Genomic DNA, 72,089 nt, shown 5'->3' on the forward strand with positions numbered 1-72,089 from the left:
CCACAAGGGCTCCCCCATCCCTTTGCTTGTTCCTGCGGGGGCTCCCCAGCCCCATCCAAGTGCCCAAGTATCCTCAGGGCCTGCCCCATTCTCTCCCCACTGTGCTTGCAGTACACCCAGGGCTTCCCCATTCCCCCTCCCACTACCCCTGTCCCATCCTGCTGTAAAAGGGGGAGGCGGGGAGGATTCTTGCTGAAAGGTTTCTCGGATGACAATGAAGTACAAAAGTGGCAATATTATATCTGAGAACTGTTTATTGGTAAAGGAGGGTAAGTGATCTTTCCAAAGGGAGAGAGAAGGGTGTAGAAAGGGAAAAGGATAGAGAGAGAAACAGAAGACAGGACAGTGTTAACGCAAGGAGCCCGGGTGCTCTGTAGGCACCAGCTGGGCAGATGGAGTGTGTGTGCTGCAAGCCAGGGCGAGCCCACATGGCTTTTGTGGGTGTCTGGGCGTGATTTCCAATGATGGCACCTGCGTGTGTCTGGCATTGGCTATCGATGGCTGCAGGCTGGCTGCTGCGGGCTGGCTGCGGGCTGGTGCTGTGGCTGGTGGCTGGTGGCTCTGGGCTGGCTGTGGGGGCTGGGGCTGCGGTGGGCAGGTGCAGCAGGCTCGGTGCTGTGGGCAGCACGGGAAACGCGGCAGAGGCGGCGGGTGGGTGCAGGCAGCATCCTCTCCATTGGGGAGGCAATGAAGGAACGTCCAGGACGAGCAGGAATGAGCTGCCTCGGGGAAGCAGTGAAGCAGGGAAGAACGGGTGCGGACAGGGAAGAAGGACCACTGGACAAAAAGGCAAGGGAGTGGAGAGTCGATGATATTTTCACCCGACGTCCAGCAGGAATGATACATCTGACTCCATCTTATCAGAAGGCCTATTAAATACTTTATTATACTATATTATTCTATATTATATTCCTAATATCTAAACTGAATCTGCCAAGCACTCAACAGCACTCCACTGAACACAATCTCATGATAGTCTGCTTACTGTCCCCCCACACACACCTGGATTCAATTGGTCAGTGAATCAAAACACTCACAGCAGAATCCAATTACCAATTCCGTTCAGGTAAACAATCTCCCACAATGCATTCCTTATGTGAAAAACACAGGAGCAAAAAATGAGATGAGAATTGTTTGGATTGTTTTTTTCTTCTCCTACTGCTTCTCCAAGGTTCAGAGAATGTGAATCTCACAGGGAAGGAGGGCCAAACTGACCCTCTGCGCAAGACCCTGATCCTCCAAGAAACTCAAAGCAAAACGCTCCTGTAGTGTCACAGTTTGCTGCTTTTCTTTGCAAAGGTTCCTCCCACAGCCCGATTTCCTGGACATTTTTTCCCACACATTTTTTCCCAGATATTTTTCCCAGGCAACTCTTCCACCAGCCAATGGGGGTCACTCACAGCCCCATCACTGCAGCTTTCTCTCCCCTCATTCTGTGTTGCCAGAAGCCTCACTGGGGACAGGTTTCCCAGCACATATACAACCCACAGAGTAATTTTTCACCTCATGTGTAGCATATGTTAAGGCATAAATCCAAATCAGATTTGTTCCTCTTAACACTCATGTGCTTAGTGGCTCTGCAATCCCCCTCAGAGTGCACCCACCAAAGTGTCTTACTGGTGCCCATCCCAGTTCCAAAGGGGCACAGGACCTGGTTCCCTGCTCCTGGGACAAAAATGCAGCTCTTTGGTTAAACTAGGCAGAAATGGTGTTTCTTTGTTCAGCTCTGTCAAGGAAGCTGAACAAGGTGGGAACCTCCCTTTCATTGGAAAATACAACCCCAATCTCTCTGAATTATTGCTACTTTGAAATTACAGGCCTTGTAGGCAACGATGTGGGAACAGGAATAACATTTCTTAACTAATACATATTGTGAGAAACAAGTAAATGGAAGCTGACTTTTGCTGGATATTATGTGAAATGATATAAAATTATTGATTATATTGTTGATTAAATATTGTGATACTGTTTCTGCTGTGACAGTGATGTGTATTGTGGAGTGGCTGGTGTTGTTGGGGTGGCCATCCAAGGGTGGGGCCCAGCCATGGCCCAGCCCCGCTGCACAGGGATGGCCATTGCCCAGCCCTGCTCTGGCCAGCTCCAGGTGGCAGTCAGGACCTGAGGGTCTCCCCTGCCCCCTTGGCTTAGATTCAGACAGCCTTAGAGCTGCTGCAGAGGTGAGAATTCTGTGGGGGAGAAAGGCCTGCCTGTGGTTTGTTCAGCCCTGCAAGAAGCAGAAAACGCAAAGGGAGCCAAGCAGGGTCTCTGGGAGGGCCTTTGGTGGTTTTCAGAGCAGAGCTGGCTGGAAACCCCCTATGCAGGTGTAGCTTTGAGGGAACCAGTCAGGAAATGCTGCAATTGATAATTTTGTGCCTTTGCCCAAGGGATTGAGAGAGCCCCAGCACTATGGCAAATCCCACAACAATCTGCTCAACAACCTGACCAGCACCCTCTTGAACAAAACCTGCAGCCCTTTGGAACATCATGGAAAGAATGTTTGAATTCTGGATGTGAACAGCAGAATAGAGGGAAAAAGTGTGAAAATACTGAGCCGGAGCTGCACACGAGGGGCTGGGCAACAGGGGTGTCACACCAGAAGCAGGGAGTGCCCAGGCAGGGGAATTCAGGGCAGGCTGGAGTGGATTTACCAGGGAATCAGACCTTGAGGCACAAACGACCATTTCCACAGATTCCTGTGCACTGTCCCAAGGATGGACAGAGCTTCTCCCCTTCTTCCATGGGAAGTCAATCAAGTTTCAGGGTGGGAATGAGCAAAATGGGGAGATTTCCTAAATATGGCTCAACAAAATGTGTGGAGAGTATTATTAATAATTGGTTAGCTGAGAAAGGCCACACTGATATAATGCCACTGGTTAAGCTGAAGGAGAAAAGTCAGCAGTCAGCAAGCTGAAAGGAAGAGTCAGCAGCGACCTTGCTGCAACATGAGGATAGGGAGTTGAGATTAGTCCTGAATATATCCTAAGAATATGTAGAAAGTATCAAAAGTAGAACCATAGGAATGCAGAAGTAGGCGTAGGTGCTGATATGTAAGCTGACCAATCCTGAGCTCAACTTTTGCAATATGTATGAAGCTCATTATTAACTGTATTTAACCCGCCGTACTCATCAATAAAATTGAGCCTGTGATGATCAAACTAATGTCCTGGTTCCCTTCCGCCGACAAAAAGGCTTCCTTAGGGGCTGGGTTACTCCCAAGCAGGCAGGGAACAATGTCATGGAGCTGCTGGACACTCAGGGAGATTCCACGCACTCTGTGGTATCCACCACCAAAGGCTGCTGTTGGATGTAGCAAGGGGCTCCTAAAGGGAGAAAAAACAATCTCATTTCATTATGATTTGTTTGTGTTTTTATTGTTAGGGACTTGTTGGGAAAGCAATGGATTTAATAAAGCAGAGCATTTTATACCTTGTCAGTTTGATTTTTGCTGAGTTTGTTATTTATTGGGAAAATAATGGTGACGGAAAGATTTTTGCTTATATTCTATGGATGTGTAATTTTGTCTAAAGCAATTGAGCATCAAGTGTTGCCTGGGATGGCTGAGCCAGGAAATTGGGTGACCACACCCATCTGCGTGTGGGGCAGGGACACAGAGACTCCCAGGACAGCCCTGGGGTGCCCCAGGGTGGGGGCTGTGCTGGGCTCTGATTCACCACAAACTCTGAGGCACCCCAGGAAGGAGCTGTGACCCCCTGTGCCCACCCAGCCACTGCCCATCCCTGGCACCCCCATTCCCCTGGCAACCCAACCATGGGACCCCCATTGCCTTGGTTGCTCCTCCCTGGGCACCCCCATCCCAGGACCACCATTGCCCAGCACCACCATTGCACTGATCCCATCCCATGGGCTGCTTCTCCCTCCAGAACCCCTATTCCTGAGAGTCCCATTTTTTCCCCGGCACCCCTAACCCTGCCACCCACATGCCATGACTTAAAATCCCTGGGGACCATATTCCCGCAGCACCCCCATCCCTGAATTCCCCCAGGCATGGAGACCCCAATTTCCCTGGTGCCCCATTCTCCTGGACACCCATCCTGGGTTCCCCACATTCCCACTCCTGGCAACACCATCACCCACCATGTCCCCAGACTATCCCATAATGTCCCCAGCCTGTGCCCAGCTTCTGACCACCCTGCCCCCACCAGGTGCCACCTACGCATGGGGACGGACCTGACCTCGCTTCCTTCCCCTTCATTCTAAGAACTGCCAGCCAGGGGAGCGGTGGCCACAGCAATGAGTGACAGCCAGTGCCCATGGCTGGGGACACCGGGATGGCCGGGAAGGTGGCGCTGCTCCTGTGGGGTGAGTGCCCTGGGCAGGGGCCTGACACAGCAGGGATGTGGAGGGGAGGGGACATAGAGGGGCTGTGCGGTCCCCTGAGATCCCCAATTCCAGCAGAACCAGTCCATGTTACCCACAGTGGACCTTGTTGTGAGTGGGCATACAGGGTAGCTTTGGGGACAGGGAGAGGGGGGCAGGAATTCAGGGATGGGGATGTGGGGACAGACAAGGACAGACAAGGGAAAGTGAGAGTCCTATGGTAAACCAGGAATCCTGAGAGGGTTCAGGGCCTTGGGACCCCACATTCACCCTTCTCCTCTTTCCTTTGCAGCCACCAGAAAGAAACAGGAAAAGTGACTTGGGGGCTCAAACCTCATTCTCCCCTTTTACCCCAAACCTCAAACACTGCAATTCCCTCCCTCACATCCCCTTTATTTCTTCAGGCCACCCCCCCCCACGCAGAGGAGGGGGAGGCGCTGTGTACCCACGCTGTGGTCACCAAGAGAGCAGGGGTAAGTGCGGGGGGGACACATGCAGAGGAACACGTCACCCACGAGTTTCAGCCAACCCAGATCCCACAGCCCGTGACTCTCACAGTGTCCCCCTGTGCCACCACCCTCCAGGATCCCCAGGTGACCTACGCGGAGCTGCGGGGACCCCAGGGGCGACTGCGGGAACTCGGTGACATCTACGGGAATGTGCTGTGACACTGGGGGCCACAGGGGGGCAGTGGGGATCCCCACCCATGGGCACCCACTCGTGTCTGTGCTACCACTAAAAACTGCCCCTCTCCCTCCCCGTGGAGGGACAAAGATCCCAAAGGGCTGAGAGAAGAACAATTTCCTGAAATAGCAACGAGAGAGAATAGATCCACAAGCAACAGCAACAAGGTTGGGAGTCTAGAGAGTCACAAAGGAATGATTTCAAGGGAAAGCCCCCAAAACAGAGGCAAATCCCAGATGATTCCCCCAGCATAATTCCTCCACCAGGGGAACCTTTCAGAACCCTGGACCTTCCTCATTCTGATGGCCAAAGCGGCCTTCAGGAAAATCTGGATTCTCTTCTCCCCTGTCCCAGGGAATAACACTTCTTAACTAATACATATTGTGAGAAACAAGTTAATGGAAGCTGAGTTTCGCTGGATATTATATGAATTGGTATTACATTATTGATTATATTGTTGATTAAATATTGTGATGTTACTGCTGTGACAGTGATGTGTATTGTGGAGTGGCTGGTGTTGTTGGGGTGGCCATCCAAGGGTGGGGGCCAGCCATGGCCCAGCCCCGCTGCACAGGGATGGCCATTGCCCAGCCCTGCTCTGGCCAGCTCCAGGTGGTAGTCAGGACATGAGGGTCCCCCCTGCCCCCTTTGCTTTCATTCTGGCAGCTTTAGAGCTGCTGAAGAGGTGAGAATTCTGTGGGTGGAAAAAGGACTGCCTGTGGTTTGCTCAGCTCTGCAAGAGGCACAAAACCCAAAGGGTGCCCAAGCAGTGTCTCTGGGAGGGCCTTTGGTGGTTTTCAGAGCAGGGCTGCCTGGAAACCCCCCCTGCAGGGGAGGCTGTGGGTGACCCAGTCCGGAAATACAGCACTTGATCATCTGTTCCTCTTTGTAAGGGACTTAGAGAGCTCCAGCACTACTGCACGTCCCGCAACAATCTGCTCTACAAGCTCACCTGGACCCTCCTTCTTGAACAAAACCTGCAGCCTTCTGGAACCTCATGGAAGGAATGTTTCAGCTCAGGCTGTGGCCAGCAAAAAAGAGGGAAAGGTTTGGAAATATCGCACCGGGGCTCTGGCCCCAGCCGTGGCAGAGGTCTGGGGAGTGACCCTGTGTGGATTCCAGGTGTCTCCAAAGATGCTCCATCCCTGCCCTCGTATCCTGAGGGAAAGGCTGAGAGTTTGCAGGATTTGTGGTGTGAAGCCACCACAGGGTTTTTTTGTGTACCTGAGACCTGCCTGTGGTCAGGCGCTGCCTTCCTTCCATTTGGGAGCATGGAGAGCGGACATGAGTGTTGCGCAGCGTGTGTGCGTGTCCCTGGAAAACTGCTACGCTGCCAGTGGGTACTGAGATCCAACCTGCTGCCTTGGCAGCTTCTGCCTGCTGCAGGTGGTGGTGCTGGGACCAATTGGTGGCCCTGAGTTTGCAAAAGGAGCGATTTCCCCTCCTCCCTCCTGTCCGAGGCCGCCACGGCCCCTGAGGGGATGGAACTGGACCAGGGTGCCTCCTGGTGGCCGGGAGTGCTCCGCCCCCTGCTGGCCGGGAGTGCTCCCTGCAGCGCCCCCTGCTGGCTGCGGTTATAACTGCCACAAAACCAACAGCGCTGAGTGGTAGGGAAATTTTGTGTTGTTTGTTCTGTTCTGGTTTATAAATTTCCCAGGAAAGAGCTGTTATTCCTTTTCTTACACTTTTGCCTTTTGGCTCCATCATTTTTGAAATTAAAAAACCTTTTTGACATGTGTCTTCTTTACATTCTAGGACAGTTCCCACTTTTCCTAGCAGATATTTCTCATTTAAATGAGTTGCCAACTTCTGGGTTGTAGCGTGGATGGGACAGACACTCCCAGTGGAGACAGAGTCAGAGACATGGCCATCTCATGCTCTGTCTTTTAAGCCAGCTGAGACACCAAGGGCCCTCTCCCCAGCTGGTACTTCTGGTCACACGGCCACTCAGGAGCTGGCTTTGGCAGAGCATCACACTGTCCCCAGTGTGCCATGGCTGACAGACTGATGGACAGACGGGGCCTGTCTCAGCAAAAGCAAGGCCTGACTCACTCCTGTCACTCACAGGTGTTCCACAATGTCTCCAGATGTTGCGGTGTGTTGTAATAACCTGTCGTAAATTTTCGGGTCCCTTCCCCAGGTATGCCAATACCCCTCTTCCCCTTCCCCCCTCGCCCCCTGCTGGGCTGTCAATCAGTTTTAACATTCCAGCAAGGCGTTGTGTGGTTCATCACTTTCAAAAGATGCCCCTCAGGCCTGGGGGTCATTGGCCTGTCTAGGTGTCATCCTCGTCCCTTGAGACCCTGCCCCTCCCACCCGGTTGGTGGCTCACCTGCCCCTCCCCTTCCCCTGTCCCTGAGCTTAAAAGCTGAATCAAGCCATGCCGTCGGGATTCTGTTGGAGCTGTTGCTGACATTCAGACCTCTGCGACCATGGAATAAAGCTCTGGATATAACCCTCTGGCAGAATCCGTCTCCTTCTTCCTCACAATTAGCCTGAAGCCTTCTCTCCTGAGGTAAACGGAGTTCCTACCAAGCCTGGACTTGTTCAGCTGCCCAGATGCAACCTCCAGCAAGCTAAAGGTGTCTCTGGGGTGATACACCACAGCTTCCCCCTTTGGCCCAGCAGCAAGGGTCAGACTGGCCCAGGCACAATCTACCTGGCACTATTGGGATTCATATTCCAATATTTTGGCATCTCTGGGTGGGCAAAGCGACTCTGCAGCCCCAGAAGGACTCTCAGTACCTCGGGCAGGCTTCGGCTGCCGTGCATCCAGCTGAAAGAGCCTTGGTTGCAATGCTCTCAGTTAGAGACTTTGGGATTTTATCCCAGAAGAAGTTTCGTGGACTGTTCGGTGCCTCAGGAAACCCCAGCTCCTTTCTGGTGAGAAGATTTTCCAGAGGAAGAACAGGGTAGCCTCTCCTGCCCATAGAGGGGTCCTGTTCTGGTGAGGAGACCTAGCCAGCTACAGCTTCCATTTTGGGTGAGTATCTCTGCTCTTGGTGGAGCAGAAGCTCAAAAACAGACTCTGCCGTGAGTTCTGTTCCTTTTTTGCCTTAGCATTTTGGCTGCGCAGCCCCACAGAGGGAATCCATTGCGTTCTAGGCTTTAGCTTTCAGCCGCGTGTGTTGCTGTCTCTTGGAATTATTTCCAGAGCGGGATTGCTCTCTGCCCTTCCCCCCGGCTCAGCAGCGCAGCGTTCTCGGCTCTCTCCACGGGGGACTCTCTCTCTGTGCGGGGAAGGGGGGCTCTCTACATGTGGCCGCGGGGATCTCTCTCTCTGTGGGGCGGGGGTGCCCTCTACACGTGGGGTGGCCCCGGTATCGGCTGGCCATGTGATGTGGGGGAAAGCTGCTCTCTCTCAGCTCCGCAGGGGAGGCTTTGTCTGCCTCGGCTTGGCAGGGCGTGTCTCAGCTCCCTGCAGCTGCTGCCCGGGAATTTTAAAAGCAGTATATACAGATGCATTATAAAGCTTTTGTCTGTTCGTTATCGCCTTCCTATCTGTGTTTTTTTTTTAGAAATCGGTAGCTGATTTTGGCTTTGTTTTTGATCAGGCAGGATTTAGTACTTTGCCTTTTACATTTTACATGGGTTCGAATCTCAGCATTGTACAAAAAGGAGTGTATTATCATATTGTTAGCATTTTAGTCAGTGGTAATGTGAAGTTCTCAAAAGGAAAATTGAAGCAGTTTACAAGATGGCTTTTTCTGCACTTCCCACAAACCTCCCCTGAAGAAATCCACAATATTCAATTCTGGGAAAAAGTTGGAAATTAATTGATAACCTTAGGACAGTCTGGGAATACACCCTCAGCTAAATTTGTGTTCTGGAGTTCACAAATTCCAACAGCCTTGCACAAACAAAAGGAATTGGAGAAAAAGCCAAATGCCAAGCCATGTACCTCTGCTCTCCCTGTTTCTCCCTCTCCTAGCTCTAAACCCCCTAAACCTCTTACCCCAAAACTTGGTATTTTAAAGAGAGCACACTCATTGGGAAGTCGACTCCCAGAATTTGTTAAAATGCCTGAGTTGTCCTGTTCACAAGGCCCTGGCCAGGCTGTGTGGAACCTTTCCCAATCCCCTGTGTCCCTTCCTCTGAAACCCAGAGCACGTGTCAGCTTTCCAGAGAGCAGTGATGCCCAAAATGGCCCCCAGTCCCTAGGGGGTCCACAAGATGGTGGATGCCACGTGGCATCTTCCCAAACCTGGTCTTCTTCCCAAAATCCTCTTAAGCATTTCAAAATTCCATACCCATCCCCCTCTCCTCCTGTTCCTCGTGACACCTTCCCCCCTCCCCCTCCCTTTCCTGCAGTACCCTCAGCTCCTCCCCTCTACTCCTCCCAGGGGGCATCTGCTGACGTGATGTCACCAGGTGTCCCCGCCCCCTGCCAGCCCCTTGACCCCGCCCTCTGTTCCCATGATGTCCCCGCCCCCTGCCTGCCCCTTGACCCCGCCCCCTGTTCCCATGGTATCCCCACCCCTTGCCAGCTCCCTGTCCCTGCCCCCTGTGCCCATTGCGTCCCCGCCCCCTCCCCGAGTTCCCACGGTGGGGACACAACCACTGCCTGTCCCCAGACCTGTATCTGTCATCCCAATGCTTCTGATCCAAGGGATACAGAGCTGGGAACAGCAGACCCAATGCATAGTCCCATGTTGTCACTGGCTCCTGTTACCTTTCAGCCTGCAGCTCAGGGAGGAGCAGCCCCAACTGCTAATTGGAGTTCTTTTGGATGACAATTGATTAAGGAGATCTGTAAATCTCATAAAGAATATGGTCCACACAGTCCATATTCCCGTGGCCTTTTAAATTCTGAACTGAGTAGGACTGTGGTGATCCCACATGATTTAAAACAGCTTTTTTCCTGTCTCATGACCTCCATGGAATTCAAATTATGGGAATTAGCATGGAAACAACTGCTAAAAGATGCTCTCCCAGGCTTGCATGCTGATCCAAACACAGCGAAGGACAACAGTGGTAACCCTATCACCATTGAGCACCTCTGTGGTGAGGGCCAATGGTCTTTACCCTCAATCCAAGCTACTGCAATTCCTGCAGAAACACTCGAGAAAGTAAAAGAAGCAGCTGAAAAAGCATTCTTTTCCCTCCAACCTGAGGGGCCTTTTGAGCCCTATAGTAAAATTAAACAGCTATCATCAGAGCCTTTTTTGACATTTGTAGAAAGGTTAACTAGAGCCATTGAAATACAAGTTTAAAAAGTGAATGCTAGGGAAGCGGTTTTAGAGGAAATGGCATTTACGAATGCAAATGAACAGTGTCGAGTGGCAATCCTGAGCCTTCCTTTAGAACCTCCCCCAACCTTAAAAGATATGCTTCTAGTGTGTAACAGGAAAGTGCCTCTGATGAGTGTGGCTGAAGACACCAGACCAAGGCTGCTGCCAAGACCACCTCAGCGTGTCGCCGTTGCCAGCCCTGCACCTTTCCCCTCAGCACAGCAGTACCCTGGGCAGCAGTGGAGACCAGCAATGGCTGAGCCCACAAAACCATGCCTGCTTTGTAAGAACCTAGGGCACTGGAGTAACCAGTGCCCCCTGAAAAGGCAATTTGATGAATTCAGAAATAGCAGGGGAAAAGAACTACAAGCCCTCCCTGGGGGTCAACAACAACAAAAAAACTGAAAAGGGAGCGCCCGCCTGCCAGACGTGCAGACACAAAAAGAGCAGGCCAAGGGAATAAGGGTAGCAAAACCAATCAAGCGCGCAATAATATTAATGTTTGTGTAAGTGAAGCAGGTGCTTCAAAGACTATGTCTGCTGGTCTGTTGCAGTCGAGGCGGTCACGACATTAAAGCAGAGACCACAAGCACACTCAGTCTTAGTCTCAGTTTTCAACTGTTAGCACCATTTGCAACGGTTAGCAACCGTTGGCAACAGTTTGCAACACTTTATTAGTGAAAATGGCTGATACACTTTCCAGTTTTTTCCCCTCCAGTCGCAGAAGGCTCCCATCTTTCCTCTCTCAATCTCCTTGGTTCAGCTTCTTCCTCTTACTTCTTGCTCCTTTAGCCAACAGGCCTGCTGCTAGCCCCTTCCACAATTCCCCCTTTTTTGTTTTTGAACTGTAAATACAGTTGCTATGGATTTTTGCAGGGCCCTTTGCAAAAATCCAAGCAGAGAGGGGACACACAAAATCACAATCACAACCATCAACAGAATTCCCATTCTTAATGCAATCATTCCTGTCCTTCATCCATCTTTAATTACTGATATATGGTCTTAGCCAGTGTCCTCTGCACGTTCTGCTTCAGCTGCGGAACCATCGATCCTGTCCTTTCCCGCACGGTCTAGGTAAGGTTTGACACAGCGAGCAGGAACCCATCGAAGACCATTATCTGTCAAAACACAAGCATAACCCCTCCCCCAGGTTATCAATTCTTCTGGACCAGACCATATACCAGTAATCAAATCCTTGACCCACACCTTGACATTTCTATGGAAATGTGGTTGCTTAGAATTCAAAGAAGAAAAATGGCAAAAGATTGGAGATAACTGTGAGTCAGGTAGGGGACGCAAGAATTTTAACACATAAACAGCTTTATCTAATCTCACTTGAGGTGACTCATGTTGCATTCCCCCTTTTTTGTTTTTGAACCTGACATTTAAGAAGTCCGTGAGCTCTTTCAATAATTGCTTGGCCCGTGGGGACATGTGGAATACCTGTTGAATGTCCAATGCCCCAGGCACTAAGGAATGCTTGCATTTTCTGCGAAGCATATGCTGGGCCGTTATCTGTTTTTACGTGACACGAAACACCTAAAATAGAAAAAGCATGATAAAAATGACGAATAGCATCTCGAGTTTTTTCTCCTGTGAATGCTGAAGCAACCATTGCATGAGAAAAAGTATCAACTGTAACATGAACATACTTGAAGCGACCAAATTCTGGCATTTTTGTAACATCAGTTTGCCATTCTTCTAATGCAGAAAGACCTCTAGGGTTGGTACCATAATACTGAGTGACATGAGTCATATGACAGTCAGGACAAGAGGAAAGAATAGATTTTGCCTTGGCAGTAGACAATTTGAATTGCTGCTGTAAAGCTTGAGCATTCTGATGAAAAAATTGATGGGATAAAATTACCTTCTGCAACACATTGGGTACAGTTTTGATTGCAGCAGCAGCTACTAAAGAGTCTACATAGGCATTGCCTTCAGCAAAAAATCCTGGCAATGATGTATGGCTGCGAATGTGCATGATGAAGTAAGGATGTTTTCGAGCACCAATAACTGTCCATAACTTCACTAATATGGTAAAAAATGGTTTCTCTTGAATATTATACAACACTGTTTGATCTAAATGCTTAACCAAATTGGCAACATAAACTGAATCAGTAACTATATTTACAGAACCAGGAAACAAAGTAAAAGCCAAAAGAACAGCAGAAAGTTCAACCAGTTGAGGAGATCCTGCTGAATCACTGTCTGATATTCCCAGTGATCATCCTTTCTCCAAGCCACAGCTGCTTTTCTGGTTTTCCCGGACCCATCTGTAAAAACCGTTATACCTTACACTGGAACAGGAGAACAAATTTGCTTGCCTTCAAAAGGAATCTCTTTAGTCAGTGTTAGAACAGGATGAGAAGGCAAATGATATGAGATTTGGCCTGTAAAACAAGATAAGGCAGATTGCAATTCATGATTATTTTGAAAGCACCATTCAAAATACCACTGTGTAGAGGTATCACAATGGTCACAGGGTCCTGTCCTAAAATCTCATGACAACGCCTGTGGCCCTTGATGATAATATCTGCAAAAAGCTCATAAAGTCCTGGAGCTGTTTTCCGGGATCTGAAAGATAAAAATATCCATTCCAGAATATGCAATTGACCTTCCCAATTATCATTCCATTGACATAGTATTCCACATGGTATTTCACGGTCTTTCAAAATAAACAATTGAACACCAACAGAGGTATCTATCCTGTTAACAAATTTGTGTGCTAGGGCTAATTCAACTTCTTCCAAGGTCTTTTTTGCTGCTGAGGTCAGTTGCCTCTTATCAGTAGAGGAAGTGATGCCTGAAAGCAAATCAAACAATGGCTGCAACTGATGATTAGTTCTGCCTAAATATGATCGAATCCAACCTAATAAACCAACCAATTTCTGTACATCAGTAGCAGTTTTAACATCAATGTCTAGCTTTACAGGTTGAGGCATAACTTGAGCGTTGGTCACCAACATACCTAGGTATTTCCAAGGCATGTGTTCCTGCACTTTCTCTCGAGCAACGATCAGGCCAAAAGCTTTCAAATTTGTCACAGCACATTGTTTAAGAGCTGACAACTGTTGTTTGTTGTCAGATGCCAACAAGATATCATCCATGTAATGATAGCAGTAGCAGTTTTTAAATTGCTCCCGGACTTTTGACAAGGCCTGTGCCACAAACCATTGACAAATAGTTGGCAAAGTTTTCATGCCTTGTGGGAGTACCTTCCACTGTTATCTTTTATCAGGTTCAGCATGATTTATAGAAGGCACCGTAAAAGCAAATTTTTCTTTGTCCTGCTCAGCCAATGGAATAGTGAAGAAACAATCTTTTAGATCAATGACAACTATTTGCCATTCCTGTGGAATCATCGTAGGTGTAGGAAGGCCTGGTTGTAAAGCTGCCATTGTTGCCATTACAGTATTTATCTGCTGTAAATCATGTAAAAGTCTCCATTTTCCCGATTTCTTTTTTATTACAAAAACAGGGGTGTTCCAGGGACTGAATGATTCCTCAATGTGTCCCGCTTGCAATTGTTCTGTAACTAATTCTTGCAGGGCAGTAAGCTTTTCAGTAGTCAGGGGCCACTGGCGAACCCAGACAGGCTTATCTGTCAACCATGTCAGGGGTACAACTGGACGTTCATTGCCCTGCAACACAGTGGCCCCCATTAAAAATCCACAGTAATTTTGACCCCCCATTGAGATAAACAATCTCGTCCCCACAAACTTTGAGGAGCATCGGCAACATAGGGTCTGATGTTAGCTTGTTGGCCATCAGGATGTTTCACATTAATTACAATGGCTGACAGGCCACCTGTTTTAGCACCACCTAATCCCAGGAGACCAAAACTTGTATGAGTGAGAGGCCACAATTGAGGCCAGCAAAGTCGCGAGAGTATTGTGACATCTGCTCCAGTATCAATCAAACCTGTTACTGATATAGTTCCTGGATGACATCCACTGGCGGTGAGAGTGCATGTCTTTTCTGGACGGCTCTCTGTTACTTTCTCCGTCCAGAACACTTGAGGTACTCCTGTCGATCCAAAGCTTCCGGTGCCTCGACTTCAGTCCACTGTATTTGGAACAGAACTCACAAAAGGTACAATTTGAGGAATGCAAGTTCCTTTCTGAATAGTGACAGGAGGATCATCAATGGATACCATGGCATGAATCTGCCCTAAATAATCAGTGTCAATAGGCCCTAGATGCACATGAATACCTCTAAGTGTAGTACTCGATCTCCCTATCAAAAATGCACTCAATCTCCATCCTATTGGACCATCGGCATCAAGGGGTACCTTACATATTTCTTTTGTTAAAATGGTTGCTGTGTCAGCGGTGGGTATATCAATGCCTGCGGACCCGCTTGTTGCCCCTGAGTATTGTTCACAAATGGGTAGCTTTGCAGGGCTGGGAAGGCCCGCATTTGCTGTTGCGGTTGTTGGGGTATTTGTTTCCCCACACGCCCCTTTGCGGTCCTCTTTGGGTTTCCCGGCAATAGCTGACCATTTGCATGATATTTACTCCTGCATTGCTTAGCATAGTGCCCAGATTTAGCACAACGATTGCATACAACATCGTTGCTTGCACTTGGCCTAAATGTTGTTTTCTGGACAGTACACTGTGACTTAACATGCCCCTGTTGTCCACAATTATAACACTTTGCTGAAGGTCTTAGCACTGCAGCAAGAGCTGCCATTTTATGCTCAACTGAACCAACTTTTGAGCAAGCAGTAACCATTTCAGACGAGGTGGGTTCCCCAGGCAAAGTGTCAATAATCTTTCTGCAATCTGGGTTTGCATTTTCTTTAGCCAACTCTATGCACAATTTGTCTCGCAAAGTTTAATCATCTACCTGTTTCTCAATAGCAGCAGCAAGTTTTTCTGCAAACTGCAAAAATGGTTCTCTCATCCCTTGTTGTATAGTGATATATTTCTGTTTTGGAGCTGCCATTTCCATTGTTTTAGTTAAAGCACCCATGCCAATTTGCTGAGCTTGTGCCAAAATCGAAGGATGCCACCTTGCCTGTAAATCTGGATTAGCAAAAGGCCCAGTGCCCAGTAGGGCATCAACACCCACAGCACGACGAGGGTCGTGTTGAGGCAACTGCATATTTGTTAAAGCGGTGCGTTCAGCCACTCGCCTCCAAGTTTCTTGAAATACACCATATTGTACTGGTTGGAATAGAATTGTAGCAAGATGAGTGATGTCATAAGGTGCAAGCAAATCTGCATTAATCACACGTATTAATTGCATTACCTCTGAGGAATTAATACCATACTGAGCTACTTTCGATTGGATGTCTTGCACAACCCTCCAGGCGAAGACGTGATGACTGTTGTTCTGTCTTGTTCCAGGAACTGCTTTGAAAACTGGAAAAGCCATAGGGTTATCACAAGCAACATTTGCATTGGCACTGCTCTCCTGAGGTACTCTTGGAGCACCTAACCTTTCTATTATGTCCCACTTATTTTCTTCAACTGCTTTCCTCCTAACAAATTCCCAGAACTCCTGAGGGTGTCGAGGAAGCACAGTTACTTGACATGGAGGCAAAGTCCATGGGGCAGTAAGGCTAGAGCTCTTAGGAGATGAAGGGACCAGAGCTCCTTGCCCCAGCTTAGATGTTACTGCGGGCGACTCATCACTTGATTCACTGTTGCTGTCACTGTCAAGTAACGGAGGATACGGCCTTGCAGATTGTTCAAGCCACTCAGAGGGAAGCGGGGGGGCGGACGGCTGGACCAGAGAGGAGGGAAGAGGGGGGGCAGATGGCTGGGTTTCTCTCTCTGCTAGAGACATTTCAGCTAACTGGCATAGCGGTGTAATATATACAGGCACCATCGTGAGCTGCTGCACAGGTGTGAGATAAGGAGGCTTAGGGGCCTGATAAGAAGAGGCTAGGGCAGATTGTCCAGAAGTTTTGGCAGCTTTCCCAGAAGCCTTGGCAACCAGCCCAGAAGCTCTGGTAGCCTTCCCATCAGAGCCCCCTTCTACCTCAGAGGGCCTCCCGTCAGGTTCTGTTATCAGGCCCGACTCTTCATCCGCATCTTGCTCCGTTTCTCTCTCTATTTTCCATTCCTTTAAAGCCTCAAAGAGCGAGTTCCAAGTAACTGCTAGATCAACAACTGTTTTATCTCCCGCTCGAATGACTTGCCAAAGTCTGTCCCCGACCTTTTTCCATGCCTTAACACTAAATGCTGTGTCAGGATCAGTGCCAATATTCTGTGATTTAGCCCACAGCATAATATTACGAAGTGCATAGTCTGACATATAAATTCCCTTATTTCTTAACAAAATTTTCCATGCAGACAGAACATTTTCTTCCTCTTTAGATAAATTTTGTCCCATTATTACTAGTTGGTGGCTCACTTACTTCCAGGTGTCTTGATTTGAGAGAATCAGGTCCGGACCTCCCTGTGGCTTCCACCTGCCACTCTCAGCTGCACCAACGCCGCCTCCCCCACTACGTCCCAGTGGGTCACGTATGCCAATTGCTAGAACCCTGTGTTATGGTTTGGGCCTGGCAAAGCCAGAGCCCCCATGAGTACACCTTCTCCCCGGTGTCTGCTGCGAGATGTGACCAGGAATAAACAAAGCAGGCTCCAACTTCAACATACAGAAAAGTTTATTAACTAAGCTACACACAAACAATTACTAAACTACAAAACTACACACAAAAGAGGGAAAAAAAAACCACAAGGAAAATGAAAACCTCACAAAAACACTCTCCCCCTCCTCCCTCCTAAATTCCCAATACAATACATCCTCCAAAATCACCAATTCTAGGTCCAACACCACCCTTTAGATTGCTCAAACTTTCAACTCCTCAAGAGGAGAGGCAGTCCTTCCATGTGTCATGCTGGCCTCTTCCGTCCTTGTTCCGGTGCTCTGACCACCGAACAGGGATCAGGGCTGCTTCCAGGGTTGTCTTTTTTTAAGGATGCTTTGTCCAGTTCCAGAAAAACACAGTATCTCACCTTCTCACCTCTGGGACATCCGTCCCCCCCATATTTTATATACCCCCTGGGGCTGAGGGGTACCCACACTGAATCTTCTCTGGCACTGGGACATTTCTCCCCCTGGACTCAGTCTCTGTATCTCACGGAAACATAGCTCTGTCCATGGCTACACAAAAGAGTCCAGCATAAAATGCCACTCCATCTTCTCCATTCTTTCAACATCTCTCACTCTCTCTCTCTGGTCCAGACCTCCATCACTCGTTCATTTCCTTTGTCCTCCTCCACTCTTATCACTCGTCTAGGAAGGGTTAATGTTCTGTAAGGCTTTCATTGTCCAAAAAGGGTTAAAAAACTCCTCCAGGCGGCTGGACTCCTGGCTGCACCCCCCCCCCCCCATCTCCTCAGCTGGGCTGCCTGCTGCCAGCACATATTTACTGAATTTCAAGGTAACACAGGCTGCACTCTCTCTCTCTCTCTCTCTGTCTCAAAAGGCGGGGGGGGGGGGGGGGGAATGGCTGTCCGATGTCTCTTGGGGCTTTCCACCCTTTCATCCTCCAAGGCCTCCTTACTCCCATCTCTGTCCAGGCCCAGGCCTACCGCATGGCTGCCCCTCCCCCGCCCAGCAGCAGCGGCTGGACGGGGGAGAGATCCGAACTCCGTCCCTCGAAGTCCCAAGAGAGCCTCCCAGGGCCAAAGCTCTGCTTTTAACCCCTGGGTGTTCTCGGAGGTGTGTCCTAAAACCCACTGGCTACCCCAGGTGCCAATATCAAAATCCAAGCACCCATTGGTTTGACCACAACATCCCAGAATTCCCACTTCTTCCTGGTCAAACCACCACATTCCACCCTTCACCTCCGAGAACACCCTTTCTAAAATTGTCAACAAAATTGCAAAACACTTCTACACAATATACCAACTTAATACATGCTTTGTTCTTATTCCTCTTTGGTCCCATCTCACAGCTTCATCCCATCACTCTCTTAAAACTCGATTCCCGGTCAGGGAACCAAACAAATGTTATGCTTTGGGCCTGGCAAAGCCAGAGCCCCCATGAGTACACCTTCTCCCCGGTGTCTGCTGCGAGATGTGACCAGGAATAAACAAAGCAGGCTCCAACTTCAACATACAGAAAAGTTTATTAACTAAGCTACACACAAACAATTACTAAACTACAAAACTACACACAAAAGAGGGAAAAAAAAACCACAAGGAAAATGAAAACCTCACAAAAACACTCTCCCCCTCCTCCCTCCTAAATTCCCAATACAATACATCCTCCAAAATCACCAATTCTAGGTCCAACACCACCCTTTAGATTGCTCAAACTTTCAACTCCTCAAGAGGAGAGGCAGTCCTTCCATGTGTCATGCTGGCCTCTTCCGTCCTTGTTCCGGTGCTCTGACCACCGAACAGGGATCAGGGCTGCTTCCAGGGTTGTCTTTTTTTAAGGATGCTTTGTCCAGTTCCAGAAAAACACAGTATCTCACCTTCTCACCTCTGGGACATCCGTCCCCCCCATATTTTATATACCCCCTGGGGCTGAGGGGTACCCACACTGAATCTTCTCTGGCACTGGGACATTTCTCCCCCTGGACTCAGTCTCTGTATCTCACGGAAACATAGCTCTGTCCATGGCTACACAAAAGAGTCCAGCATAAAACGCCACTCCATCTTCTCCATTCTTTCAACATCTCTCACTCTCTCTCTCTGGTCCAGACCTCCATCACTCGTTCATTTCCTTTGTCCTCCTCCACTCTTATCACTCGTCTAGGAAGGGTTAATGTTCTGTAAGGCTTTCATTGTCCAAAAAGGGTTAAAAAACTCCTCCAGGCAGCTGGACTCCTGGCTGCACCCTCCCCCCCCCATCTCCTCAGCCGGGCTGCCTGCTGCCAGCACATATTTACTGAATTTCAAGGTAACACAGGCTGCACTCTCTCTCTCTCTCTGTCTCTCTCTCTGTCTCAAAAGGCGGGGGGGGGGGGGGGCAGGGGGGGGAATGGCTGTCCGATGTCTCTTGTTGCTCTCCACCCTTCCATCCTCCTAGGCCTCCTCACCTCCCATCTCTGTCCAGGCCCAGGCCTACCTCATGGCTGCCCCTCCCCTGCCCAGCAGCAGCGGCTGGACGGGGGAGAGATCCGAACTCCGTCCCTCGAAGTCCCAAGAGAGCCTCCCAGGGCCAAAGCTCTGCTTTTAACCCCTGGGTGTTCTCGGAGGTGTGTCCTAAAACCCACTGGCTACCCCAGGTGCCAATATCAAAATCCAAGCACCCATTGGTTTGACCACAACATCCCAGAATTCCCACTTCTTCCTGGTCAAACCACCACACCCTGTATGGGCCCCCACCGACTATTTTCTTATCACATCGGCGGTCACCAAAATGTCGCAGTCGAGGTGGTCACGACATTAAAGCAGAGACCACAAGCACACTCAGTCTTAGTCTCAGTTGTCAACCGTTAGCACCGTTTGCCACCATTAGCAACCGTTGGCAACAGTTTGCAACACTTTATTAGTGAAAATGGCTGATACACTTTCCAGTTTTTTCCCCTCCAGTCACAGAAGGCTCCCATCTTTCCTCTCTTGATCTCCTTGGTTCAACTTCTTCCTCTTACTTCTCGCTCCTTTAGCCAACAGGCCCGCTTCTAGCCCCTTCCACACTGGTCCACTGCTGAAAGTGAAAAAAAAATTACCTTTGTTATGATTTAGGTGATCCTGTGTTAACCACGTCTTCTGTCAATGAGCCTTACAGGCTGCAGCTGACAGAGTCACTCCACCTGAAGGACACTGACTGGCATTTTGTCTCTGTAAATCCTGAACAGAAGGGAACTTGGAACCGAATTCGTTGTAAGTACATCGTCACTAGGGACACCAAACACACACCACAAGAGATTGAAATTGCTCGGGGAATGACAACATCAGATCCTGAGCAATTCGTTCTCGGCCTGCACTGTTTCCACCCACCCCTGTTTCTTCCCAAGGGACAAATTGTTGCACAAGCTATCCCTGTGCCATCTTTACCTGAAAATATCGAAAAACAAGGGCCCACAATCGCCCGGGTCCAAGCTATTGGGAAAGACAAACCCAAATTATGGTGTAATGTCAGTGGGGGTGGGGAGTCAAAACGCATTGAGATGCTTGTAGACACGGGTGCAGACTGCATAGTGATTCCAGTAACAGACTGGCCAGCACATTGGCCTTTGCAAAATGTTGCTGGTCACCTTCGAGGTGTAGGAGGCCTGCAATTGGCAAGACAATCCAAAAACATTATTCAAATTGAGGGACCAAACAGACAATTGGCAAATATCCGTCCATTTGTGTTAGATTATTCGGAACCTTTTTTAGGGAGAGATTTAATGGCCCAGTGGGGTGTCACAATTGATATTCCAGACTCTCCACAGCATTTTTGTGCAGCAGTCATTGAACAACAGCACCCCACCCAAAAACTGAAGTGGAAAACAGACAAACCAGTTGACGTGAAACAGTGGCCGGTCAGTAAACAAAAAATAAAGGTGCTTGAGGTACTAGTGGAAGAGCAACTAAAAAAGTGCCACATTGTGGAGACCATGTCCCCATGGAACACTCCAGTGTTTGTCATCCAAAAAGCTGACAAAAACAGAAGGAGACTTCTTCACGACCTCTGACAAATTAATAATGTAATTGAAGATATGGGTTCTCCCCAACCTGGTATGCCATCCCCAACAATGCTTCCCCAAGATTAGATTTAGCTGTTATTGATATTAAAGACTGCTTTTTCCAAATCCCCTTGCACCCTGACAATGCACCGCGTGTTGCATTCTCGGTCCCTTCCATCAACATGGAAGCCCCTATGAAAAGGTACCATTGGACCGTTCTTCCTCAGGGATTGAAGGTATCTCCAGCTCTCTGCCAGTGGTATGTCTCTTCCCTGCTTTCCCCAGTGCGTGCAGCCACAGAGAAGGCCATCATCTATCATTACATGGATGATATCCTCGTGTGTGCCCCCAATGATGATTTACTCACCCATGCGCTTGACCTAACAATCGATGCATTGATTGTTGCAGGGTTCGAGCTCCAAGAAAAGAAAATTCAAAAGATGCCACCTTGGAAGTATTTGGGCTTAGAAATTGGAAATAGGACCATTGTTCCTCAAAAACTAGAAATCAATCCAAGGGTCAAGACCCTTGTGGATGTCCACAAGTTGTGTGGGTCTTTGAATTGGGTAAGGCCATGGCTCGGTCTGACTAATGAAGACCTTGCCCCTCTTTTCAATTTATTGAAAGGGGGAGAGGACCCAGGTGCTCCTAGGTCTATTACCCCAGAGGCACGGAAAGCTCTAGAAAAGGTTCAGATTGCAATGTCCACAAGACAGGCCAACCGATGCTGGCCTGACCTGCCATTCAAATTTATCATCCTAGGTAAGTTTCCACACCTCCATGGAATTATTTTCCAGTGGGAGGAAAAACAAACACCTAAGGCAAAGGACACACCAAAAAAGGACCAGGACCAGAGGGACTCTCTCTTGATCATAGAATGGGTTTTCCTCAGTCATAAAAGGTCCAAGAGATTGACAAAACCTCAGGAGCTGGTAGCAGAACTGATCCGGAAAGCAAGGACCCGGATCAGGGAGTTAGCAGGATGTGATTTTAAGTGCATTCACATTCCAGTTGAGTTAAAATCGGGTCAAAATACTATGAAAATACTGGAACAATTGTTTCAAGAAAATGAAGTGTTGCAGTTCACTCTGGATTCCTACTCAGGACAAATTTTGGTAGCGTGGCCCGCTCACAAGTTGTTCGAACAAGATTCTCAATTCACTTTGAAATTGAGAAGTGCTCTAAGTAGGAAACCTTTAAAAAAGGCTCTGACTGTCTTTACAGATGCGTCCAGGAGGTCCCACAAGTCCGTTATGACTTGGAAGGATCCTCAAACCCAGCAGTGGGAGACAGACATTGCTGAGGTGGAAGGTTCACCTCAGGTTGCTGAATTGGCTGCGATTGTTAGGGCTTTTGAAAGGTTCTCAGAACCATTTAATCTGATTGCAGACTCTGCATACGTGGCAGGAGTAGTATCCAGGGAAGATCAAGCAATACTGCAAGAAGTGTCTAACATCACACTTTTTGAATTGCTCTCAAAACTGGTAAAGTTAGTCACTCACCGAGAGCAACCATTTTATGTGATGCATGTCAGGTCACACACTGACTTGCCAGGGTTTATCGCTGAAGGCAACAGAAGGGCAGATGCTCTTGCTGCACCTGCAGTGATGGCCACTCTCCCAAATGTTTTTGAACAGGCAAAAATCAGCCACCAGCTTTTCCAAAATGCACCTGGCCTGGTTCGTCAGTTTAACATCACTCGAGAACAGGCCAAAGCGATTGTGGCCACATGCCCAAATTGCCAACAACATGCACTCCCTACAGTGAGTACGGGAGCAAACCCAAGGGGACTGAACAGTTGTGAACTGTGGCAAACAGATTTAACACACATACAGTCTTTTGGATGGCAGAAATATGTTCACGTTAGTGTAGATACCTTTTCTGGAGCGGTCTATGCTTCTGCCCACACAGGAGAATCATCTATTGATGCTATTAAGCACCTCTTACAGGCTTTTTCTTTCATGGGCATCCCCAAGGAGCTGAAAACTGATAATGAGCCTGTTTATAAATCCAAGGAATTTGGGAGCTTCCTGCAGCAATGGGGAGTAGAGCACAAAACTGGCATCCCCTACTCCCCTACAGGTCAAGCCATTGTGAGAAAGAACTCACCGTGATATTAAAAGAGTCCTGGACCAGCAACAACAGGTTCTGAAGGTGGAACCTCCCCACATCCGGTTATCCAGGGTGCTATTCATAATCAATTTTCTGAATTGTTCTTTTGACAGCCTGAACCCACCCATCCTACACCACTTTGGGGGGAGCAGTCATAGGTTGATGAAAGAAAAACCTCCAGTTTTAGTAAAGGACCCTGAGACTTGGAAAACAGTGGGACCTTACAAATTGGTTACTTGGGGACGTTGATACGCCTGTGTGTCCACCCCCTCTGGTTTAAGGTGGGTTCCTTCCAAATGGGTAAAGCCCTATGTTCCCAAAGTCTCAGAGAAATCTACAGAAGCACCCCAGGTTGCTCATGCTGCCTGGAGAAGGAAACGTTGCACGCGTTCTCTGGAGGAAATTCTATTTAAGCCTCCTATCTGGAATAGTTTGTAATATATGTTTGTCTCAAGTTCCTTGTACCAGTTTAGATCCCGCTGTTCATGTGTAGCCTCGAGACGCCATGAGACCTTGCCTGCTTCTCGTCCTACTCGTGATCATCCCACCTGCGATCTCCTGCATAGTGCCGCAGCCCAAACCACATATGGACTACCTTGACAAAGGTTCTCGGACATCAACAGAGAAACTGACAACTGGCTGAATGGACTGTTCAAAGGCTGGGGACTCTCGGGCTGGTTGGGATCTATTCTGAAAACTGTGTTTTTAGTGCTGTTTATTTCAGTTATAGTTATTGTAGTTGTAACCATTGTTTTTGGACTAATCAAACGCATGGTTCTCAAGTTAATTTCAAGCTCATACCCCCCTCCTGAGGTCTACCATTTGGAAACCCTCAGTGCTCCAATGGATGACCTGGAAGCCTCAGTGGAAAACACTGACCCTCTTGTAGAGGAAGAACCGATTTACCAACTATGGTTTGGCAAGCATTCCGCATCACAAAACCAGTCCTCTTCTTTTTAAACCAAACTAGAGGGATATGTTGCAGTGTATTGTAATGTCCTGTTTTAAACTTCCGGGTCCCTTCCCAGGTGTGCCTATACCTCTCTCCCTTCCCCCTTGCCCCCTTGCTGAGTGAGTCCTGTCAATCAGGCTTAACATTCCAGCAAGGTCTTCGTGTGGTTGGTCAAGTTCAAAAGATACCCTATGCCCAGAGGTCATTGGCCTGTCTAGGTGTCATCCTCCCCTGAGACCATGCCCCTCCAACATGGTTGGTAGCTCACCTGCCCCTTCCCTCCCCCTCCCCCGGGAGCTTTAAAAGGTAATCAGACCATGTGCTCGGGATTCTGTTGGAGCTGTTACTGACATTCAGACCTCTGTGACCACGGAATAAAGCCCTGGATATACCCCTCCGTCAGAATCCGTCTCCTTTTCCTCCTCACCATCGCCGGAAGCCTTCCCCTCCGTAGGTAAACGGAGTTCCTACCAAGCCTGGACTTGTTTCAGCTGCCCAGCTGCAACCAGGAGCAAGCTAAAGGTATCTCTGGGGTGGTACACCACAGTTGCCGCCTTTGGCCCAGCAGCAAGGGTCAGACTGGCCCAAGCACAATCTACCTGGTAATATTGGGATTCCTATTCCAATACTGAAGAAACTGGACATTTTTGTTATCTTTAGGGGCCCATTGGTGCACCCCAGAGCAGCATTTGCTTGTGGATAACAGAGAGTGTGGAATCTCCCTGAGTGTCCAACAGCTCCATGGGATTGTTCCCTGCCTGCTGGGCAGCAAAACAGCCCCTAAGGAAGCTTTTACTTGGGCCATATTTAGGAACTCTCTCCATTTTGCTGAAATCCATCCCACCCTGAAATTTGACTGACTTCCCATGGAGGAAGAGAAGCTCTGTCCATCCTTGGGACAGTGCACAGGAATCTGTGGAAATGCCTGTGTGTGCCTCAGGGTCTGATTCCCTGGTAAATCCACTCCAGCCTGCCCTGAATTCCCTTGCCTGGGCACTCCCTGGTCCTGCTGTGACACCCCTGTTCCCCAGCCCCTCGTGTGCAGCCCCCGCTTAGTATTTCCACACTTTTCCCTCTCTTCTGCTGTGCACATCCAGGATCCAAACATTCTTTCCATGAGGTTCCTAAGGGCTGACAGGTTTTGTTCAAGAAGGAGGGTCCAGGTCAGGATGTTGAACAGATTGTTGTTGTCTCAGCAGTAGTTTTGTGGTTTTCTCAGACCCTTGGGCAAAGGGACAAAATAATCAATTGCTGCATTTCCAGACTGGTTCCCTCACAGCTGCCCTTGCAGGGGGGGTTTCCAGCCAGCCCTGTTCTGAAAACCACCAAAGACCCCCACAGAGCCACTGCTTGAGCTCCCTTTGTGGTTTTGTGCTTCTTGCAGGGCTGAGCAAACCACAGGCAGGCCTTTTTCCACCCACAGAATTCTCACTTTTGCAGCAGCTCTAAAGCTGCTAGAATCAAAGCAAAGGGGGCAGGGGGGACCCGCAGGTCCTGGCTTCCACCTGGGGCTGGCCAGAGCCGGGCTGGACAATGGCCATCCCTGTGCAGTGGGGCTGGGCCATGGCGGGGCCTGACCCTTGCATTGACAGGGGACCCCAGGATGTGCCACCCTTGGGACAGGCAGCCAACCAGGAGTGTGCAGGGACATTTCTGGAACTGCCACTCCCCGGGACAGGACCCCCCATGCCAGGATGTGTCACCCCCTGGGACTGGATGCGCCCAGGACAGGAACCCCCTGGATGTGGTCCCCCAGGATTGAACCGCCCCTTTCCCATCTGACTCTCAGCACAAACGGACTCTTCCTTCTAGTCCAGGGCAAAGATAGTGAAAGTGATGAGGGGGCGCAGCCCAACACCTCCATCCCCCACAGCCTCCCTACCCTTCCCAGCACACCCCACTGCCCTCGCTCCTCCAACCCTTTCCCTGCTCAGGTGCTCTCCAGGATTGCTGAGTCATGAACTGGGGGTGAGGGGACATGGCACAAAAGTGAGGAAATTATTGAAAAAAGAGAAATAAAGACATGAAAAAGTGAAGGGCAAGGGCGGCCACAGAGGCAGAGCTACCAAGGACCCTCATGCCCAGGAAATGAGCAACCCAGGGTCACCCCAAAATCTGAGGCACCCAGGAGGGGAGCTGAGGCCCCTGGGCCTGATGAGCCACTGCCCATCCCTGGGACGTCCATTCCCCTGAAAATCAAATCATGGGACCTCCCTTCCTTATATTCCTCCCTGTCATCCCCATCCCAGTACAGACATTCGCCAGGATCTCCATGGCCCAGGGCCCCCATTCCAAAGGAACCCTCTTCTGTTCATTCCATCCCCTGAAATCTTCCTTTCCCAAGAACCTTGATACTCTCAGGAACCCCTCTTCCCACAGGAACCCCCATTCCGCCAGAATCCCCATCCCATGACCCCAAATCCCTTGAGCCCACATTCCCCTGCGACTCACATCCCTGTGTCCCCCCAGCCCTGGGCATCCCCATTCCCACGGACCCCATCCCTAGGATCTCCCATTTCCATGGACACCCATACCCAGGTCCCCAAACGAACTGAGGCCCCCCACTCCTGGGAACGCCATATCCCACTATGTCCACCCAGCCTTGTCCCCAGCATGTGACAAGCTTGTGGCGACCCTGCCCCCACTCTAGGGCCACCTACGCATGAGGACAAAATGTGACCTCGCTTCCTTCCCCTTTGGGCAAAGAGCCATCAGCCAGGGGAGTGGTGGCCACAGCAGCAAGTGACAGCCAGTGCACATGGCTGGGGACACCGGGGTGGCCGGGAAGGTGGTGCTTCTCCTGTGGGGTGAGTGCCCTGGGCACGGGCCTGACACCCCAGGGATGGGGAGAGGAGGGGTCACAGTGGGGCTGTGCGGTCCCCTGAGATCCCCAATGCCAGCAGAGCCAGTCCTTGTTACCCAAAGTGGACCTTGGTGGGACTGGGCATATAGGGTAGCTTTGGGGACAGGGAGAGGGAGGCAGGAATTCAGGGATGGGGATGTGGGGATGGGAATGTGGGGACTGGTACCTTTGGGCTCAGGGAGCTCTGGGGATGGGGACAAGGGAAATGGGATGCAGGAACAGAAGGGGACAAGAATGGTGAGGATGTGGCCATGGGGATGGGATCATGGGGATGGGATCATGAGCTGGTGGGGGTAACCTGGGCCAGCATGGGCTGTGTCCATTGTGTCCTTGTACCCAGGGTGTTCACAGTGTCCCCATGTTCTGCCTCAGCCCCAAGTGGCCTCGGTCTCCCTGTTCCCAAGGTGTCTGTGCCACAGGGATATGGTGCATGGGTGGCTGTGACACAGACATGTCCGCTGACCATCCAATTCTTTTGTGGCCACCCAGACACACTTTCTAACAAGAACTGCTGTCCCCATGGGCACAGTTTGGGGACACCCCCCCCCCCCCCACCCTATACTCCAGGTGCTGCTACCCCTGCAGGGCCACCCGCACCCACCCTACTCCCTTCTCCCTTCCAGCCCAGACCCTAGGCCTCGCTGGTGAGTCCTCGTGGGATGCCATGGCCCCACCCTGCTCTCCCCAGCCCCACACTGGCCCTGGCAGGCTGGTGTCCCCTGTCACCTGCAGGTGTCCAGACCATGCAGATCCTGGTGGAGCCCCCGTGGAGGCCAGCGGTGCTGTGGGACCGTGTGACACTGACTTGCCCGGGCTCGGGGATCGCCGGTGCCACCACCTGGTATAAGGATGGGCAGCTCTGGTGGCAGGAGGGACCTGATAACTTCACTGTCATCGAGAGAGGCACCTACATGTGTCACAGACCCGGCACTGGGCTCAGCCCCCCTGTAGTGGTCTCAGATGGTGAGTGGGGATGTTAAATGATCAGGATGACCCCTGACAAGTCAGAGTGGACTCCACTCCTTTGGTGGCATCACAACCCTTGTGTGGCAAGAGCCTTAGCCCTGCACACAGGGACATCCCAATGCACCCAGATGTTCTCAGGGTCACAGGGACCACCTCGGACCTGTCTTGAGCCCCTTGGTGAGAGGGGATCCTCCTGTCTCTCAGATTTGCTGGTGCTGCAGGTGCCAGCAGGGGTGCTGCTGGAGGGGGACATGATGACACTGCGCTGTCGGTGCGGCCATTGGAACCACATTGTCACCAGGGTGCAATTTTACCAGGACGAGAAGGAAGTGAGGGGGTTCATCAACGGGACCGAGCTGTACCTATTTCCCCTGCAGCTGCACCACAGTGGCCACTATAGCTGCGGGGGCTTGGTGGGGTCCTGGCAGTCACGATCAGCAGCAGTGACAGTGAAAGTGTATGGTGAGCACTTCCATGGCTGGAACTCCAGTCTCCTGACACCCCCAATAACCCTTCCCAGCAGACTCAGAGTCACAGTCCTCACCTCCTCTCTCCTGCCCTGAGCTCTACCTGGTGCCACTGCTGCGGGGACCCCTGAACCCACCATGGAGTCCCTCCTGACTCTCAGCTGCATCAGCACCCCCAGCCCCCTGTGGCCCTGAGCCCCCCTCCTGCCCATCTTCTACAGGGATGGGCAGGTTGTGGCGGGCCCACAGGGGTCCCGCAGCTGCTGGTGCCCACCATGGGGGTCTCCCACTCAGGGAATTACAGCTGCCAGGTGCGCTCATACAGGGGGGCTGTGAAGAAGAGCAGCACCTGGCTCCGTGTCACGGTGCGCAGTGAGTGCGGGGATGGGCACAGGGAGCCTCCCGGGGTCCTCTGCCTGGGGACCTCCATGTCCCCCAGACACATTTCTTGGGTCCTTCCATCACTCTATGTGTCCCCTCACCCTTCCATGGCGTGACACCATCCTCAACATCCCCCACCATACCCATCCCTGCCCATTCCCACGCCCCCACTTCAGCTGCCTTCCCTTCCCTGTGGCCTCAGCCCTGTCTCTGTCCCCACAGTGCCCGTGGACAATGTCACCATCACCCCCAGTGTCCTGGAGGTGACTCCACAAGATAAAGGGACACACAGGGAAACAGTTGGGGTCCCTGAGGTTCGCAAGGGAGTGCAGGATACCTGGGGTGATGGGCGATCCTGATGTGTGCCCCTCTGTTTCTTGCAGTGGCCGCAGGGATCGGTGGAGCCCTTTTGTTCCTGCTCCTGCTCGTGGGTATCATTGTGGCCTGTCACCGATGGCACCGTGTGGGTGGGTGACAATGGGGGGACAGGGCACATGGAGAGAGGTGGGAAGGATGCCAGAGAAGGGGGGCCATAGGGCAGCACCCATAGCCCCTGACCTGGGAGAGGCTGAGACCCCAATGACCATGGCTCAGAGACCTGGGGAGCTGTTGGAGGGTCATGCAGGGATTTTGGAGGTCCTATCAGGCATTCCCCTCCCTGTCAGGCTCAGGGTTCTGGGAGTTCAAGGTGTTGGTATAAGCAGGATGGTTCAAAGATATTGGGGACACATCAGGGATACTGGGGGGGCATCAGGGATACTCGTGGGGCCTGGGTAGAATTGTGTGTCTGGTGGTGGTTCAGCATTCCCTAGGGTGGATGGGGCCCCCTGGGTCTCCAGTCACCCTACCAGCTTTCGTTTGCAGATGCCAGGAAGTACCAGGAAAGGTGAGTGCAGCCTCCAGCCATGATACACCTTTTACCCAAACCCCCAGCACCTCCCATCCCCTTCCAAACACCCCCTTATTCCAACAGGGCCCCCCAAGACCCCCTAGCACCCTTGGTGGAGGATCCTCAGGCGACGTACATGGAGCTGCAAAGGCAACCATTGGAACCCAGTGACATCTATGACAATCTATACCAAAAGTTGTGATGCTCTGGCAAGCGGGAGGCACTGGGTGACACTGGGAGTGCTCCCTCCATGCCTCCTGTGGTTTCCCATCCATCCAAGGGAGGTGGTCATGTGTCAGGGGAAGGCTATACAGGGCACCCTGTGCTCCCCATTTCCTCTCCCTGTACCCACAAGGGCTCCCCCATCCCTTTGCTCGTTCCTGCAGGGGTTCTCCAGCCCTATTCAAGTGCCCAAGTACCCTCAGGGCCTGCCCCATTCTCTCCCCATAGTGCTTGCAGTACACTCAGGGCTTCCCCATTCCCCCTCCCACTACCCCTGTCCCATCCCGCTGTAAAAGGTGGAGTCGGGGAGGATTCTTTATGAAAGGTTTCTCAGATGAAAATGAAGCACAAATACAGCAATATTATATCTGAGAACTGTTTATTGATAAAGGAGAAGAAGCATTTGTACTGAAGGGGGAGAGAAGGGAGTAGAACGGGAAAAGGATAGAGAGAGAAACAGAAGACAGGGACAGTGTTACCGCAAGGAGCCCAGGTGCTCTGTGGGCATCAGCTCAGCAGATGGAGTGTGTGTGCTGCAAGCCAGGGCGAGCCCACATGGCGTTTGTGAGTGGCTGGGCGTGATTTCCAAGGATGGCACCTGCATGTCTCTGGCATGGGCTATTGATGGCTGCAGGCTGGCTGCTGCAGGCTGGCTGCAGGCTGGTGCTGTGGCACTGGTGGCTCTGGGCTGGCTGTGGGGGCTGGGGCTGCGGTGGGCAGGTGAAGCAGGCTCGGTGCTGTGGGCAGCATGGGAAACATGGCAGAGGCGGTAGGTGGGTGCAGGCAGCATCCATTCCATTGAGGAGGCAATGAAGGAACGTCCAGGACAAGCAGGAATGAGCTGCCTCATGAAAGCAGCGAAGCAGGGAAGAACGGGTGCGGACAGGGAAGAAGGACCATCCAGAGGAAAAGTTGAGGGGGGGAGTGTCAGTGATATTTTTGCCTGACGTCTGGGAGGAATGATGCATTTGACTGCAGCGAGGTTGGCAGAAGGGCGGCCAACACCCAACTGCAAATGTGTGAGCACCCCTCGGCATCAGAAGGCTTCGGGCTGTGCTCACAGAGGACGGAATTGCTGCTGGCCGACGAGAGTAAAGAGTCCGGACACTCACTGGGGACTTGTCAGATTTATTGTAGCAACCAGGGAGTGACAGACACCCAGATGTGGAATCTAACGTGTCTGCCAGTGAGTGACGTCGAACAAAGGTTGCAACAGGGTTATAAAGGGGGGAGGAATTCATGGGAGGGATTTAAAAGGAACCAATAGGGGAAGGCAAGGGAGTGGACTTAGGATAACTGACATGAGGGAAAAACCAATAGAAAGAATGTAAAGGAGGGGACCCGGAGCCGCAGCCATTTAAGTCTCCCTAAGCACAGAAGATTCTGGCAAACTAGGAGGAGTGGGGAGTGATTGACTGGGCCCAGGGAAGAGAACAAATTCACATGTAAGGAAACACAGGGGAGGGGAAATTATATAACAGAGAGGATTGACATAAACTGTGGCGGGAGTAACCAAGGTAACCAAATAATTGACAATACTATGGCGGGAAGAAATGGTGAGGGCAGAACCCTTACAGAAAATGGGGGAGTGATACAGAAAATAGGGGAGTAATTAAATAAACTAACAGAATACACTACAACATCTGACTCCATCTTTCCAAATGCTAATTAATTACTTTTTTATACTGTATTATTCTATATTATATTACATTACATCTAAACTGAATCTGCCAAGCACTCAACTGCACTCCACTGCACACAATCTCATGACTGTCAGCCAACAGTCCTGACACACACACACACCTGGATTCAATTGGTCAGTGAATCAAAACACTGACGCCAGAATCCAATAACCAATTCCCTTCAGGTAAAGAATCTTCCACAATGCATTCCACTTGTGAAAAACACAGGAGCTGTAAATGAGATGAGAATTGTTTGGGTCATTCTTTGCTTCTCTCACTGCTTCTCACAGGTTCAGAGAATGTGAATTCCATAGGGGAGGAGGGCCAAGCTGCCCCTCTGAGTGAGCCCCAGATCCCTCCAAGAAACCCAAAGCAAAACACTCCTGTTGTGTCACAGTTTGCTGCTCTTATTTGCAAAGGCTTCTCCCACAGCCCCCTTTCCTGGGTATTTTTTCACAGATATTTTTCCTCAGCATCTGTCCCACCAGTCAGTGGGGGTCACTCACAGCCCCATCACTGCAGCTTCCTCTCCCCTGCTTCTCTGTTGCATGAAGCCTCACCAGGGACAGGATTCCCAGCACATGTACAACCCACAGAGTCATTTTTCACCTCATGTGTAGCATATGTTAAGGCATAAATCAAATTCAGATTTGTTTCTCTTAACCCCCATGTGCTTAGTGGCTCTGCAGTCCCCCTCCCAGTGCTCCCACTAAAGTGGCTTACTGGTGCCTGTCCCAGTTCCAAGGGGGCACAGGACTTGGTTCCCTGCTCCTGGGACAAAAATGCAGCTCCTTGTTTAACCTGGCAGAAATGGTGTTTCTTTGTTCAGCTCTGTCAAGGAAGCTGAACAAGGTGGGAACCTCCCTTGCAATGGAAAATACGACCCCCTTCTCTCTGAACTATTATAACTTTGAAATTATGGGAATTCTAGGCAAAGATGTGGGAACAGGAGTAACAGTTCTTCACTGGTATGTATTGTGAGAATCAAGTTAATGGAAGTTGACTTTCACATGATATTATACAAATTGATATTACACTATTGATTATTTGGTTGATTAAATATTGTGATGTCTTTGGGACAGTGATGTGTATTGTGGAGTGGCTGGTGTTGTTGGGGTGGCCATCCAAGGGTGGGGCCCAGCCATGGCCCAGCCCCGCTGCACAGGGATGGCCATTGCCCAGCCCTGCTCTGGCCAGCCCCAGGTGGCAGTCAGGACCTGAGGGTCCCTCCTGCCCCCTTGCCTTTGATTCTGGCAGCTTTAGAGCTGGATGGGAAATTGAGGAGAGCCATTCCCAGCAGCATTGCAGGAGCAACTTCCTCTGATAAATCCCTTTTTTGGGAATGTGGAAGGGGCTCTACCCAGAGCAGGAGGTTCTGGCATTTCCCAATACAGGATGGAATAGCCTCTTTTTCCTTTATTCAATGGGAAATTACCATGTGAAAAGCTTTGGATTCAGTGGGTGGAAGGTGGAGGTTGGATTTCTCATGGAATTCCTCTCCCACTCCTTTTCCAGGGAGCTGGAAAGAAACTCCTCAGCCCAGTGCAATCTTCCCTGGATATAATGGAGGCAGTGTGGAAAACATCTCATCCACCAGCTAGGCCAGGATCTGGAATTCTTCTATTGGAAACAACAGAGCTGCTGGCAAAGGCTGGGACATCCTGGAATCTGGGAATCTTCCATTGGGAAGAGCAGAGCTGCTGGCATAGCATGAGGATGAAGAAGAATTCCCATCAAGCCAAGACGGATAAGCAAAGGCCCCATGACACAAAAAACATTCCCAGGTTCCTGTTCTGGCAGGGATTGAGTCATTTTCCACCAGGATTTGGGAAAATTCCCTGACTTGGGGGTCTGTCAGGGGAATTCACTGTGAGGAACAGGGCAAGGAGCATCCTGGAGTTGGAGATCCCTGGGAATGGATGAGGTGCATGAAGGATCCGAGAAATTCCTCGGAAGGGAGGGAAGGGAAGGAGAGGGAAGGGAAAAGGGGTGAAAGGGGGAGGAAAAGGGGAAAAGGGGAAAGAAAAGAATAGGAAGAGGAATCAGCTGGTGATCAAAGGGATTTTAGCTTCCACTTCCAATCCATTTCCTAAATTTTCCAAGGTTAAAGACCCCTCAGAGCCTCTGGACAAGGAAATTCCCTCTGCCTGTTCCTGGGGTGAATTCCCAGCAGCGCCTTTGGTGAGCAGAATACCGGGAATCCGCCAAGCCAGCAGCTCCCACTGCAGTGTAGAGACCATTCCAGACCTTTCCAAGGCAGAGCTGGTTTCTTCCATCCCACAAAATGGAAACTGAGCCCACAGAGAGAGGGATAGTCCAACCTCCTGAGGGAAAAGCCTTTGGCCTCACCCATGAATTTTGGGAAGATGCCAATTCCGGAGGTTATTCCATCAAAACCTGAAACCTTCCCAGTGCTACACCTGTTCCAGAGGTTTCCCTGCAGCAGGAATAAGTCTGGTGGGATCCAGGATGCCCCAGCCCTGCCCACCCCACCTAAATCCAGCCATTTTCCCACTCAGCATTAGGGATAAATCCCTTTTTCCTCCATTCTGTCTTTCCTCAAACAGCTCCAGAGCTTCTCTTCCTGGTGGTTTGGTGATGATCGACATTCTGGGCATGACTCAAGAGGTCAATTAGCTCCCATTGTCTTTTCCTGTAGATTCCAGAGTATTCCAGAGCCTGGGAAGACACAGGGAGGAGCTGGATGCTGGATCTGGGAGGGAAGGATGGAAAAAAGACCTGGAGCATCCGTTGGTGTCAGATAAGGATGGGGAAGAGTGGGCTTTTCATGGAAAACACACTTGGATGGGTGATCTCCAGCGTTTTCCAGGATAGGGATGAGCTGTGGAGGACCAGAGCCACAGGTGAGTGTCCACATCCCAAATATCCCCATAAATCTCAGCAGGAATCCCTCAGGAGCAGAAGAACCTCCTTGCTTCAGGCTCTTCCTCCCCAAAAATTCTCCTCCTTGGGGCCAGTCTGCTGGGAATTCCAGGAGGTGGGAAGGAAATCCTGCACGGAATCAACACCCTGAACATCCCAAATCCACCCAGGCAGCTCCTTCCAGAGCTCCAGGGCCTGGATTTTGGGCAGTTCCCTCTGGAGGAACCGAGAGGGCCGGGAGAGCGGATTTCCCACCCCAATCCCACTGCTCCTGTGAAAAGAAGGGAAATCAGAGCTATTTTGGGATTCCTGGGTTATTTTTTCCTCCTCCAGGAATTCCAGGAGTTGGGACTTTCACAGAGCTGAGGAAAATGAGGGGGCTTTCATGCTGCCACAACAGGGATGGGACTCGGGAATTTTGGGTCGTTTTCTGCAGAAAAAGATTGGAATGCCAGGCTATGGGAATTGGGTAGTCTTGGAATATTGAAAAATAGGGATATTAGAATATGGGGACATTGAATTATGGGAATATTGGTATATTGGAATATAGGCAAATAGGAATACGGCAGTGTTGGAATACTGGGATATTGAAAAAGTAAAATACTGGAATATCAAAATACTGGAATATTGAAATATTGGAAGGCAGGATTACTAAAAAAACCTGAATTATAGGAATATTAAAATATTGGAATAATGAAATATTGGTACACAGGAATATTGAAATATAGGAATGTTGAAATACTGGGATGCCAGGCTATTGGAAAATTGGAATATTGAAATATTGGAAAACAGAGCTGTTGGAAAATTGAAACACTGGAATGCAGGAACAGTGGATTATGGAAATATTGGGATACAGAAATACTGGTGGAATATTGAATAATGGCATACATAAATACTGGAATAGGGCAAAAGCCAACCTGGCAGCCCTACGGGACACAGGGACAAATTAAAGCCACCTCTCCCAGGAAATAAGTCGATAAACCAAGAGGAAATTCCCAATCCTTCCATCTCCCATAGGGATACCCGGATTGGGAGACCACAAGCAAACCCCGTTCATCAACCATCATTAACCCCAGGGCTTAATTATTTCACACATCATCCCCCAGTCATTACCTGGGACCGGCCACTGAATCCCAAAATTGCAGCACCAAGCTCCATACCTCTCTCTCATGCCAAACACAGCTTTTTTAATGTTCCCCAAAACACTCAAAAATGAGGGAAAATTTCATCCCAGCGCCCACAAAACACCCCTCAGCCTGGGAATGCTGGTCCCCCAGTTGGCACATCCAGGTACAGAATTTCTCCTTCTCCCAATACTTCTCCTGCATGGAAAAATCAAAGAATTGGGAATTTGGGTCAGCTGGGACAGAGCCAAATCCCAGCTGGGATTTCTGTGGTATTCGCTGGCCACGGGCAGGTCCTGACAGCTCCTCACACCCCTTGGAATTCCAGAGCTGGCAGCAAAACATTCCTGCAGTTTGGAAACCTCTGGAATTAATCAGTAATTGGACTTAACTGACCCAGAGCAAAGTGCGACGGTGCGAGGATCTGGAGGGATCCCTGAAAACCAACCCCCATGCTGGGGTTTGCGGGATTTTAGCCACAAAGTTTAAGGACTTTCTTTGGGAAAAGGAAGATGAGTTTCCACACAGCAGGAATATTCCCATGGGAAGGTGTTTTCTGGGGCAAAGTTACAATTTTGTGTGATAAAAAGCAGCAGATGGAGAACACGAGAGCCAGGAATGGGAAGGAAGTGTCTGCAGGTTGGAATCCAAGGGGTTTATCTCTAAAAATGCTCGTTTGCCCTCCCCAGGATGGTCCTCACACTGAAATCTGAGGGGTTTATCCCCAAAAATTCTCCCTGCCCTTCATAGGAATCTCCATGTTGAAATCCAAAGGGAAGGCACACCCTCCCCAGGTGGGTCCCCATGTTGGAATCCAAGTGTTCCCCCTTGAGTAGCTCCTGTAAGACACCGCCCCAAAACCCCCAGCAAAGTTTGGGGGGCTCCGTCTGGGTTCAGCCCCCCCCTTAGGACCCCCAGATTCCCTGCAAGGGCTGTAGGCTCATGACAGCTTCAGCAAGGCACCTTCAGCCCCCTCAAGACCCCCCTTTCAGAGATCCTTAACCTCACCAAGGGAACTTCTGCCCCCTTGGTGCCTCCTCAGGACCCCCAGATCCCCTTCAAGGGCCAGGGGTCTCAACCTATTCTCATGTCACCCTCACTAAGGAACCCTCAGGACTCCCCCAAATTCCTACCAAGGGTTGGGGGCTCCGCCTCCTCCTCAGTCATACACTCACCAGGAGACCCTCAGAGCTCCCAACACCCCCAAACCTCACCAAAGGGCCCTCAGCCCCCTCAGGATTCCCCCCAAACCCCCAGCAAGGGCCGGGGGTCTCAGTCCCTCCTCATCACATGATCCTCAGCCCCCTCACGACCCCCCAAAACCTCCCAATGTCCAGGGGTCCCAATCCCCCTCATGACCCCCTCACCCAAAGCCCCGCAGAGCCTCTCAGGACCCCAACACCTCACCAAGGGCTCAGTGTCCCCTCAGACCGGGCCCCTCAGAGCCCCCTCATGGCCCCCAGAGCCCACTCATCGCACCCAGAGCCCCCTCAGGACCCCCATTCCTGCTCCCCCGGGACTGCCCCTGTGTGTGGGGTGCGTTCCCGGGCCCGGCCGCAGGGGGGCTGTGCCTGGGCGGCCCCCCCATGCTCACAGCTCCTGCAGGCCGGGTCCCCCTTGCGCACCCCAGCGTGGTCGGCAGCCCCTCCGCCCAGCAGGGTGCTGACGCTCTGCAGTGGGCATGTACAGCTCACCATTGATGCTGAGTGAAATTAACAGGGCAGGGGACTTTTTCTCCTTTTAATGCCTTTGTTAAAAGTGATCAGCTCAAGGTTGGGAGGCTCAAAGGGTCCGGGGCTTCTCCGTTGTCGCTCCCAGGGTGACTCAGAGGAGGAGAAATGTGCAGCCTTGTCCCCTAGGGAGCAGAGCTGGGGGTCCTGTCCTCACGAGAGCAGTGGGGCTATACCCTGTGTTTTTCTCAACTTTCGGGTTTTGCTGTCTCGGCGTCTTTGCTCCACCTGAGGTCTTTGCTCAGAGTGAGGGGCAACAAAAGTTCTCACATCTCTGCAGGCTCAATACTTTGTTCCTCATGTCCAGACATCACTCTGATCTCTTAATTCTTTGTTGGCTCATTGTTTTGGGGGTCTTTATGTTAAGTTTGGAGGAGTGGATTCCCATGGCATGCTGGTTCTGAAGTTATTTTGCATTCCCTCTGATGCCCCCTACCATGTCCCCTCTCACTGTCTGGGGAGAAGGGCTATCAACTTAGCCACAGGCAGGGCCTTACCGATACAAAATGAGTAGTTAATGAAAACGACCGATGACTACAATAGCAAACAGGTAGAAATCCACCTTGGAAGCAACTGGTCCAACCTTTTCACTTTGCAACTGTGATAAATAGGTATGATTTGTGCTGATAAATATTGAAACAGTAATCAATATTGATACAGTAATATATATCTGAGAATAATAAAATAGCTAAAAGTTGTAATGCCAAAGAAGAGAGGGAGAGGAGGGGCTCCACCCCCCCTCCCCCTTCCCATCAGATGTTCCCAAGGACCACAGGAAAGAAGCTGAAGATACAGTTGATAAAAAAGAGCAAGAACCAAGTTGGGTCCCAGAAAATGCTAATTATAAGAGATTTATTGCCTTGATATGTACATGCAGTGATATGTTAGTCTTGGTTTACATCGTACTGGCTTGGTCCGCATGCGTAACTCAAAGGTGAATTAAAGGACAATGAGGAAGAAGAGAGGTCTTCATCCAAAATGACCCCCAAAGACTTGTGCGACCACCAAACCGAGTGGTGGCGCATGCGTGATAAGGGTGGTAGTGAGGGCAGAGCTAGAGATATGATGAACCAAAAATGGGAGGAGATGGTATTGACACATGGCATATAAGGGGTGATTTTCACTTGGCAGGCCTGTATGTGAGGTGGCAAGGGTCCCAGAACTCTGCCCTCCATACCCTGAGGTTATCTTTTTCGTATGCGCTATTATTAGAACCAAATTATCCCTTATTTAATCAAAATATAATGTATCCAATTCTATATATTTTTTTAATTTTAACTATTCAATTAAAATTGCTACTACTTTTAATATTGGTTAGGCTTTTTTATGATGGGATAAATGGGCAAACGTAACACAAACGATTTGCAAAATAATGGGTAGCCTTTTTTTACTCATAACACTGCGCAGCTGCCCGCCTTCGCTCACTTACCCGTGGACTTTAAAGCCATAACCCAACTTGGACTTGACAATGCGGATGATGCAGGGCCCATCCGGGGGTCCTTCCCCAGCCCTGTTCCGCACCTCTGGTGGTGCTTCCCCCTCCTTGTCCGCCATCTTGGCATCCCCACACCGCTCGTTTCACAAGACAGAGCCTGCGACAGCCACTGTAGAGACCCCCTCCCTCCCATCCGCGCTGCGGGGAGTGATGGGAAATAGAGTCCACGGAGCTGTCAAGCGCCATTAGCATGCCGCGGGCCGCAGGGAGTGATGGGAAAGGTAGTCAGAGAGATGGAGAGGCGGGGAGAGTGCGGCGCATGTGCTGTGGGCATGGGAACGGGGGCTACAGGTGCCATGGGCCTGGGGGATGTTACCGTAGGAATGGGGAGGTGTAGGCATGGGAATGGGAGGGGACTGTTGTCATGGGAACAGAAGGGTGTTGTTGCCATGGGATTAGGGGGCTGAGGCCATGGGGACAGGGGGCCCCTGACATGAGAACAGGGGACGGTTGCCATGGAGATGGGATGCTGTTGCTATGAGAAAGGGGTGTATGTTGCCATGGAAACAGGGAGTGCGGTTTCCCTGGGTACCGGCAGGGGGCGCTGTTTGCGGTGGTGCTGTGAAGTGACTCCCAAGAGACTGAGGGAGCCCCAAAAATCCTGCGAATCCCACAACAATCTGCTCTACAACCTGACCAGGACCCTCCTTGTTCATTCCCGAGCTGACCAGGAAGAACTGAGCTAAAAAACCCCCCGGTTTCATCAAAAGCTGCGTTTCGGGTTCACTAAGAGTGACAAGGCCCCCACTGCTCTCTGGCACTGGGGTGGGGGGGAGGGTAAAGGGGAGCTCCTGGGTGTACTGGGAGCACTGGAACGGGGAGCTCTGGGAAGCCCCATGTGGGATCCTCCACTCGTTGCCACCCCCCGGGCATGGGAATGTTTTGCGGAGAAAAGAAGAAACTTCACAACTTTGTAAAAGTTGTAAAGCTTGGTATGCTTTTATTACGACGCGTGGGACACAAGTCTCCCAACAAGGCATGCGTATTTCTGAAGACCTCGGTCTTCTTTTATCTCTCTTCTAAATGCATATGTATACAGTGTCACAATAAGTTCATACATATTCATTCCGTGTGACATTTAGCACCAGTTCTTCTTTATCAAAGGAATTTCTAAGTCGGGGGCAAATTGACTTTGTGGTCTTTTCTGTTTTTCTTTCTCTGTCTCCTTGCTGTCTCGGCATGCGAGTTCTTCCTTCAGCTGTGGCCTCACAGACTTTTCACCTCTCTTAGACACTTCACTTAATTCAGAATGGATCTTTACTCTGTCTCATTCCCCCCTTTCCTAGGAAATAAGTAAATTCTTTTACTTAATGAAAACTTTCACAACAGTAAGTGTCTTTTAGTGCTTCACTATGTGCTTTTGACAAAGATGTTAGTACAGCTATTTGTTGTAGTATTCTCTAGTTCTAAATTAACAATATAATAGATAATCTTAAGCTTACTCTAATTAATAGTAGTAAAACTACAATGGGGTGGTACAACTTATTAAAGATTCCATTTGCAGTTGGTGACTACTTAAAGATCACATCTAATAATCTTAACAAAATTACATATACAGAGACTAGAATGGTTTCTACTAGACAGAATAACATCATTGCTATCAATTTGTACAGCAGCACAAGCAGTTCTCAAGCATACACCCTTTTCTAGTATATACGAGCACAGTTTTCTGGTCAGTGACTGGATGAATTTCGAAGTGACAAATACTCTGCTCAGTGTTCAAACACACATCTTGAGCATTAATAGTATTGCTTTCACAAATGAATCCTATCTGTTCTCTAGCAGTGCAGGATTCTAAGTTTACTGTCTGCCACTTCTCATTCATCTTTTGTGCTCACACTCTATGTTCTGAAGGATAGAGTATTGTTTTTCATGGTTTAACCTTAGAGCAACGATGGGATGGATAACATAAACAGTGGCATTATGTATGGTAAGCACAAAGGCAGTTGTTACATTAGAAACAGGATCATAGGTGAAATTCACTATAGTCTGCTAGGTTTGAAACTTCTTTTAAACTTTAGTTGCATTATCTCACACAATTTCTTGAATTTTAGCTGGAAAATTACTTTCACCTCTTTCTCATATGATCAGAGCTGCTGTTGCTTGTATCTATAACTGTGCTTGTATACAACTGAAAGCTAAAGACACATTATCTTGTACTATACTTAGTGCTTCTACTATTAACTTGTGGTCTTGGTCTCTGGCTTTTTCATACTTCTTTACTTTGGCAGTACTTTTGAAATCTGTCACTGGCTAGTTCTTAATGCTAATAGAGATTACTATAAAGGCTGCTTCAATTTTGTTAGGCTACTTGCTGCAGTAGCTAGTTTATTCACTAGTATTTCTGAATCAATTCTATTTAAAACTCTTAATCTTGTCTCTAATATGCCAGTTAGATGTTTGTTATGGGGAACAGGAACTGCTTTCTGTTTATGACTATCCCTCCTTGCCAGAGGGATGTGCTGGGCTCACACTGCAAATTCAGACACACTTCACAAGTGTATCTGACAGAGGTTTAGGTCATATTTGAGGCAGATGTTTGTTCTGAAATGTAGAGACTTCAGGAATCTCTTTCTCCTTCTAAAGTACCTGATTTCTCAGATGTGTGGCAAGCAGGAATGTCTCTCTTGGTCTACAAAACTTCACTCACCTTGCTCTTAGCTTCAGGTCTAAGCTTCAAGTAAATAATGAAGGGGAAATCTGAGAGAAGAGCCTAAATTCATTGCAGTGCCTCAGAAGAAACTGGGATCAGGTTTCTGCTACTTGAAACACTCAGCACAAAAGTGATGCTCCAAATCTTACAGCTTGCTGCTGAGCTCTGAGGGGGGGTCTCTCTCTACTTCTTTTAAGCAGAATCCAACTGCCTCAGACTGGGACAATCACTGATCTAAATCTCAGTAGGAAAAGGGATAGCTATAAATAAAGAAAATCACTTTCTTTGCTTGGGTTAATTTACCACTTGCAGTTCAGCACCTTTTACTAGTCATTGCCTGAGTGTTCAGCTAACTGGCTTGGAAAATGACTTAAGGAAACTGATTTCTTGTTGTTCTTGGTTTTAGGCACCAGGAGAGCTGGCTCTTTCTTTTCTTGTTCTGCTCTTGAGATATGCTTGTTTTTGTAACTATGTTGTCTAGCTCTCAAAGGAAGTTTTTAGGAAGGAGGAGCAGGCTGGTTGGATTTTTGAGATGTTAATTTGCATTATTAACTTTACACATTTGAGAGACTATTCTGGATTGAATAATAGGTGTTGTTCAGTCACATTCTTTACTACGTTAGGTTCAAGTTTGGAGTTTGGGTAGAGTCTGAACTAGTATGGGGTGTATAAGGCCTTGTTGTGGTAAAAAGTACAGTGTCTACTTTGAATTCAAATGAAAGTCTGATATTAATTCGAGCTCAAAGGCAGGTCACTTCTACAGGCTGTATCAAGGTGAAATTACACCAACAGTCTGATTCACTTAGGTTACCACAGACTTCTTGGTGTTCATATACACTAGGGGAGGTTCAGACACTAATTACATCTGGTGTCTCATAAGCTACCCTATTGATGACTTGGCACTCTACTTTGATTTCTTCTCTTCTGATTCTTTGAAGAGTCTACAGTTTTTGTTCTTGCCATTCTTGCTCCTCACATATCTGATTTTCGTGGATTACTACAGTAGATATGTTTAAATCTTTTATCTCAGAAGGTTTTCTTATGGATCTAGTATACTGATTAAATGCCAGGGACTAAGGCTATTTAGCATTACTTTGAACAGAGGTACTCTCAAGTTCTGAAACTTCAGTTATGATTACACACAATACAATTCTACAAACTAAAATATGAGCTACTCTCGACCGCAATATACTCATTTTGCCCAAGTAAGTTTTAATCTCAGTTCATTGTCTCTTGGCGTCACTCCTTAAGGGGTTTCTGGGCCTTCTTCACACGAGAGTGATGGATCCAGGCATTCTGCTCCTTGATTTTGATTGCAGTGAAGGTGGTGAGAAGTACTCACAGTGGTCTGTCTCACTGTGGTTCTGAAGTCTTCTCTGTAAGAGACTTAACATATACATCATCCCCAGGCTATCTAACTCCCTGCTCTGAGTTCCAGCCACATGTTTCTCAATTACTCTGAGCTGTTTGCTTAATGCCACCATGTAGGTGGACATTCTGGACATTCTCTTTGTATTCTATATGGTCTTCTACAAGGCATTCTAAAAGGACTCAGCATTCCTTTAGCTCAAGGTTTAGTTTGAATTTGAAATATTGCTAGTGGAAGAGCTTGGGCTAGGGTAGATTAACTTCTTGCCTCAGTCTTATTCATTCTCTCCACCTGGTCGCTTGATTGGGGGTGGTATGGGGTGTGAAGTTCCTAATCTGTGCTCAGATGGCTACTAATCTGTTGCACTATTTTGGAAATGAAATGTGATTCTTTATCTGAGGATATCGTGGCTGGAACTCTGAAGCGTGGTATTATTTCTTGTAAAAATAATCTGGTCACATCTTGAGCTTTGACAGTTCTGGTGGGGAATGTTTCTGGCCACCCTGGAAATGTATCTATCAATACCAATAAATACTGATACCCCCCCTCTTTCCTTGGGAGTTCTGAAAAGTTAATTTGCCACTGCTGTACAGGCCCATGGCCTCTCCCAGTCTGACCGAGTTTTGGCCGGGGGGTATTTTGGGGTTAGTCTGGAGGCAAGGATCACATTGTCGGCTTACCTGAGTGATAGTGGCATATAAATTCTTGACAACGATACAACGATTGTTTCAATCAGATGTGTGTTCTAGAAAGCTTGTGGAAATTACTGCTTCAAAGTCAACACTTCAATTCAATGCACTCTGTATCACTCGCAGCTTTGGTCAATTTGAGAAAGGAGCCACACTCTATAAAAGGCTTTTAAGTAGTTAGGCTCTATTGTGTTTTCTAGTGCTCTTCCTTCACTAGTAACCACGAAAATGGGAAGGGATTACTAGCTCTCTTTCAATGGTAGCTCGCCCTTTGCAGTTGTACGTCTCTTTTGGTTAGTATTATTGTATTATGGCTTACTTTCGAGGAAAATCTGTACTTCACCCTTTGCTGCTTTCTTTGCCTCTCTATCTGCTAGCTCATTTCTTTCTTCTAATTTTAAGCTCACTCTCTAGTGTGCTTTAATATGCCTTTTCAGGTAGCTGAACTGCTTCTAGCAGCTGGATTGTCTCTTCTTTCTCTGTGAGGTCAGCAGTCTCCTCTCTTTCTTTAAAGTCTGCTGCTCTGCACTCACTTCTTACTCTAGGTAGATTACTTTCTGTTTCACTACCTGTGCCTTTTCTTTGAGACTCTGCGTCCTTGGAGTCCTAGGAAATTCAAAAGGCTTACTGTCCAGGCTTCTCTCGCTTCTCTCATCTGAGTGGCTACTAGAAGATCGTCCACGTACTGCAACAGCCTCCTTTCCTCTTGTGGAGCTTCCCGGGACTCTGGGTCTTTGCAAGCTGTTCTCTAATCGGAGTGGGGAATCTTGAAGCCTTCAGGCACATGGACTATGTGAGCTTGTGTTTGAATGCAAAAATTTTCTGGCTGGCTTCGTGGATAGGGAGGCAAAAGAAGGCATCTCTTAGGCCTAAAACAGTGAACCAGGTTAGCTCAGGTGTTAAACAAGTTAGTAAGGTATATGGATTTGCTACCACAGGATATAAATTCTGTGTTATCTTATTGACAGCTCTTAATCTAGTACTATCAGTTATTGGGCTGATTCCTTCCTTATCTTCCTTTTGAGGGTACTACTCAGTTCTCACTAGTTGTGTTCTTTCCTTAAGCTTGATGCTCATGGGGGAGCATCTTTCAGTCTCCCTGGTACAGCAGAGGCCCATACCCTTGAAAACATTTATTTACTTATTCTAATATCTCCTTACTAATGTCTTTCTTAATTTCAGTGTCTGTTAATGTTAAGCCTAAAATCTTTATGTCATTTGCTTCCAGAGTAACCTTTCTCATTTGAGAATGTTTAGCAAATTGAGCGAATTGTACAAAAGCTTTTAGGTACACATAGTACACATATTACTTTAAAGGTTTGCACAAGTATGCCTTCTCAGACTGGCCAGTTGTTCAGTTGTTCCCCACACTGCAACATAAACATTCTCTACAGGTACTAAAGCTTTATTTAAAACTGAATATATGGCTCTTGTGTCAACAAGAATTCTTCCCTTTTGGGGAGGTCATCTTTACCCTTCCTCCCTTACCTTGGGAGGAGCCTTTAGCAAATCATATGTACTCATTTTGTGAACTATGATTGCTTTGCATTTCAGCATGATAATCTTTGCTTGATTTCATACGTTGCTATCTTATGCTGCATGCTGAACAACATGTTTGATTTGCTTTCTCTTTGCCTTGTTTTCCTTTTTCAAGGGCTAAGACCAGAGGGTGGTCTGATCTTACAGTCTCTTTGCCATTCTGGGTGATTTCTTAAAACACAAAGACATTTCAGCATACAAAACTCTACCCCATTTATCCTCCTATTTTAAAACAGTACTAACAGCAATGAAGTATTATAAATCTTTTTATTTTCTGAGCTGCTCCTACTGGCAGCCTTCTCCCAGTGAGCCCCTCCCAAAAGGGGCTAATTTAGGAACTTCTTTGCTCTGGTCAGTTCTCATTATTTATTTCTCCTTGCCCTATCTCGCTTCTACTCAAACCTTTTTACAGACCTTCACAGTAGTTTCTCAACTTTCCTCCTATACACACAGCTCCAGGTGGCAGGTATCAGATGTGGTTCTCACACACAAGCTCTAAGACCTTAGGTTCTGAATCCGCTTGACCAGAAACTTCTAATTTACATGTGCCCCGACACTTATTAGAACAGCAAAACAGCAATACCAGTGTTTCTCATAAACACCGCACTGCAATAATAACTGCACATCCAGCTTTTGCTCACAGGCCATTCTCGTGTTCCCTGGGGAGACGGGGCAGCCAGAGCTGCCCCTGTGCCCAGGGGACAGCCACTGTCGCCTCACACAGCATGCTAATCAAAAACGTGACATAGACACTATGTTCTGATCAAAGAAAATATCAGTCTTTTCTCGTTCTCTTCTTGCACAATCTAATTAAGCACTGTGTCTACTTACACTTGTTTTACTGCTTTGCAAAAAGACTGTGCTAGTCACAGCCAAAACTCTGATATGCCCACAGACACAAACACTCGCACCCGCACCCCCCCTTTATCTCAAATTCACTAGAGCCAAGGCTTGAATTGCTGTGAGGGGGGAATTCTTAGAATTCCTTTAACTCTATCGTAGTTAAGCATAAATCACCGTACTATAGTTCTCCTATGTAAAATGCCACTCTTGTTGCAACAAAATCTTAAAATCTCTAAAAACACTACTATACAATCTGAGAATCAAATTACTACAATGCAGCGGAAGAAAATCACCACACAAAACCACTGGGAAAGGGCATATCTCTCAAAGTGCTCGCTTTTCTCAACACAACATAGCATACCATAATTCAGCATTTACTCACATCAATTTTCTTGGACACAATCAAAATAACAACATACAGTCTAGAGATCAAAATCAAACATCCAAGGCAAAGGAACTCTCTGAGCTCATACTCACAGTTAAAATGTACCAAATCTACACAAATCACCACATTTAAACATGATAAATACCATCACTGACATTCTTCCACTCACTTCTCTGCAGGGCACTTCTGTCCCTGCCCCCGCAGCCTGCTGCAGCCGGCGCCTCAGGCCTCACTCGGCTGCTTCAAACACGGGTAGTACTGACCCCCCCGCACTGTAGATTTACTCTCTTTTATACACCATACACTTATACACTTGCACGATTAGAAACACAGTGCACCGATCACACAATGCACACATTAACCATACAGCAACACAGTGTCCGGACATGACACACATACAAACAAAACACACACGGGCTCAACAGTTCTGCTCTATCAGAACTATGAACCCCCAACACACATACACGGGTTCACCCGGCTCACCCCCAGAACCCCTTGCGGTCTGCTCTATCAGAACGATGAACCCCATCTCTAATACAGCTGCACTATCAGCTGAACCCAGACGTCTCTGGGTGGTTTACTCCCTTGCTCTCCTTTCCCTCCCCCGGGGGCCCCTCAGTACATACCGTATCTTCCTCCGCAGGCCAGCAGTTCCTTGTCTGTCCTCGCAGGTGGCAAGTTGAGACGAGCGGAGCCCTACCAGGAAAAAATCCTAGGGCACGCCTTGGAGGCGTCATCTATCCCCCCTGTCCCTGCGGGGACAGAGAACTCCTGGCTTGGCTCGCCATAATGTTTTGTGGAGAAAAGAAGAAACCTCACAACTTTTTAAAAGTTGTAAAGCCCGGTATGTTTATTTACGACGCGCGCCGGACGCAAGTCTCCCAACAAGGCATGCGTACTTCTGAAGACCTCGGGTCTTCTTTTATCCCCCTTCCAAATGCATATGCATACAGTTTCACAATAAGTTCATACATATTCATTCCGTGTGACATTTAGCACCAGTTCTTCTTTATCAAAAGAATTTCAAAGTCGGGAGCAAATCGACCTTGTAGTCTTTTCTGTTTCTCTTTGTTTGTCTCGGCATGCGAGTTCTTCTTTCAGCTTTGGCCTCACAGACTTTTCACCTCTCTTAGAAACTTCACATAATTCAGAATGGATCTTTACTCTGTCTCACAGCAGTCCCAGTAAATGGTGGCTGCAGTCCTGTTGGAGAGATGAACACGATTCTGTCAAAGCAGTGATCCTGTAGAAGGGTCTGGTCTTCCTCTGGAGGTCCAGTGGTGGTTATGGAGCTCTTGTCCTCTGGGAATTCAGTAGGCAAACTGCTCCTGGTGTAGCAAAGTGTTAGCTTATATCCAGGTAGGAATGCTTGGATGCTCCTCCTGGGTGGAGCATCCCACAATGGGAGGATGGAATTTTATCAGTCCTGCAGTGACACTCAATGGCCCATTCACAGGAGATATCTCCCCTGGAGGGCGTTTTCAGGGGTGAGTCATGGAAGAGATAAAGAACACTGCCCCACCTGTTTATAACAGTTGCTGAAGGTGGGGATTGAAAACATGCATTTGGTTACATCTTGCATTGCAACCTGAAACAGTGGGGTAATCCCTGCTCAGGGGGTGAACACCACCCCCCTTACCCAAACTGGCTCAGCTGTAAAACCCCCACCCTGGGAATGCCACGCATACAGGGGACAATGTCACACTTGGCCACCTCCAGAGGAAGTCTGTTTCACAGGCTGTGGAACTTTTCCAAATGTTAGAATAATTTTCTCTTTGTTCCTGTCACATTTGTGACAGCTACACATAGCTTCCCCTTCCTTTTCATAATCCATATTGGGCCTATTTTCCACTTTTCTTTTTTTAGAATGTGCCAGCAGCTGAGCTGGAGCTGTGCAGGACCAAAGGAATTTGGATTTGCCACAAAATAGCTTCTATTGTAAGTTTATAAAATTTTGGGATTTATTTGCCTTTCCATCACAAGTGACTTGTGGGAAGAGTAAATTCAAGGCATTTTATCTAGGGTGAATTTTGATTTCTGACAAGAAACAACATTACTTTGTCTGGTGCCCAGGGAATGCTTGGGGGGGGGGTTTTTCCCTGTCCCTCTCACCCCAGGCCATTCCCCAGGGGGTCTCCATCATTCTCACCCCAGAGAATGCCTGGAGGGTCCCCCTCCCTCTCACCCCTGTGCCAGGGGGTACTCAGGGCAGTCTCTTTCCCTCTCAGCCCAGGGGATGCTCGGGGGTCTCTGTCCCCTCACCCTGGGGGATGCTCAGGGGGTCTCCATCCCTCTGGCCTCAGGCAATGCCTGTGCAGGGCTGGGGACCAGGGGCTCTGTGTCCCTCTCACCGCTGAGGGTGCTTGGGGCTGGGGGGGCTCTCCGACCTTCTCACACCTGGGGAGGCCGGAGGGGTCTCTGTCCCTCTCAGCCCTCCTGTGACCCCACCCAAACATCATCGGGCTCAGAGGGACAGAGACACCCCCCAAACCCCCAGAAGGGCTGAACCTGGGATTTGGTTTGGGGCTGAGGGTTTAGGAAGGGGCTGGAATTGGGGCTGGGATTGGAGTTGGGGCTGAGATTTGGATTAGAGCTGGGATTGGGGTTAAAGCTGGACATGGGATTGGCTTTAGGGTTGGGGTTGGAATTGGGTCTGGGGCTAGACAAGTCTGGCACTGGGATGAGATTAAATACAGAACTGTGAGTGTGTCTAAACATGGAGTGAGATTGAGACCAGGATCAGGGTTTGGGATTGAGCTCACCCAGAGCGGGACAGGGGGGATGTTACAGTGGGAAGCTTTGGGGAAAAACGAGCTTTGAATGCCTTTGGTTGGGGATTCCTCCCACCCACGTCCATTTCTGTAAGTCACCTGATGTCCCAAAATAAAGAGTAAATCAAAAAAAGATACCAGGAGTTTCCCATTTCCAGTCTCATCCCTCTTGGGTTATGGTTGGTCCCCCATCTCAGGGCTGGTGGGGATCCCATGGGGCCTGGGGATCCCCCCTCTCCAGGGTCCTGCTTTTGGATTCTGGGAGGTTCAGGGGTCCCAAGGTCCCCCTCTCCAGCCTCCCCTCAATCCAGCCACTTGGGGTTCCCCCTTCTTTCTACCACCCTGTCCTGGTTTAGGGCAAATTTGGTTGAAACCCTCCAAAAGGAGTTTCCTCTAGAATGCTGATTCAGCATCCCCACCCTCAGCCAGTTTGGGAAAATATTTCCTTAGCAGAAAGTAGAAAAAAAATGTTACTTTACAGGCAAAGCATTTACCAGCACAAAAATTGAACAATATTAAGCAAAAAAACCTCTTGCTGCTCCAAAATATATGACAAACTCTGAAAGTTCCTCCTTGGGTTGTAGCTCCGTGCACTCAGTGTCTTATCAGTCTCTTATCAGACTCTTTTCAGTCCCTCCAGAACTGGAAATGCTGGTCCAGGCTTAGCCAGGTGGGCCACAGGTGTGAGCTGCCGGTGGTGTTCTGGCTGTTCAGTACAGAGCAGATTTAAACAGCTCCAAAGAAAAAGAATAACCACAGTCCAGGCGTGGAAGTCCATCCGAAAATCCTTCATTTTTGCCTCACAATTGTCATGAGAAAAAGACCACCGAAAGGTTAAAAACTGTTGAGCCAGTTGGGAAAGAAAGTCTCATGCTTATTCAGTGTGTTCACAGGTGGTGTTTGCAGAACATGCCATGCTGTACTCAAAGGGGCATGCTGCCCTTTTCTGAACAATGGATCTGGAATTTATTCCAAATTCCTGACCTGGCTGGACTGAGCTCTGGGGTGACTCCCCCCTCCAAGAGAAGACCCCTCTCACCCGCCTTCAACCACTGTGACAGACAAACCGAGATGCGAATCCCCTCATCAAGGAACCAAGAACCCCTCTGGCACCCTATTGGCACCCCCATGGCACCCCCCTGGCAACCTCCTTCCAGAGACTGGGACTGTACCCCCTCCCAACTCGGGGAAGGGGGAAAACCTGCCCAGAGTAAACATACCTGTGAACATTCGGCCATGAAAACAATGGAATAGCCTCTCCCCCTCCTCCTATTCTTCTCCCCTCCATGGAAACCTAATTTTGGCCACCCTTCCCCCAACCAAGAATAGTATATTTGGGGTTCAGTTTCGACTGTCCTCTGAGATCTCCCCAAAGCGTGCACCAGCGAGTTTTGGCGGCGGGACCCTGAAGACATCACATTTTGGTAGATATACCCCTTCCCTAACCTTCTTTCCTCCCTTTTTCCCTTGTCCTACCCTTCTCTTCCCTAGATTCCCTAACCAAACGCATATTTAGCTGTGGTTATCATCAATAAAATTGCATTTTATTGATTTGTTACTGCAAAACTCCTGTGCCTTTGTTGGTTATTTTTGCACCAAAAAATCATTCGTCACCCGTTCATTTTGGGTGGACCTTCACACCAGGGAACTTCTCTGCCTCAGCGAGCTAAAAACTAACTAAAAGCAAAGGACAGCTCTGTCCTGCTGTCTGTCCATCCAGCAGCTGGAATGTAGAGGAGTGAGTGCAGTTTCTGAAAACAAACTGCAGCTTCTTCCTCTTCCCCTTCTCTCTCAGAACCAGCCTTAAAGGTGCAGAACTCATTTCTGGGCTAAACAGACCGATGGGGGTACGAGCATCATGAAGTCACCCCAGGACACCCCTGTCAGGGTCAGAGGGTCCCGTCCCCGCCTCATCTCCGGGCTGCCGGGGGTCCCCCAGCTCCGGTATCGCCCTTTCCCCTCTCCCCGCCCCAGGGGTCCCCCGTTCCACAGCCCCGGCTCTCACGGGGATCCCCAAAACCAATGTCCCGCCCTGTCGGTACCGGGCCATCCCCACGTGGACCCCCGGGACCCTCCGAGGGGCGATCGCGGCTCCTCTGCCCCCGAAAAAGCTCCTCTTGGGGAGCCCGGGGATATCCGGGGCTCGAGTCCGGGATCTGCCGGCTCCGAACACTCTCCAAAAAATCCTCCCGGAGACCCCTGGCTGGAGCCGGGGCGAGCTCGGCCTCCGCCCTCACCTGCGGCTCGGGGCTGGGGGCGATGCTCCCGGGGCAGGGGGTGCTGCAGGCTCGGCGTGCGGGCGCTGCGAGCGCCGCGATTCTCCCGCTCCTGCTCCTCCTCTCCCTCCTCTTCCTCCCGCAGTTCCTCCGCTCCCAGCCCGGACCCCCCTTTCCCACCGGCTGCTGGGTGGAGGAGCCCCCGATCGGCCCCAGGGCTGGGCAGGGGCTCGGGGACACCCCCCGGGGCGGATCCGTGCCCCCGGCCCGAGCCCCAAATTCCGCTCCGGGGCCGCCGGGCTCTGCGGGCCCGCCTGGCAACCGGTGAGTCATCGGCGAGAAAAGCTCTGGTTGGCTGAAAATTGTTTGCCGCGTCCTCTGATTGGCTGGAATTGTAAAAGGCGCTACGCCCTGCGGGTGTTCCGGGAGCTGCGGAGGCCGGGCGGGAGCCTTTTCCTGTTTCTTTCTGTTCTCTGAGACCTCTTCCCGCTTTCTTTCTCTCCCTTTCTCCTCCCCATTTCTTGTTCCGTTCAGTCCACGCTCAATAATCGCCGGTTGCTTTCCCACGCTCTCATTCGCTCCTTCACTGGGGCAGAGGCGTCTCTCCCTCTCTGGGTCGTAATCCATGGACAGGGTTCCTTCCCACCCCAGTCCTTTCAGGACTCGCTTCTATTTCCTCCCTCTCTCTGCTTCCAGAGGGGAAGGTGCTGGAAAATGTCCATCAAAGCCACGTTTGTTGTGTTCTCTGGGAGCCCACAGAGCTGCTGGATCTTCTCCCCTTGGGAGAGAAGCTCCTTGGGAGGCACGGCAGGAGCAGCACCCTGGGAGCCTCAGGAATGCCCCTCTGGGATCCACGGCACACACTGCCAGGGTCTGGAATTCCAGTTCTCAGCTATGAAAAGATGTTCCTGCCCTTGAGGGCAAAGCTGTCAAGAAGGAGCCAAATGACAAGTGGAGCAAGATCTTACAGTGGCATTTCACTGCGAGCCTTCATAACTTCCCCCATGGTTGTTGTAGCTCCTGAATTGGGAATTAAATCCGGGCACGGTCTTTGATGTGAGCTGCCCTGGGTCAAGGGAGACACTGAGAGAGAAACAGAGCAGGCAAAGAGAGGCAGGAGAGAAAAGGGGCCCAAACACAGTCAGCTGAGAAGGTGGCACTCTGAAAACAGACCAGAACTGACTGAAAAGGAATATAACAGAAAGGAATAATTTTGCACCTTTTATTTACTATCGAAATACAATTTCTTCCTCTTCTCACAAACCTCTTGCCAGTGTCATTCAGCAGGGCTGTCAGAAAGTCCTTCATTCTGGGTGGATGTTGCAGGCTGCAGCCACAAGGAAAGAGGGAATGGGGATTTTCCTGCTCCTGGGGAGTTTGACATCCTCAGCTGAGGAGAGGAGGAGGCACCAGAAGAAAAGGGCAGCTGGGCTTCACCCTTCCACAGGAAAAACGGGGGAGGGAATCTCTCATCCTGTCTGCTGCTGCTCCCACAGGGATGTGAGGGCTGATCCCAGATCCCCAGTGGTCACAGTCAGGGCTGCCCTCAGGGAATGCTCGCCTGGTATTGAGGGGCAGTGTCTGAGCATGTTATGGTTTGACACTGGCACAATGCCAGTGCCCCCATGAAAATTCCCTCTCCCTGGCATCTGCTGTGAGGTGATACCCGGGAATAAGCAAAGCAGGCTCCTGCTTCAGAAACACTTCCCCCTCCTCCTCCAGATCCCCAGTACAATTATATTTCCCAAAATTATCCACACTCGGTCTGGCATCACCCTTTAGAAAATCAAATCTTCAGCTCATGAAGATTAGACGGAGTCCTTCCTTGTACCACGGACTTCTTGTCACAATTAGCACCGCCCGGAGTCCTGCTATCTCGTGACATCTTCTTTCCATGCTCTCACCACCAGGCATGGGATGGGGCAGAGGCCTGCTTTCAGGGTGGACATTTTTAAGGATGCCTCATCTCGTTCCAAGCAGAGCACAGTCTCATCTCTGGGACCTTTGTCCCCCCCATTTCTTCTACACCCCCTGGGGCTGAGGGGTCTCAACACCAAACTCTCTTGGCTACGAGCCCCCGCTTCCCCCTGCAATGCAGCCTCTGTATCACCAGGAAACAGTCCATGGATATACAACAAAAGAGTCCAGCAAAATTGCCACTCCATCTTCCCCCATTCCTTCAACATCTCTCTTTCTCTTTGCCAGACCTCCTTACTGGCCTATTTCTTCCTTCATCCTCCACTCTTATCCCTTTTCTAGGAAAGGTAATGTTCCGTGAAGTTCTCATTATCAACAAGGGTTAAAAGCTCTCCCAAGCGGCTGGGCTGCTCCCAGGGCCCCCCCCCTTCTCCTCCCAGCCGTGCTTGCCGGCACATGATATCAAGTTTCAAGGTAACAGTTCAAGCACAGGCTGCATTCTCTCTCCATCTCCAAAAGGAGGGGGGGGGGGGTAAACAGGTCGCTCAGTGCCCCCTCCACCCTTCCACCGGGTCCGGCCTACCGTAGATGGGCCACGTGGCTTTCCCCTCCCCCAGCCCAGCCAGCAACTGGGCCGGGGGAGAGACCCAACTCCTTCCCACTGGAAATCCAAAGAGAGCTCTGAAGGAAAAGAGCCCTGCTTTTAACTCCTTGGGTTTGTGGTCTCAAGAGGCGGATCCAATGCCCCACTGGTCAAACCAGGTGCTCATCTAAAAATCCGAACACCCATTGGTTACCACAGCAAAAACAACATATCCCAGATGTCCCATTTCCGGTCAAACCACGACAGAGCACCTGGATCTTGGGGCACCCAGCTGCTCCCCATGTTTGGAGGTGCCTGAGGAGGGCTGGAACAATGCCAGGGACATCCTGCAGTGACATCCCCCCTGTCCTGCCCTGGGGGAGCTCAATCCCAAACCTTACCCTGATCTTGGTCTCAATCTCACTTCATGTTTAGACACACTCACAGTTCTGTATTTAATCTCATCCCAGTGCCAGATTTGTCTAGCCCCAGACCCAATCCCAACCCCAACCCTAAAGCCAATTCCATGTCCAGCCTTACCCCAATCCCAGCTCTAAACCAAACCTCAGCCCCAACTCCAATCCCAGCCCCAATTCCAGCCCCTTCCTAAATCCTCAGCCCCAAACCAAATCCCAGGTTCAGCCCTTCTGGGGGTTTGGGGGTGTCTCTGTCCCTCTGACCCAAATGATGTTTGGGTGGAGTCACAGCAGGGCTGAGAGGGACAGAGACCCCCCGGCCTCCCCAGGTGTGAGAAGGTCGGAGAGCCCCCCCCAGGCCCGAGCACCCTCAGCGGTGAGAGGGACACAGAGCCCCTGGTCCCCAGCCCTGCACAGGCATTGCTTGAGGCCAGAGGGATGGAGACCCTCCGAGCATCCCCCAGGGTGAGGGGACAGAGACCGCCGAGCATCCCCTGGGCTGAGAGGGACAGAGACTGCCCTGAGTACCCCCTGGCAGAGGGGCGAGAGGGAGGGAGACCCTCCAAGCATTCTCTGGGGTGAGAATGATGGAGACCCCCTGGGGAATGGCCTGGGGTGACAGGGACAGGAAAAACTCCTCCAAACCCCTGCCAAGCATCCTCCAGGGCGAGAAGCACAGAGACCCCTCGAGCATCCCCTGGACACTGGCAAAATAAATTTGGCAGAAATCATACTTGACTCTGCATAAATCACTTTGATGAATATTTGATTTTCCCAAAAGTCAGATGTGATGAAAATGCAAACAAATCCCAAACATTAATAAACTGACAGTACAAGCAATTTTGTGGCAATTCCAAGTTCCACGGGTTCCTGCACAGCTCCAGTTCAGCTGCTAGCACGTTCTGATAAAAGTGTAAATTCAGCCCAATACAGATGTCATTAAAAGGAAAGTAAACTCTTTGTAGCTGTCACAAAGGCGACAGGGATGAAGGGAAAAATGATTCTCACATTTCGCAAAGCACTCAAGCCTGGGAATTCAGGAGTTATTTGGGAATTTAGCTACTTGAGCTGAGCTTCTTGTAGGACTTTTAGCAGCCTTGTGTTCCTCACCATGGGGTGAATGAACCTTGTCAGTATCGCTAGTATCATTTGCTCCCTTTCCTCCTGTGATTTAAAAAAACATTTCAAGGAAGGATGTCGCAGACATTTTTTTCATAAAATCCTCTCTTTTAGGATTTGTCCTTTCTGGGAAGCTGGGGCCCCAGAAGAAAAATGCAAACAATAATTATCTGCTGATGTGGAGTGTAACAGGAGCATCTGTGATTGGTCTTCTGTGAGTGTTTGGATTTGCTGACCACTCACGGGAGAGTTGGTCCTTGCTTTCTGCTGGACACAGAACTTTGTTATTCACTCTTTTCTTTCTATTCTTAGCTTAGCAAGCCTCTGCAACTTTTCTCTTTATTCCTTTTAGTATAGTTATAATGTATTATATATCATATATCAATAAATCCAGCCTTCTGATCATGAACCAAGATTCTCGTCCACTTCTCTCACCCTGAAGACCTTCATCAGGTCGCTGTAAGGACAACAAAATATTTTCTTTACACTCTGGGCCCACAAAGGCGATTTACCTCATAGGTTCTCCCATAAGTCACTCAGAGGAAGCTGCAGCCCAATTTCAAAGAGTTCCTCCAGACAGAACCACAACCTCCTCAGAGGAGGGCACCATGCTGTTGTCAAAAGAACTTGGGGTCAGAGAACAGTGCCTAAACTCACTGTGCCAAAATAATTTCACAGTCTGGTGAGTCTGGTTAAGAAAAGTGTTAGAGAGATTCCTCTGCCCCAATTAAGGTGATAATGAGACCAAACCCAAAATGAATTTTATTGAACAGTAAATGGGATAGAAAAAGGGGGGACAGGAAGGGAATGACAGGAAAAAGAGCCCTCCCCTGGGGCAGGGCAAGTGTGACATTGCCCCCTGTATGCGTGGCATTCCCAGGGTGGGGGTTTTACAGCTGAGCCAGTTTGGGTAAGGGGGGTGGTGTTCACCCCCTGAGCAGGGATTACCCCACTGTTTCAGGTTGCCATGCAAGATGTAACCAAATGCATGTTTTCAATCCCCATCTTCATCAACTGTTATAAACAGGTGGGGCAGTGTTCTTTATCTCTTCCATGACTCAGCCCTGATAACGCCCTCCAGGGGAGATATCTCCTGTGAATGGGCCATTGAGTGTCACTGCAGGACTGATAAAATTCCATCCTCCCATTGTGGGATGCTCCGCCCAGGGGGAGGATCCAAGCATTCCTACCTGGATATAAGCTGACGCTTTGCTACACCAGGAGCAGCTTGCCTACTGGATTGCCAGAGGACAAGAGCTCCAGAACCACCACTGGACCTCCAGAGGAAGACCAGACCCTTCTACAGGATCACTGCTTCGACAGAATAGTGTTCATCTCTCCAACAGGACTGCAACTACCATTTACTGGGACTGCTGCCACCACCCTGAACAACAGGGTGTCAGGTTATATCCTGACTCTGTCAGTTTAAGGCAGTGTTTCTGTATCATTGCCTTGATCTTCATTTTCTTTTAAATTGTAATTCTGGTTTAGACCCTCCCCAGGTTTGCCTTCAAACCAGTACAGAAGACAATGTGCGCACCCTTTGTTTTCTTCCCAGAACAGGATTTCCCATTCCCAAACCTTGATTGGATGGAGAAGGAGGCTGTGAGGAAGAGGAAGGATCCCCAAAACACCCAGATAGGTGAGGAGGAAGTCAGTTCCTATTTCCCCCTCTCTCCTGCTCCATCTCCCAGCCCAGCACAGCCCCTGGCTGCAGGACAACCCTGCTGCCAAAGCCATCCTGCCGGGGATGCACTGGGGGAATCTCCTTCCCCTTCCCTCTGGCATGGAGGCAAATCCTATCCTGTCCTTGTCCTTCCTTCCCCAGGGAAGGAACTGAGGATGGAGACCAGGGAGGAAAAATCTGCATGGCAGAACCTCGTGAAAGAGGCCACTTTGAGTGATTCTAACGCACAGGAATCCAACAGGGAAGAAAAACCTCAGACATCCACCATGAGGAGGGGCTCCAAACCCAGCCCAGGGTGCTCTGAAGAAGAAAGACCCACCCTGAGCCAGGAAGGTGGGCAGAGCTTCAGCCAGAGTTCAGAGCTGGTGGTCCATGAGCAGCTTCATGATGGGGAGAAGCCCCACAAGTGCTTGGAGTGTGGGAAGAGCTTTAGGTGGAGCTCCCACCTGATCAGGCACCAGAGGATCCACACCAGGGAATGGCCCTACAAGTGTGGGGAGTGTGGGAAGGGCTTCAGCTACAGATCCAACCTTGTGACCCACCAACGCATCCACACTGGGGAGAGGCCCTACGAATGTCCCCAGTGTCAGAAGAGGTTTCAGACCAGCTCCAGTCTCCTCCAGCACCAGCGGATTCACACTGAGGAGAGGCCCTTCCTCTGCCCTGAGTGCGGGAAGGGCTTCAAGCACAACTCCGACCTCATCAAGCACCGGCGCATCCACACTGGGGAGAGGCGCTACCAGTGCGCCACATGTGGGAAGAGGTTTAAGACCAGCTCCTGTCTCCTCCGGCACCAGCGGATTCACACTGAGGAGAGGCCCTTCCACTGCCCTGAGTGCGGGAAGGGCTTCAAGCACAACTTCACCCTCATCATCCACCAGCGGATCCACACAGGGGAGAGGCCCTACGAGTGTCCCCAGTGTGGGAAGAGCTTCACTACCAGCTCTCACTTGACCAGTCACCAACGGAGCCACCAGTAAGGGATCCCTGCAAATGCCACAAATGCAGGAACAGCTTCATCTACCACTCCAGCTTCATCCCCCATGGGAGAACCCACATTGGGAAGAACCCTGGTGATCCATGTTCCCCATGATCCATGCTGGGAAGACACCAGTCCCTTTCCCTGCCCCTACCAGTGTCATGATGTGGCATTGAAAAACATGAGGGTCTTGCCATGGCTGTGTTATTACATTCACTCCCACCTCAGAGAATTTCCAGGTGCAGAACAGGGACACTCTTTCTCTCTCTCCCTGAAAAGAATGGTGTCCTTTCCAAACAGGGGAAATTGTGGCCAGGAAGACCCAGTGAGTTGTGTTTTAGTTTTCCCAGGAAACTGTTTCATTTATCCCTTCTGTAATCAATATTGTTTCAGTTCTGTTTGTCCCTTAAATTGTTCCTGTTCCTAATAAATTGTTCTTATCCCAGCCCGGGATCTTTGCCTTTTGCGCTTTCCATGGGAGTTAGGAGGGTAGTGAGGGCAGCGCGGTTTTAGTGGGGGCAGGAAATTGTGGAATCCCATTTCTGAACCCCGGCCCATGGAAACCGAGCATCCCAGCTGGTCCCAGCCCTGGCGGCCATGGCAACAGCCTTGGGAGCGGGTCCCTGGCTGGGGCTGTGGGAACCTCTTCCCTCTGGTGCCCAGGGACAGGAGTGGAGGGAACGGCTGCAGCTGAGACGGGGCAGGCTCCGGTTGGATGTCAGGAAAAGGTTTTTGCCCAGAGGCTGCTGGGGCCCTGCCCAGGCTCCCCAGGGAAGGGTCCCAGCTCCAGGGCTCTCTGAGCTGCAGCAGCGTTTGGACAGCGCTGCCAGGCCCAGGCTGGCATTGTTGGGGTGTCCTGTGCAGGGCCAGCAGTTGGACTGGAGGATCCTGAAGGGTCCCTCCCAGCTCAGCCAATTCTGTGGTTCTGGGATCCCATGAGCCTGGGGATGGGGCTGCCAGTGGTTGCCATGGCAACGGGCTGTGGCTGCAGGCCTGAGCTGGTGTCCATGGCAACCACCCCTGGCATGGGGTCTCCATGGAGCTGCCAGGGGACTGACCATAGCAACAGGGGGCTGGTGATGGTTGCCATGGAAACTGACCATAGCAACAGGGGGCTGGGGAGGGTTGCCATAGAAACCATAGCAACAGGGGGCTGGGGAGGGTTGCCGTGGAGACTGTCCAGAGCAATGGGTTCTGGTGATGGGTGCCTGCTAAGAACTGAGTTGCCAGTTAAGATTTTCTAAGATATTGACATTCTTGTAGCGAACTTTCTCACACACTTGCGGTAAATAACTCATTGTTTTGCATTCCTTTATGGAGGAGGGGAAGGTTGATGGATTCTTAGTTTGTCCAGTGTCATTGGAGAGGTGGCACTGTCACCCTCCAATCCACTGTCACTCTTGGGAAACTATAAATGTTGGAGTCAGAAAATAAACTTCCTTTTTTTTTCACCATGAGAACAGCGGTGTGCGCTTGTGTTCTTTTGTGTCCTATAGCAACACATGGGGACATTCCAAGAGTCTCCAGCCTGTTCCAGAGCTGGAATGTCACACACAGAGACAGGGGCTCCATGGAGACCTCCCAGAGCTTTCTGGGGATGGTAAAGAGCCCTGTGCTCAGAGGCAGTCACAGCCATTCTGTGGTGACATCCCAGGGCACCTTGGGCTGCAAAGGCACCGATCTGTCACAGGCACTCACAGGGGCTCCACGGTGACATCCCAGGAGTCCCCAGGTTGCCAAAGACCTGAGATGTCCCAGACACTCACAGGGGTTCCCGTCATGGGCCGAGTGGGAGATTCAGGCAAAAGCTTTGTTTCTTCCTTGGAGAAACTCCTGCTGAGTCATGGGGTGGAGAAATGGCACACAGTAGCCACCATAGAACCCATAAAAACCTCCAGAACCCCATGACTTCTAAAATTCCATCTCAGAGAGGAGACTGGAATTGGCTGGATCCAATCCCAGCCCCAGACATTGACAAAGGTGCAAAAGATTGGACAGGGGGAATTGAACTTGTCCCACAGGTTTAATGATGGTATACCAGACAGATTTCTAGAAATTCTGATCATGCTTAGACAGAAAGATCTTGATCAGAGTTATTTCCTCCACAGCATTGGAGCTCTAACAATTAGAATATTCTTCCCTGGGAAGAAATTTTGAAGTCAACAGGGCCTTGCTGGAGTTGTGGGAGCCCATTGCAGGCAGAGCCTCCTGCTCCAGCAGGAACTGCCTTTCCTGTGCCATCAGCAGGGCAGGTCCCGCTGCAGGAAAAGCCCCAGGCCAGCCCCAGCACAGGGAAGGGCTTGGGCACAAGGGCAGAGCGCCGTGCTGGGAGCTGTGCCAGGGAGAGCCTGAGGCACCAAAGGCACCTTGGCAGCAGCAGCTGCTTGCAGGCCATGGCCAGAAGCCTCCCTTGGCAGCCCAGCCTGGTGGCCACCACTGCAGAGCTGCTGCCTCAGGGCTCATTCCTGGCTGGGCTCTGAAAAGCCACTTCTGCTCCAGGAGCCTGACTGGGAAGCCATTGGCCCCAGCACCTTGGGGACAAGATATTAATGCCAAAACTCTTCATGGCAGCAGAGCCAAGGCAGGGGCAGAGGAAAGGGGAGAGCCAGGCCCAGGGGACAGGGCTGCCATGGTGATGGCTGTGAGGTCACTGCCCCAGCAGCAGCCTGGCTGCCCTCAGCAGACATTCTGGCCAGAAGCCTTGTGAGGGCACCCAGCACATCAGAGAACCCACAATGCAGGAATTCTGTCACTGGAGATGAGAGGGTTTCAATGGGCAATGCTGCACAAAGCTCCTGCTCTTGGACAATTCCAGGGATGGGGAAGCCACTTCTCTGGAAAAACGGTTGCCATTTTGTGCCACTATCATAATTATAAAATATTCCCTCTTTCTAACAAATGAAAATCTACCCTCATTCAATTTAGAGATATTGAGCCTGTCACTGCAAGATTTGGGAGAAAATGCCTTTGACCACATTTTTCCATTTTCACAGCCCTTGGAGAGGAACCAAAAATCTCCCAAGATGGGATTTGGAGGCCTCATCACATAACCAGCAGAGATGGGCTGATGGCTCTGGGGTTGTTCCAGATTGCAAGGCAAGATGTACTCTATTGCCATCTCTATGGCAGTTGTCTTGTCAAGTGGGCAGTTTTCCTTCTCTCTCTGACTGGACATCTGCTTATAATGGGCTATTGAATGTCACTGCATGACTGATAAGAACTACAGCATCCCATTGTGAGATGTGAGCCCAGAGGGAGGAGCCAAGCATTGCTACACAGATATAATCTGGAGATTCTGGAATACCAGAACAGCTTTCTCCACTGGATTCTCCAGAGGAACAGCAGCTGTCTCTTCTTCCACTGGATTTTCAGAGGAAGAATACATCCTTTTCTACAGGACCGCCTGCTCCAACAGAACCACACCTGACACTGCAGGAGGGCTGCAGCCACATTTCCAATTGGACTGCCGCCAACACCCTGACCCTCAGGGTGTCAGGTTGAGTTGTGACTCTGTCAATGTTTTTCCAGTGTACTGCCTTGTTTATTTGTTTAATTTTCTTCCCTAATAAAGAACTGTTACTTCCTGCTCCCATATCTGTGCCTGAGAGCCCCCTTTATTTCAAAATTATAACAATGTGGAGGGAAGAGGGCTTACATTTTCCATTTCAGGGGAGGCTCCTGCCTTCATTAGCTGACACCTGTCTTTTCAAACATTAACAAGGGGAAAGTTTCAAAGCCTCAGTTATACAGCAAACAAAGTTTAGAGGAACAAATAAAATAGGAATTGGGGATGTTCTATTAGTTCCAGAAGCAGGATGAAATTTATTAGGACAGGATTTACAGGTGCATTTTGACATTCTCTGGAGTGCTCCTAGAGAAAGGGAAAATGGTAGTTTAGCTTCTCCAATTAAGGGAAGAAAACAAGGAGAAAATTCAAGAGATGATTTGGGCAAAACCAAAAAACTGAGGTAAATTGAACATGAAACCTATAGTAATAAAAATAGTTAATGTGAACCATCCAGTTCAGCTATGACAATATCCACTCTCCCTGGAGAGGAGATGGGGACTGCAGCCACTGATCCAGGACCCACCTGAGGATAGGATCTTTGAACCATGTATATCCCCCCATAATACACCCATATTACCAGTAAAGAAGTCAGATGGGACTTACAGGCTTGTCTAAGATTGGAGAGAAGTGAACAAAAGAACAGTGAATCGGTACCCAGTAGTGCCTAATCCCTATACACTCCTAAGTAACATCCCAGTGGTTTAGCGTGATAGACCTAAAAGATGCTTTTTGGGCATACCCACTGGCAGAGGAAAGTGGGTTATATTTGCTTTTGAATGGGAGGACCCTGATTCTGGGAGAAAGCAACAGCTTCAGTGGACTGGGTTACTCCAAGGGTTTTCTCAATCCCCAAACTGTTGTTATCTTCCTGCATTTCATATTTCTAAAGTCCCATATTGTCACAAACATATTTCTAAAGTCTTGTACCTTCTTGGTGATATTTCTTGGGGGCAGTTCTTCACATCACAGACTTCACCTCCTTCTTGTTGCTGCTTCTTAGTCAGGGCTCCTTCCAGGCTCTCCCTGACTGGCCAAGCCCAGCCCCTTTTATCCCAGTTTTCTTCACTAGCTACAGCTGCAGCCCAATTAAGGACATCACAGCTGCAGCCCATCAAGAACAACCGGGGCTTATCGGGGCAAGGCCTATATACAGATATTCAAATAAAATACAGATATTTTACTAGGCCTCCTACTATACCAAACCTCTTTGGTCAAGCCCTAGGAGAAGTAACACAACTCTTCTCCATTAAACGTGAGATGAAGCTCATCCAATATGTAAATTATTTGCTTCTCTCAGGATGGGAAGAAAAAGAAGCTTGGGAATCCACCATAGTGTTGTTAAATTTTCTGGGGCACCAAGGACTTCAGGTATCAAAAGGGAAACTTGAATTTATAGAAAGGGAAGTGAAATATCCAGGACATATGATTTGTCAAGGGAGCTGGGGGCTGAACCCTGAGAGAATTACAGGAATAGTCTCACTCCCACGGCCAAAAACTAAGAAAGAACTCAGAAGGTTTTAGGCCTGTTGGGATATTGTAGGCTATGGATTGGAGGATACACGCAGGCCATCCGGTTCTTGTGTGAAAAGTTAATTGGAGAGATTAGGTGGGAAAAAGACAATGAACAAACGTTTGAAGCTGTGAAGCAAAAATTAGTCAGTGCACCAGCCCTGAGTCTTCCTGCCTTAGACAAACCCTTCTATCTGTCTGTGGATATAGAAAAAGAGGTAACACATGAAGTGTTAGCCTAGGACTGAGGAGGATCCAGGAAACCAGAGGCCTATTTATCAAAATTACTAGAGCCTGTCAGCCAGGGGTGGCCAACCTGCATTCAGGTGCAGCAGTGACTTCCCTACTCATAGCAGAAAGCAAAAAATTAACCATTTAATTGAAAATTGAAGATATATGTCCCAGACTCAGTAACGAGTATCCTGAGAATTGGCTCACTGATTCCCAAATGCTAAAGTATGAAGCCATCTTAATAGATAATGTTTTAGAGCTAATCGTCAGTAACCAACTCAACCCTGCCCCGTTTTTGTATGGAGAACCAGATGAGGCACTAATACATAATTGCCTAGAGGTTATAAACTGTCAAACTAGAGTAAGAGAGGATGTAACAGATCAACCACTCCAAAGTGAAAAACAATTGTACATCGATGGATCTTCACAGGTAATAAAGGAGCACAGGGTATTGGGGTACGCTATAGTGCATGAAGGGTTGATAGCCATAGAAAAGATAAAGTTACTTTCCAACTGGTCAGCCCAGGCATTGAGTTGTATGCCCTAAAACAAGCTCTGGATATATTAGCACAGAAAAGGGGAACAATATATACAGACTGAAAATACACTTTTGGAATAGTGCATATATTTGGAAAAAATTGGGAAGAGAGGGGGCTATTAAACTCAAAGGGAAAGGGATTGATTCACAAAAAGTTTCTTTTAGAAGAGTTAGAAACCTTACAATTACCAGAGTAAGTAGCAGTGGTGTATGTTAAAGGACATAAAAAAGGGGCAACTCAGGAGGAGTGAGGGAACAATTAGGCTGATCTAGAGGCTAAAAATGCAATTGAATCAGAGACAAAAACACTAATAATAGTATTAACACCCATGAGAGAAATGCAAAAAGTCCCTGTATTCAGTGGGACAGAAGAGGAAGAACTCCTTAAAAGAGGAGCCAAGAAAGATAAAGAGAAGTGGAGATTAGCAGATGGAAGGCAAATGTTGAATAAACTCCTGGCCAGGAAAATGCTAGAAGGCATACATGGAACAACACTTTCGGGTACATAAGCGCTAAGTGATCAATTTCTAAGGGATTTGGGATGCAAAGGAATTTTCAGAATAGCTAAGCAAGTAACTGGAGGGTGTGTGATATGCCAACAAGTGAATAAGAAAATCATGAGGAAAACACCCAGAAGAGGGTGACAACTAGCCTTAGAGCCCTTCCAAAACATCCAAGTAGACTTTACTGAGCTTCCCCGGGTACAATGGTGGAAATTTTTGCCACTGATAGTAGATCACGTGACTCATTGGGTAGAGGTGGTACCCACTGTGAAAGCCAATGCCAATGTTGTGAGTAAAACACTTCTAGAATCAATCATTCCCTGATATGGGATGGCAAACAGGATTGATTCAGACTGGGAAACTCATTTCATATTAAAGATATTGCAGAAAGTTGTTCAGAGCCTGGGAGTAAAATGGGAATTACACACTCCATGGCATCCACAGAGTTCTGGTCAGGTTGAGAGAATGAATCAAACTCTTAAAAGAGTTCTATTTAAGCTAATGACTGAAACCCAAGTGTCATGGATAAAATGTCTCCCTTTGGCCTTATTAAGAATTATTAAGAATTATTAAGAATTATTAAGAATTAGAACCCAACCCCAGTCAGATCTGGGGGTGTCACCCTATGAAATGATGTTTGGGTTTCCCTTCCGGACCTCACCCCATAAGGTTGCCACCTATGAGGAAGGGGAAACCAATGCCAAGAAATTTGTTATGTCCATAGCACAAACCTTAGAAGGGCTAAGACATAAAGGGGCAATTACTTAATCTACCAGCCTGGATTGCAGAATCCATAATATTAATTCTGGGGACTGGGTGATGATCAAGCCACAGGGAGATCAGCCTCTAACTCCCCAGTGGGAAGGTCCCTTTCAGGAACTGCTCACCACCGAATCGGCCGTGTAAACTGCAGAGCAGGGATAGATTCATGGCAACAGAGTCAAAGGCCCAGTAGAAGAGCCCAAAGAGTGGACTGTAACATCCAGGCCAGGTGAAACAAGATTGACTCTCAAGCAGAGACTGAAAGACAACCAGAAAAACATCAAGACACCCAAAAAGTGGAGTCAAGCGTCCACCAACCAGCTTGAGAACTCTTCCTGTTTTAATGGATGAGAAATACCAGCATTTGTTGAGGAGAAGTACACAAGGGACTGTAAAAGGTAATGGGACAGCTTCTTTAAGAAAATAAGACAAAAGAAGGGAAGCAAGACTGGGTTGGCCCCTTTGTTTGCTACCAAGAAGGCTCCATACCCCTGCTGTGGGTAACAACCCCGTAGGCATGGTAAGGTAGGGACAAAAGGCCATACCAGACCTCTATAATTCCTCAGTTGTCTTTTAATTCAACAGGGACTGGAGGGCAGGACTGAGTTGGCCTCTGTACTGACCCCTAAAATACACTGACTATGGATAGCAGCCACATAGGCACAGTAGGTGGGAGTCAAAGCCATACTGGACCTCTGGGATGCCATTTTGTGCATTCCAAATAAATGTGTCTAAGGAAAACCTGAGATTTTTTTCTCCTGTTCCCACTGTCCTTGGCCACATCAACAGATGCTGGTGTGACTCATTCAAGAGAGACAGAAATTTTTTTACTTAAATTGTTCGTGCAAAATGACTTCTACAAAAAGAAAAGGAGGTTTGTTATAAATGAGTAATTCTATGGTTGACTCTCACAGTTAAGGGGTGAATATTAAATATATGTTAAGAGAAGTTTTGTAGATGTATAGTTATCTTTCCCCTCCCCCTTGCATTGTTATCACAGGATGGCCTCAGTACTTGGGGCATTTGGGAGGGTTGGCTTGTTACTATGGCCTCCAATCAAGGTGTAAGACAGTGATCTCCACCACTAGACAGAGAAAAAGGAGTCGATTGACAAGACTTTGGGAGGGGCTAGAGGTGTAAGAGACAGAGCATCCATTTTGTAGATGAGCACATGGTGACTGAATTCTTTGCTTCCGGCACTGTATTCTTTTCTTTATTCAGTCTTCTGTTGTATTTGAAAAGATATGAAATCAAGAACCTTCTGTTGTATTTTGATGAGGACTTAATAAACCATTGAAAATATTGAAAGTGAAAATCATGTCTCACATGGGGTTGGGGAATCTGAGGCATGGCTGTCCACAATGGACTCCAGTTCCAATGTATAACTCTTCTGACATGGCCAGACCTCCTTAGGAGCAGCACTACATCAATATCAGGAATGGAATGCTGCAATCACCTCTTCTCAAAAGAGAAAAGTAATAAAATACAGTCTTTAAAATAGGATTACAAATTTCTTAGAAGCTCATTGAAACATTTCTCTGTAACTATAAAGGGAAATCTTCCTGATGAACTGCTCCAGACCAGAGGGAAATCAAGGCAGAGCCATGGTTTGGCAGGACTTGCCTGATCCTAATGAGTTCTGAGGTGCATTTGAAGCTGAGCCCTTGAACCTTAGGGCATGAGAGGAGATTGCACAAACCTTTCCAGGAGTCAAAGTCAGAGGAAAGACCCAAAGTGTCTCAAAGCATGAATGGGTCCCACTGAGGTCCCTCTCCAACACAGGATCCTCATGGACTCCTTGCAGGACAGAATTGGAGACCAGGATGGCACAAAAACCTCTCAGAGATGGAGAGTGGAGAAAGAAAAATCCAAAGTACCTTAAAACCTTGAGTACCTCAAAGCATTAATGAGCCCCACTGAATGTCAGTACAAAGCTCTCAAGGGACTCATTAAAATAGATAACTGGGGCCATGATTGCACAAACCTCTCACAGAGTCTGTATCCAAAGGGCAACACCAAGTACCTTAAAATAACTGAAGTAACTTGAAGCATTAATGAGCCCCACTGAGTGTTGTTACTGACAGAGCCTCTCCAGGAACTTAAGTAGATAATTGGAGGCCATGAGTGCACAAACCTCTCAGAGACTCCAAGGCAAAAGCCAAACCCAAAGTCCTTTGAAAAACCTGCAGTACCTGCAGGGAGCATTAAGGCACCCCCAGGGCCATTCCTGGCCAAGGCTCCCCCGGGACTCCTTCCAGCAGATCCTTGAAGCCACTGGGATGTGGGCTAGGGGGGGATGCTGAGGGCAGGACAAGGGGCTGACAGTGCCCAGCCTGGCTGGAGCTGTGCCAGAAGGCTCCAGGGCCTCAGGACAAGGTGTCTCCTCCCAGCCCTTGGTGGCACGGACCCTGCTGTGCCCCAGGGCACCAAGACTTGTCTTCTCTTTGTCCCCACCTGTCATCCAGTTCTCTGCTCTGCCTGGGGTCTGGGGACACTTTCTCAGTCATGTCCCTCTCTGGGACCCATTAAAAGTCTAAGAAACTTTGGAGTTGGATTCTGACTTGGAATTCGGCAGAGGTTTCTTCAGCTCCCTCTCAGGGACTGATGTTCAGGGCGTGAGCGCAAAGCCCCGGAGGCTCATTAAAGTCCTGGTGCTGTGTCTGTGCTGCTGAGTTGGGCTGGGCTCCTGGCACAGACGCAGCTCCTGGTAACCAAGAAGAGCTTCAAAAGCACATTTCTCTTGATGAGCAGCTCTTCTGACAGCCCAGCAGGGCTGGGACACTGCCTGCAGCCACCCCAAGCACACCACAGAGGCACAGAGAGCTTCAATCAGTCAGGGCTGGGAAGGGGCTGAGAAGTGCCTGGGGCACAATCACTGCCAGCCCTTGGCACAGGAACCTCTGGCTGCAGGACAATGCAGCTGCAGCTCCTGGAATGATCTCCTCAAGCTGGAACATCCCAATGCCTACAGACCCTGTGAGTACTTTCTCTGTTTGTCTCTTGTGCAGAGCAGCCAGGGGTGCCCAGGGCTGTCCTGCAGAGCAGGGTCCTGCAGCCCAGGGCGCTGTGCTGGGGCAGGGACTCTGCTGCCTGCCAGGGACAGCTCTCAGCCAGCCCTGGCAGCTGCTGCCAGCACTGGGGGACAAGATCTGAGTGAGAGGAGACAGCTGGTAAGGCTTGGAAGTGTTCTCCTTGTGTGGTGAGGATGCTGCATTGTTCAGGGCTGCTCTTAGCATGGCATTTAACTGCAGCACATTTCCAAGTATATTATCCAGGGAGCATAGCAAGGCAGGGGCTGCATAAAAGCGAAAATCCTGCTTTTTTAATATACTGCTCTGGGTCGCCTGGATGGAGCCTATAGATTTTCATCTCTCAGTTCAGAATGGAATAATAAAAACATTTTGTCTCAGATCTGAATAAAGCAGGCAGTGACAAATATCTGCACAGGGCCCCTTTGAGGCAGCATCAGTGTCGCTTTTCCAGCCTCCTCAGGGTTGCTCTGACATTCCTATCAGAGCCTGCAGAGCCAGAGCATCCCCTGGGCAGTGCCAGAGCTGGGAGGGGTCTTCAGGGCAGAGCTGAGCCCCCAGGGCTGGGCTGGGCTCTGGCAGCACTGGCAGGGCCCAGCCCTGGGCACAGGGAAGCAGCTGCTGGCAGGGACAGCTCCAGGCAGCAGAGCCCTGGGCAGGCAGTGGGGGGAAAGTGCCCCCAAGATGTGCTGGGATATTTAAAGTCCTCTCCAAACCCAACTATTCCTTGATTACTTTTCTTACAGATCCCCATGCCAAGACAGCTCAAATGTCCAACAGCAGCTCCATCAGCCACTTCCTCCTGCTAGCATTGGCAAACACGCGGCAGCTGCAGCTCCTGCACTTCTGCCTCTTCCTGGGCATCTCCCTGGCTGCCCTCCTGGGCAACGGCCTCATCATCAGCGCCGTAACCTGCGGCCACCACCTGCACACACCCATGTTCTTCTTCCTGCTCAACCTGGCCCTCAGTGACCTGGGCTCCATCTGCACCACTGTCCCCAAAGCCATGCACAATTCCCTTTGGGACACCAGGAACATCTCCTACAAAGGATGTGCTACACAGCACTTTTTCTTTCTCTTCTTTATTGTGGCAGAGTTTTATCTCCTGACCATCATGTGCTACGACCGCTACGTGTCCATCTGCAAACCCCTGCACTATGGGACCCTCCTGGGCACCAGAGCTTGTGCCCACATGGCAGCAGCTGCCTGGGCCAGTGCCTTTCTCTATTCGCTGCTGCACACAGCCAATACATTTTCCCTGCCCCTGTGCCATGGCAATGTCCTGGGCCAGTTCTTCTGTGAAATCCCACAGATCCTCAAGCTCTCCTGCTCAAATTCCTCACTCAGGGAACTGGGGCTAATTGCAGTTAGTGCCTGCTTGCTATTTGGTTGTTTTGTGTTCATTGTTTTCTCCTATGTGCAGATCTTCAGGGTCGTGCTGAGGATCCCCTCTGAGCAGGGATGGCACAAAGCCTTTTCCACCTGCCTCCCTCACCTGGCTGTGGTCTCCCTGTTCCTCAGCACTGGTACATTTGCCTACCTGAAGCCCCCGTCCATCTCCTCCCCATCCCTGGATCTGGCTGTGTCAGTTCTGTACTCAGTGGTGCCTCCAGCCCTGAACCCCCTCATCTACAGCCTGAGGAACCAGGAGCTCAAGGCTGCTGTGAGGAGACTGATGACTGGATGCTTTCAGGAACATTAAACTGCTGGTCAATTTCTGCAAATCACTTGTAATAAAACTAGTTTTTGATACTTCTTGTTGGTTTCATTTTGGAGATTTATTCCTTTGTTTTAGTTTTTCCATTCTGTCCACAAAGAAACATCATTGCTTGTGCCATTTCTCATTTTGTTTCTCTCCACCTTCCCTGTGGCCACAGACTGTGTCAATGGGGGACTGCACTCTTGGTGTATTTAAAGGAAGTAAAGGATCTCCCAGCAGAGTTTTCTGCAGAGATGCCCTTTTGTTGCCTTCTCTGGAGCTGCAGCAGCAATGTCTGTGTGCAGAGCTGGGGGCAGATCAGTGCTGGCACATCAGCCCCGCTCCTGCTGGCCACACCATTCCTGAGCCAGGCCAGGAGCCACTGGCCTTCTTGGCCACCTGGTCACACTGATGGCTCATGTCCAGCCTGCTGTCCATCAGTCCCTGCAGGTCCCTTTCTGCCTGGCTGCTGTTCAGCCACTCCATCCCCAGCCTATAGCACTGGGGCCAAATTGCAGGGCCTGGTACTTGGATTTTTTAAACCTGAAATTGCTGGATTCAGCCCCTCAATCCAGCCTGTCCAGGTCTCTCTGCAAAGCCCTTCTATGCTCCCACAGATCAACACTCACATCTAGCTTGGTGTCATTTGCAAAGATGTCCTAGGTTCCAGGGGGCCTCTCAGTGTCACAATGGCCTCTTGGTTACACAAGGCCCTGCACTGTCACACTGTTCTCCTTGGGTCCATGAGACCATGCAGAGCAACAATGGTCTCCTTGGTTCCGTGGGGCCCCAAAATGTGACAATGGACTCCTTGGTTCCATGGGGCTTCACATGTTCTTGTTTGTGCTGCAGTTTCACAGTGGCCCCTTGGTTCCATGAGGCCCAGAGTGTCACAATGGCCCCATGGGTACATGAGGTCCCACACTGTCACCATGGTCTCTGTAGTTCCACAAGTCCCCTCAGTGTAGCAATGGACTCCTTGTTTCCATGAGGCCACACAGTGTCACAACGTTCTTCCAGATCCCCTGAGGCCCCCTCGTGTCACAGTGGCCCCTTGGTGACACAGGATCCTGCACTGTCACAATGTCCCCTTGGTTCCATGAGGCCCTGCAGTGTCAGAATGGCCCCTTGGTTCCACTGGGCCCTGGAGTCTCCCAATGGTCTCCTTGGTGTTCTAGTGTCAAAATGGTGAAACCCCTTGATTACACAAGGCCTTGCAGTGTCACAATGGCCTCTGTGGTTCCACAAGGACCCAGAGTGTCACGGTGCGCTGCCTGGTTCCATTTGGCCCCAGAGCACAACAGTGGACCCCTGGTTCCTTGGGGCTGCATGGTGTCACCATGGTCCTCTTAGTTCCATGAGGCCTTGCAGTGTCACAATGGCCCCAGAGTGTCCCAATTATGACAGAATGACAGAATCAAATAGGCTGGAAAAGACCTTTGGGATAATCAAGTCCAACCAATGCCCTAATACTACCTTGTCACACAGACCATGGCGCTAAGTGCCACTGAAGAGGGACAGGGACGCTGCCACCTCCCCCTGGCCAGCCATTTCAATTCTCACTCACCCTTTCTGTGAAGAACTCCTTCCTATTTTCCAGCCTGAACCTCCCCTGGTGCCGCTTAAGGCTGTGTCTTCTTGTCCTGCCCTCCAGCAGATCCACACTCACACCCAGCTTGGTGCCATCTGCAATTTGTGAATGGTGGACTCGATCCCCTCAGCCAGATCACCAGTGAAGATATTAAACAGGACTGGGCCCAACACAGATCCCTGGGGGACATCACCAGTGCCTGGACACCAGCTGGGTGCAGCACCATCCCCACCACTCTCTGAGCCCAGCCTCCAGCCAGCTCTTAAATCTCCCAGCAAGGAGGGAACCTGCCCAAGCCGTGGGCTGCAGCTTTTCCAGGGAATGCTGTCAGAGACAGTGCCAAAGGCTTTGCTGAATTCCAGGCACACAACATCCACAGCCTTTCCTGCATCCACAGGTGGGTCACCTGGTCATTGTCAAAGGCTTTGCTGAATTCCAGGCACACAACATCCACAGCCTTTCCTGCATCCACAGGTGGGTCACCTGCTCATAAAAGGAGATCAGATCACTCAGGCAGGGCCTGCCACTCCTAAATCCACGCTGGCTGGCTCTGACCCCTCAGCCATCCTGTGGGTGCCCTGGGATGGCACTCAGGGTGATCTGTTCCATAACCTTGCTGGGCACCCAGGTCAGGCTAACAGGCCTGGAGTTCCCCAGATCCTCCTTCCAGCCCTTCTTGGGGATGGGCTCACACTGGCACCTCCAGTCCTCTGGGAGCTCTCTGCTGAGCCAGCACTGATGGTAAATGATGGAGCGCAGCCTGGGGAGCTCATCTACAGCTCCCTCATTGCCCTAGGATGGATCCTGTCTGATCCCATTTACCTGTGAGCATCTGAGTGGCTCAGCAGGTCACCCACTGCTTCCTCCCGGATTCCAGGGGCTGTTCTGCTGC

General features: G+C 49.6%; 1 long non-coding RNA gene across 1 annotated transcript; it reads left to right on the forward strand.

The window, feature by feature from the left end:
- The first annotated feature begins 7,853 nt into the window (after positions 1 to 7,853).
- On the forward strand, positions 7,854 to 24,296 carry LOC134434152 (uncharacterized). Its single transcript, XR_010031808.1, has 3 exons — positions 7,854 to 8,005; positions 19,910 to 20,047; positions 23,403 to 24,296. It is a non-coding gene; the product is annotated as an uncharacterized LOC134434152 (long non-coding RNA).
- Positions 24,297 to 72,089: the final 47,793 nt, after the last annotated feature.

This window comes from Melospiza melodia, unplaced genomic scaffold (genome assembly GCF_035770615.1).
Source record: "Melospiza melodia melodia isolate bMelMel2 unplaced genomic scaffold, bMelMel2.pri scaffold_32, whole genome shotgun sequence".
In the NCBI taxonomy this organism is placed as follows: domain Eukaryota; kingdom Metazoa; phylum Chordata; class Aves; order Passeriformes; family Passerellidae; genus Melospiza; species Melospiza melodia.